Consider the following 72,089-nt stretch of genomic DNA (forward strand, 5'->3'; position numbering starts at 1 on the left):
TTCAAAGAGCAGCCCCAGTGAGATGCCTTGAAACCACTGAGCATCTCCCTCCAGTGGGGACAGAAGCAGAAGAGTGGCACCATCTCCCCAACACCCTGTTTTCAGTTGTCACTGCTGGTATTTCCTTAAAAAAAAAACAATTTCAAAGAAGACAAAGTATCCATACACCAAAATGTTCCTGGTCACCTCTATAACAAAAATCTAGAAACAATCAAAATGTCTATCAAAAGGATTGGTTAGCACATTGAGGGTGTCAACGTGATGAATGTTGTGCAGACATTGAAAATGATCATTAGGAAGACAATGTATAAACATGAAGAAATAAGTATAATATAATATTAGGTGAAAAAAAGCACTATACTAAATGAGTATGTTACAACGAGCTTGCTACAATGCCAAATAAATGTATGTGTGGACAAAGACTAGAAAATATGCAAATATAAAAATACTGCAATCACATTAGGATGGTAATGTTATGGACTTTTTAATGTTTTCAGACTTTTTTAGCATGCTTTTTACATCCATTTTTTCAGTTTAAAAAGTCTTGAATGCTACGGTGGTTTCATTCGTGGAGACATCCTTCCAACGTTAATCCAAGTACATCAGACGGGAAGAGGATGGGAGGAGAAGTTGTTCTTTTTAAACACCCACCTATAACCTACCTTGCTTTAACACAGTAGAGGGGTGCTAATTAGTAATTTCTCACATTTGCTAATGAATAAGCCACCTCCAGGAAAACTGCTCTGAGGTGGGGAACACAGGTCACTTGGGTGGGCCCCAAAGTGAGTTGTTGGCTTGGAATGGAAGCTGTGAAAGACGAAGATGCTAAACAGCCACTTGGACCGTTTGCCTCAAATTCTGATGATGCGTCTTGTCAGCCACAGCCCCAGCTTCCCTGAGGGCATCGTGGTTTCACCCAGCTTCCTCGCTGTGGACGAGACCTGACCTTGGCATTCCTAAGCCAAGCCCAACTATCTCATTCAGCCTTGTTTTCCTGGGTATTTTGTTTTGTAACACTTAACACTATGGATAAAAATAAGAAAGGCTTATCTAAGCGCTCAGCCACAACAACACAGCCAAATGAAAAAAAAAAAGTCCTCTTAAAGAATCACTTTGTCATCTTGTTTTCCACCCTGATCGTAAACCTCCTAGGAAAGTGCTAACTTTGGAAAAATCCCACACATGCAAACACACACAGGGTTAACTTTCTCCGTCAGTGGCTAACCAGTAAAGCATCACCTATTGTGATGACCTTATTAGTATTGAAGCAGCACAAGTGAGATCCCAGGGCTTAGAAGGCCAGAAACCTTGGGATGTGTGAGGAAGAGTCCTGGGAACCTTGGCCCACATTACCCATGTCACCCACATCGCCCACGTCGCCCACTGGCACAGAGCTGAGGCAAGTCAGTTCACTCACTGAATTTCTGTTTCTTCATTATCCAGAGGATGACAACACCCACCAAGCCTCCCTAATACTATCATTCACTCATCCATTTACCAGACACTGTTGTGAGAATCAGACGAGATACAGGAATAAAAAGTTTTTAAAAGCTTTGTACATTATGTTAGTAATATTATTAAATAAAACAAAACGAAGCAGGGTGTGTTTCAGACATGTCAACTGCCCCCAGGAACTGACAGCAAGGGCACGGCTTGGGAACTGGCCTGGACTGTCTGTAAACCGAGGTCCAGGGCTGCCTGGTGTTAGCAGAGCCCTTGACAGAACCACCCCAGGTCACAGCCATCTGTTGAAGAACAATGCGGGGAAACAGCCCAGAAAACCAGAGACGTGAAAGGCAGCGCCCTGCCCTCCTGGTCAGGCAGGATCCCACAGCTGGAGCCTCAAGGCTCTCATCAGGGATCAGCGCAGCCCGCATGGGACCCAGCAGCTCCCTGCCCCTCCCACCAACTCCAAGCCCGGGGCTGCTCACTGTCAGCGGTGTGGGCCCCTGAGTCACCCACACGTCAACGCCCTGGGTTTCCCTTGGATCCCCTCCCACTGGTGTTGCCAGATGATGAGATCATGGCACTTGACAAACCTTCTCTTTCAAAAGCACCTTTTATCCAAATGGATAAAAAAAGAATTTAACAGGCTTTATCTTACTGGCTGTCCCATCTTTGGCTAAGCCCACAGCTCACATATTCAATTGTTGTGGGGTTTTTTTGGTTTTTTTTAGAGTAGTTTTAGGTTCACAGCAAAATCGAGCGGAAAGTACAGAGAGTTCCCATATGCCCCCTGTCCCCACACGTGCACAGCCTCCCGCACCAAGGATATCCTCACAGAGTGGCACATTTGTTCCAGTCGATGAACCTGCTCATCACCCAGAGCCCAGGGTTTATGTCGGGATTCACTCTTGCTGTTGTGCATTCATGACATATTCAGTTCCCCAGGAAGGACACAGGCAAGACAGGTTCAGAAATTCACCAGCCAGTCAGTAAGAAGGACTCCACTCTCCACAAGCAGCACGGCCCTCTCTCTCATCCTAACTGTCGAGCTTTTCTTCTTCAGCCATCAGGCAAGGGAACTCTTGATGTGTACTAACACGTGGGACAAGTTTAAAAATAAAAACAGTCATCTAAACTAGTGCTTCTCAATCTTTCATGTGACTACATACCCCTGAGAGTCTGGTTAAATCCAGATTTTGCTTGCAAACATCTGGGGTGGGGCCCAAGATGCTCCAACAAGCCCCTAGGTGACACCCCTGCTGTGGGACATCAGACCACACTTTGAGAGGCAAAGCCCTGGCTTCAAGGTGTGTTCACAGAGGTGGGAACTGGCAAGTTAAAAGGCTTTGGATTCAAATCATAGTTCTGCCACTTACTGGCTTCCCGGCCAATGATGGACTCTATAAAAATGGGATGATCAAACCTACCTTGCAGGATTCAATGGGAGGATGAATGCAAAGTTCAGTTCAGAGCTGGCACTCAATGAGCCGAGCAGTACTTATTATCAGCGTTCTCTTCATCACTATTATCATTAGTATATCTGATTTTGATCAGTTCCTCCTTTACTCACCTTTGTACAAAAAGCATTTTAACCACTTTTAGAAAAAAGCCATACATTTTTGCAAATATTTCACAATTAATCTCACTAGGAACACCTCATAAAACCAGATTAGCATACGAATCGTGTAACCCAGAATTTTAAATACATTCCAAAAATTTTTCTTCCACTCCAGCTTTTGCAAAAAATCAAGAGACAGGGCTCTCTCTCTGCCCTTGATCTTGCCCCTCAAGGCCCTGATGTGTACTTCAGCCTTTCCCACCTGGCCTCACATGTATTCATTTGACTTACATAATGCTAGATTTGGATAGAGCTTTGAGAGGTCCCAGCCCAACTCCCTCATTTTAATAAGAAAATTAAGGCCCAAGAATATTAGGTGATTTGCCCAAAGTGATAGTTATGTTTCCTAGGAACCAGAGGAAGTTGAGTTTACATCTGTTAAATTAATTAAACAAGGAGGAAATTAGACCGAGGTGGTTCTAATGCCTTAGCATCCTCTGTAAGCAAACCAGAACCTAAGTCTGCAATGCTTCAAGGTCAAGAAATCAAAACCTACAGACAAGCAATCACAAACAGCCAACTAGGCTTTCCCAAATAAGGCAACCGCTTAATCTATAGCCAATCGAATCATTTCCTCGCTTTGCTTCTGCATTTTCGTTGTAAAAGTCTTGCCCCAAGCTCCCATCAGTGGAGCACTCCTGACCACTTCTGGTTTGGTGCTGCCCGATTGGAATCGATATTTGCTCAGATAAACTCTTAAAATTTGTAATATGCCTCAGTTTATCTTTTAACACTTTCTTTTTTTGAGAGGAAGGTCAGCCCTGAGCTAACATCCACGCCAATCCTCCTCTTTTTTTTTTCTTTTTTTTTTTGTGAGGAAGATCAGCCCTGAGCTAACATCCATGCTAATTCTCCTCTTTTTGCTGAGGAAGATGGGCCCTGAGCTAACATTCATGCCCATCTTCCTCCACTTTATGTGGGATGCCGCCACAGCATGGCCTGACAAACAGTGCATTGGTGCGTGCCCGGGATCCGAACCCGGGCTGCCAGCAGCGGAGTTAGGGCACTTAACAACTACACCACGGGGCCGGCCCCCAATCCTCCTCTTTTTGCTGAGGAAGACTGGCCTTGGGCTAATATCCGTGCCCATCTTCCTCCACTTTATATGGGACGCCGCCACAGCATGGCTTGACAAGTGGTGCATAGGTGCGCGCCCGGGATCCGAACCCGGGCCGCCAGCAGTGGAGCTCGCGCACTTAACCGCTATGCCATGGGGCCGGCCCCAAACACTTTCTTTAAGACAGCTTTGCACACAATAAAAGACAACTCATGTACAGCGTCAGTTGGGGGAGAGTCACGTATAACAGCACACTCTGAAATCATATACAAGTATAAAGGCAATCCTCTAGTCAGCGGTTCCCAGAATGTGGGATTTCATAGGCCAGAAAAAGTACATAAATAAATTGTAATTTGGGGTGTTATCAACCTTTGACTTTGCCAAGAAAAAACCTTTTTCTGTAGTTACCATGCACTATCACTATCATTCCATAAAAGGAAAGTATTTTAAGGCCAACAAAAGAGAATATACATAATCCCAGAATAAAAGGCATTCTTATAATTTTAGATTTATGAAAAACTCAATTATATCTCCTTTTTTTTCTCATTTTATTGCAAACCAACAATCAGAAGTGATCACTGGTGGGGCCGGCCTGGTGGCACGAGCGGTTAAGTGCGCACGCTCTGCTGCGGTGGCCCAGGGTTCGCCGGTTCGGATCCGGGCGCGCACCAACGCACCGCTTGGCAAGCCATGCTGTGGTAGCGTCCCATATAAAGTGGAAGAAGATGATCATGGATGTTAGCCCAGGGCCAGTCTTCCTCAGCAAAAAGAGGATGATTGGCAGATGTTAGCTCAGGGCTGATCCTCCTCACACACACACACACACAAAAAAAACAGAAGTGATCACTGGTTCTTAATCTACTTTGAGTCACAAGCGCCTTTAAGAATCTGATGGAAGCAATAGTTCTTTCTTCAGAAAAATGCACATACCTACATATATACAAAATTTTGCAAAATAAGTCCAGACATTTGCAGGGCCCAGGTCAAGATCATCTGCCCTTAGCTGACAACCGAGCCTCCACCTGACCCACTAGTGACTTCATCGTCTAATCGTCATTAATGGCTCTGAGGTCCTCTACAAGCTGTAGGAGATTCAGAACAAGGCCTCACACACAGGCCCTGAGGCTCTCAGGACTAGCTGTCTGTAAAGTGGCATGAATTGTCATAAGAGGAATAAGAAGGAGCTTCTCCTTTTGCCTGGACCCTGCCCATCAGTGATATTGCCAAATCCAAAAAGATCCCCCCTCCCCCCAAAAAAGCCCCAAGCCCAGAAATCCATCTGGGTCCAGGACCAAAAAGCTCCACCTGGTGGTATAAGGTCATGGGACTCTGGTAAATAGACTGGGAAGAGAGGGCCACTCTGAAACAAGACCAAGGAACACAGATTTAGGCCCGTCTGAGTCTCACATCAAGCCCTGGGGAGGAGGCAGCAAAAGGTAGGAGAGCTGACAGTTGGTCCAGGTTCAGCCCAGTGGGCAACGGTGTAGGAATGGGGTGGAGGACACCTAAAAATCTTAGAAATAGTGTCTGATGACACCCAGAAAATGATGGATTGGCAGGTACACACATACCATGATGTGTGTGGGAGACAACATCATCACAGTCTGCTTTTGATTGATGAGCAATGGTAAGATGCTTCTTGACCTTCAGTGGTAGGAAGACACTCAGTACCGCTCAGAATGCCTCAGCAGTGTCTGTCTTAAAATGATCAGACCTACCTGTACCATCCATCCACCCAGCTTATAATTCCCAAGGTCACCCATATAGAAAGTATGAAATCATTCTACAATATTCCTCTGGCAAAGGCCAGACAATGATAAAGAAAGATCTTTGTTGCAAGTCTCAATGCCTGTGTATTAAAGAGAGAAAAACTGTATTTGCAACCTACCATCCCTCTCCCCTCCCCACCCTGAAAGGCCTGAAAATACAGTCATGCATTGCTTAATGCTGGGGATATGTTATGAGAAATGAGTCGTTAGGTGATTTCGTCGTATGGACATCATGGAGTGTACTTACACAAACCCAGATGGTATAGCCTACTACTTGGCTATAGAGTACTAATCTTACAGGATCACCGTTCTCTATATGCGGCCCATAATTGACTGAAACGCTGTTGTGCGGCACATGACTGTATAGAGTACCTTATCTGTGCTGCAAAGGGAGGCATTTGCTGCTGCCTTAAGTCTGTAAAGATTCCTGGCTCTAATATCTGCAGAATTTAGGAAGAATCAGGTAGCTAAATAGACGTTATTCATAGAGATAGGTCTCCCTATATGGATTATCAACCCGTTATTTGCAGACAAAAACAGGGGGAAATCCTTAATGGTGACTAGGGTGGGGAAGAGGTTAATGAGAAGGCTTTGGGGAAGTAGGGAATCCTTCAAATCATTAAAACCAGTTCTTATCTGGAGAATGCCAAAAGAGGTGATAATTCGATATATTTAAATGTAAATGTATGGTGGATTCAGACATTTGGCTGTGGATTAGGTAGCCACAGGTAACGGAAAACTGCCCATCTAGCCCCGCAAGGGGGTCAAAAATATTGGTAATGCTCCCTTTCTTAATCTGGGTGGTGGATACCTGGGTATTTGCATTATTATTATTCTTTAAACTGAATATATGCAATATATATGGTCTTTTGTTCGTAGATATCATTAAAATAAAAATATTTGATTAAAAAGTCTTCTCTGTTTCCAACACCTACTCTACTTGAAGTTAGCAGAGTGAGCCAATTACTAGACCAGATTCGAGAGTGTCTTTTCTTGTGTCTGCCTCTTTAGGTCTCTCCCTCTGTACTTCTTCTCTTTGTTTGGCTTCCTGTTTCCTGACCCTGCTGGAATGTGAGCAGCAAACTTTCAAGAAGAGAATTTTGAGCAGGTCTCGGGCCAGTCTCAGCCTTTGTGTGTTCAGGAGTGAGGCTGGGCCGCAGGGACCCCTGCCCTGGCTGCCTGAAGGCAGAGACAGGTCAGGTGAGTAGAACAGAGGACGCCCTCCTGAGGGCCACCTACTGTGGCCTCAGCTCCAGATGAGAGACAACAAGCCGTTGGACAGGCAACAGACCACAGCTTCTGGGAGGCCAGCCCAGCACGGAAGTGGGGGCCACAGGGCACAGGCTGTCTCTGTAGTCTACAGCGCTCTTGCTCTCTCCTCGTTCTCTCTCTCCCACCACGTACATGTCAGCCACCAGTTCCGAAAGAGCTGCTTGGGCTTGAGGTGTAAGATCCAGTGTCAGGTGAAAAAGGAGCTTGCCTTTCCACTTTGGGAAAAAAGAGCAAGCAGCCCCAACCCTTGGCTAAAATCAGCCCTGTGGGACACAGCTTCCTTCACTCCACGTGCAAGTGGAGTTGAGACAAGCGGCTGTGTTGACCTGGCTGGTTTGTAGTAACCAACCCAAAGAAGATATGAGTCTAAGGGTTCATGTGACACCGAGTCCCAACCGCAGCTATTTGGGGACTGTCAATTAAAATCACATTTAGAACATGATAAAGTGATCCCCGGCCACAATGAAAGGAAAGAATAATTTAGAATCTATCTTCTTTGAAGAGCAGAACATTTGAAAGAAATCAGTTAATGGTAATTAACAATTTAGAGCTTGAATGAAACCAGGTGGAGAGAAAGGGTGAGTCGTCCTGGTCCCGCACAAACAACATTGTGAGAAGAGTGGTCAGATGTTTGTGCTCCCTCCTGCCAGAGGGCCGTGTGTACTGAAGATTCTATTTTTAATTACTTTCATCGGTAAGGTACTTGAGGAAAAAACACAGTATTTCCTGAAATGATTCATCACTTCTTCCTAGAATGGAAGCACTGACGATTCCTAGAGTATAGACTGTCTGCTTCAAAAGTAAAGCAAAGCACTACGTGGCCTAACCCTCCCCTTCCATATCTGACAAGCTCAGAAGGTGGTCTCACCCTGATGTGGTTTTAAAAAAAAAAAATAGCAGATAAGCTGCAGGACACCTCTGAAGGTAAGCCTCATGTCTCTAACATACCAGTGGTGCTGCCGGGCTCTAGGACCTCAGAAACAATCTGAGGGAAGATAAAGGAGTTCATTTTCAGGTCAAGTTGACTCTGTGTCGAGCGCTATGCTTGGCAGTTCATGTAGAGCATTTCATTTAATTTCACGACAACTCTGTGAGATACCCCATTACTCCCATTCTACAGATGAGGAATCTGAGGTTCAGGGAAGTTAAATATTATGACCACGGTCACACAGCTGGTAAGTGGAAAAGCCACAATTTAAGTCGAGATCTGTCATATTCCAAAGCTGTGGTTCTTTCCAATAAACTCTACAGTTCCCTAGACTTTAAGAGTTAACGCATAGGGTGAGTCTACCTCTCATTACCCTGGAGCTCCTGATGTGAACATGTCTTTTCAATGAGACATACTTTTTAAAAATAATTTTTAATCCAAAAACACCTATCAAGCACTCAGTAGATGAATGACATCATCACATCACAGTGATAAAAAGGCATCACTTTTCTAGTCAATAATCATGTGATGTCGATTCTTAATGCTGTCTGAAAACATGGAACCGTTTCTAAAAAAGTGAAGCAATCACAAGCTGTAAATTACTAACAAGTCTCTGCAAATCTTGTACCAAAACCAGAGGAGTAGAGAAGGGAACGTAAAGTCCATCAAGTCTAAATGTCCCCCTTTATGGACAAGTGAGCTAAGGCCCAGAAGAGCCCAGTGACTTGCCCAGGGTCACACAGCTAGACCCTGGTGAGCCGAACCCTGACCGAGCAGACAGGAGCAAACAGTTCCTGCACGTCAGGATGGCACCCCTTCTACAAAACTTAGGGTAAGAACCCTGAGAAGTCCCCAAGAAATAACACAGACTACTGCTCCTGAGTGAGTTCTAACAGATCCATAGGGCCCCCTCCAAGCTGTGTCATCACAATTTCCGCTTTAGTTAAGCCCTTTAACCTTAGGCTGAGGCCCAGTTGCTAAGGATGAATGGCCAAGCTTGTGGAATGTGATGATTAATTTTATGTGTCAAATTGGCTAGGCTGTGGCACCCAGTTGTTTGGTCAAATACCAGTTTAGATGTTGCTGTGAAGACATTTTTTTTTTTTATAATTTTATTTATTTATTTATTTATTTATTCCCCCAAAGCCCCAGTAGATAGTTGTATGTCATAGTTGCACATCCTTCTAGTTGCTGTATGTGGGACGCAGCCTCAGCATAGCCGGAGAAGCGGTGCATCGGTGCGCGCCCGGGATCCGAACCCAGGCCGCCAGCAGCGGAGCGCGTGCACTTAACCACTAAGCCATGGGGCCGGCCCTGAAGACATTTTTAATATGTGGTTAACACTTAAACAGTAGACTGAGTAAAGCAGATTAACCTCCATAATGTGGGTGGGCCTCATCCAGTCAGTGGAAGGCCTTACGAGCCAAGACTGAAGTTTCCCAAAGAAAAAATCTTCCTCAAGAACGCAACACAGAAATCCTGCCTGAGTTTCTAGACTCTGACATCAACTCTTTTTTTTTTCCTTTTTACCTTTATGACGCCTTTTACCCATTTCTCCTACCCACCTCCCTCCACCTCTGGCAATCACTAATCTCTTCTCTGTATCTATCAGCTTGGGGTTTTTTTCTGGGGGGGAGGTGGTTTTTTTCTTTTAGATTCTACATGTAAGTGCCATCATACAGTATTTGACTTTCCCTGTCTGACTTATTTTGCTTAGCATAATGCCCTAGAGGTCCATCCATGTTGTCACAAATGGCAAGATTTCATTCTTTTTATGGCTGAGTGATATTCCAGTGTGTGTGTGTGTGTGTTTGTGTGTGTGTGTGTGTGTATGTGTGTGTATACCATATCTTCTTTATCTATCAATGGACACTTAGGTTGTTTCCATATCTTGGTTATTGTAAATAAGGCTGCAATGAACATGGGGGTGCATATATCTTTTCACATTAGAGTTTTCGTTATCTTTGGATAAATACCCAGAAGTGGAATTGCTGGATCATATGGTAGTTCTATTTTTAATATTTTGAGGAACCTCCATACTGTCTTCCAAAGTGGCTGCACCAATTTACATTCCCACCAACAGTGCACAAGGGTTCCCTTTTCTCCACATCCTCGCCAACACTTGTTATTTCTTGTCTTTTTGATGATAGCCATTCTAACAGGTGTGAGATGATATCTCATTGTGGTTTTGATTTGCATTTCCCTGGTGATTAGCGTGTTGAGCACCTTTTCATGTATCTGTTGACTATCTTTATGTCTTCTTTGGAAAAATGTCTATTCAGTTCTTCTGCCCATTTTTTAATCAGATTGTTTGTTTTCCTGCTGTTGAGTTGTATGAGTTCTTTATATATTTTGGATATTAGCCCCTTATCAGATAAACAATTTGCAAATATTTTCTCCTATTTAGTAGATTTCCTTTTCATTCTGTTGATGATTTCCTTTCCAGTGCAGAAGCCACTTACTTTGATGCAGTCCCACCTGTTTATTTTCGCTTGTTGTTTTTGCTTTTGGTGTCAGATTAAAAAAATCATCACCAACACCTATGTCAAAGAACTTACCACCTATGTTTTCTTCTAGGAGCTTTATCGTTTCAGGTCTCACATTCAACTCTTTAATCCATTTTGAGTTAATTTTTGTGTATGGTGTAAGATAGTGGTCGAGTTTCATTCTTTTGAATGTGGCTGTCCAGTTTTCCTGACACCATTTATTGAAGCGATTATCTGTCCTTTTCCCCATTGTATATCCTTGGCCATATTAATTGACCATATATGCGTGGTCAATTCTGGGCTCTGTATTCTGTTCCATTGGTCTATGTGTCTGTTTTTATGCCAATTACATAGTTTTAATTACTATAGCTTTATAATAAAGTTTGAAATCAGGTAGTGTGATGCCTTCAGCTTTGTTTTTCTTTCTCAAGACTGCTTTGGCTATTCAGGGTCTTTTTGTGACCCTAATACACCGTATACTTGATTCCACCACACATTTACCTTTTAGTATTATTTGTTCTAGTTCTGTGAAAAATGCCATTGGAATTTTGATAGGGATTGCCTTGACTCTGTAGATTGCTTTCGGTGGTATGGGTATTTTCACAATACTGATTCTTTCAATCCATGAACACAAAATATCTTTCCATTTATTTGTGTCTTCTTCAATTTCTTTCATTAATATCTTGTAGTTGTTTGTGGGTTTTTTTGGTGAGGAAGATCAGCCCTGAGCTAACATCCGATGCCAATCCTCCTCTTTTTTTTCCCAAGGAAGATTGGCCCTGGGCTAACAACCGTGCCCATCTTCCTCTACTTTATATGGAATGCCGCCACAGCATGGTTTGACAAGTGGTGCAACGGTGCACGCCCGGGATCCGAACCTGTGAAGCCCGGGCCGCCAAAGCAGAGTGTGCGCACTTAACCACTATGGCACCGGGCCAGCCCCTAATATCTTGTAGTTTTCAATATACAGGTCTTTCACTTCCTGGGTTAAATTTACTACTAGGCATTTTATTCTTTTGATGTAATTGTAAATGGAATTGCTTTCTTAATTTCTCTTTCTGATAGTTCATTATTAGAGTATAGAAATGCAACAGATTTTTGTGTATTGATTTTGTATCCTGCTACTTTACTGAATTGGTTTATTAATGCTAACAGTTTCCTGATGGAGTCATTTGGGTTTTCTACATATAATATCATGTCATCTGTGAATAGTGACAGTTTTATTTCTTCCTTTCCAGTTTGGATGCCTTTTATTTCTTTTTCTTGCCTAATTGCTCTGGCGAGGATGTCCAATACTATGTTGAATAAAAGTGGTGAGAGTGAGCATCCTTGTCTTGTTCCTGATCATAGAAGAAAAGCTTTGTTTTTCACCATTGAATACACACACACACACACACACATACACACATATACATATATACACACATACATATACATATATATATATGATTCTGTTTCTCTGGAGAACCCAGACTAATAGATGGAGAATGAATGATGTTATTCTAAGCTTCACATGGGAAGTAGAAAGCAACTAAATTAGTGAGTGTCTATCTTGTGAAGGCACCATGCCAGCACCATGGCCAGAGTTACAAACTCTGCTCCTCAAAGCCAAAGTTGAGTATGGTTTCAAGGCTGATGACAGGGCTATGAGGTGGTAATACTGTTCTCCTTTTTGAACACTGAACACTGCAGCCCCGAGAGAACAACTTGGTCAAGCCACAGAACTGGTGTGTAGAGCCAGGATTCAAACCCACATTTGCATAACTCCAAAGTCCACGGTCTTTCCACTTCATCACACCCCTGATTTATCTATAATGACATGAAAGTCAAAAGGGGAGGTTTCAGGAAAAATGGAGTGGGCTACAATGTCAAATGCTTCGAAGAGGTCAAGGAAAGAAGGTTGAACTGGGGAGCAGCTCCCTCCGCTGCCCTGATACAAGACATAACTGCCAACTAAAGGCTTCCTGTGGTCAGTTCCAAAATAAAAGACTCTCTCAGCCATTTGTAAAGGAGAGGAGGCACCTTCGAGAATTTCTCCTGGGAGGACACACTGGAAATTCCACCACTCGGTCTAGTAATATCAGAGTCAGAAATTTTTGTTGTAGACTCAAGTAATTGACAAAATGTAAATGGAAGAACAGAATAAACAAAAAGGAAGTCTTGGTAAAAGTACAAAGAATAATAAGTGTGTAAGAAAGAGTAAATGGGATGATAGTTATAGAAATGTTAAACATTGTGTAATCTATGCCAGTGTGTTCCATACAAACCAGTTGGTATTTGTACGGCTTTATAAATGATAGGTAATTAAGAACAGGTGCTCCCAACGTAATTTTCCACGAATAAAATGCCTTGTGTTCTCAAAAAGTAGGTTGCTCTGAATTAAGTATAGTGGGTTTACAAAGTTCATTCAGCCAGAGTCATCACTCTCTCCCAGCCAGCCCAGCTACTGGTTATTGCCCAGCTGACTGGAGCCAGAGGTCTTCCCTCTGCCAGATTCAACAAGAAGGGAGCATGAAGAATGCAGTCTCTTATTTACAAGCTGTGAGGCCTGCAAAAACTTTGCAGAGTATATCTGTCCATTTGGTGATAACTGATCTCTAGGGGCTCAAAAAGGAAAGCTGTTTGAGTTAGCAAGTATAGGTGTTTGTCCTGATTTCCTGCTCTCACAATGCTTTCATTTATTCCAGCAAATGCAGACTGATGATTCACTGGAGACCAATGGTCATCTGTGCTACTCCCTGGAGGTAAGAGAGCTGGCATTTGGGAACATATGCAAACTTTGAAAAACCATATTGGCCTAAGTCAGTAGCTTGTTAATTCCTAAACTGATTAATGAAGCAAGGCTCAGAGCAGTAAGTTACCAGCCTCCGCCAAAGGCCAAGCTTTCGCTCACAGTGTTTGATTCTCGAGTTTCATTCAGTGACCTCTCAGCCTAGCTCAGAGCCAAGGCTATTGAGCCAGGAGTCTGGAAACCTGGGTTCCATCCTGACCAGCAGGACTTAACCTCTCAAGACTCAGTTTCCTCAGCTGGACCTCAACAAGGTCCCTTCCGTCTCTAAAGTTATATGAATCCGTGATTTAAATGAATAAGTGCACTAGGAGGTATCTGTTTCCTTAATCAGACAACACCAAGAGCAGGGTTTCCCACCAACACCCAAGCCACTAGCAGTGCAAATAGAAACTGCCCATTCCCCCAGAAAACACAAGAGAATTGACTGAAAAAAAGATATGAAAGTTCAGAACGATTCTGGAAAACAAGCATAATATACTCTTAGCATACATAACAACCAATTAGAAGAGTTATACTAACATCAAAAAGTGTGAAATACCTAGGAATAAACTTAACTGGGAACATGCACAAGATCTACATGAAGAAAAGTTTAAACTGATAATGAGAGACACAGAAAAATATTTAAACAAATGAAGAGATATACTTCATCTTGGACAGGAAGACTTAACAAAATAAAGATATTAATTCTCCCTAAGTTACTTCAAAATTTTAATATTATTCCAATAAAAATACCAACAGGGTTTTTCTGAAAACTGAACAAACTGATTCAAAAATTTATATGGAAAAATAAATAAGTGAAAATAGTGATTAAATTCTTATTTTTTTAAACATTAATAAGAAGGGGCTAACCTTCTAAATATGTTGCAAAGTGTAATAGTCAAAGTAATTTGGTATCGAAGCTTGAATGAACAGATTATTGATACAGAATAGAAAAATCAAGAAATAGACCCAAATATATATAAAAATTTATATTAAATATATATCCACATAAGAATTTATACAAGAATACATATACATATGAGAATCTACATATTTTTTTAATTCCCATTTTGAATCAGTGGGAGGTAAATGGATTATTCAGGAAATGATGCTGGGACAATTAGGTTGCCATTTGAAAAAAACATAAGATTGAATATATACTCTACATGTTACAACAACCAAAAACAAAAATTCCAGATGGAAACAAAATGTAAACCTCAAAAACAAAACCATAAAAGTACTAGAAGAAAACATGGGATTTTAAAAAATAATCTTAACAATGGAGAAGGCTTTCCTAAATATTATATAAAACCTCAAAGCCATAAAAGGAAAGTTGATAAATTGAATTACCTTTAAAAAAGAAAAGATCATCATGATTTTTTAAAAAGTATAAACAAAGTCAAATGAAAAACCAAGAATAAATATCTTTAAAATATACTTCAGATAAAGGGTTAATTTCCTTGATATGCAAAGAACTCAAATCAATGAGACCAATAACCCAATAGAAAAAATAGATAAAGAATATGAACAGAATTGGGCAGAGTTCACATAAAAGGAACTATACATGGCTCTTGATCATAGGAAAAGATGTTCAACCATTCACAATAGGATAAATGCAAAACAAAACTCAGAGATATGAAATTGACAAAGATCAGAATGTTTGGTAATAGATTCATTTGACTAAGGGAAAACAGGTACTCTTGTACATCGCCTGAGGGAGTGCAAATTGGAACAACCTCTGTGAGAGCAATTTGGCAATATCTACCAAAACTAAAAGTGGAGCTATCTCTTGACTCAGTCATGCCACTTCTAGAAATTCACCTCATAGGCATATTTGCATATGAGTGAAATGACACAGATAAGGGATAATAATTGCAGCATTGCTCAAATGGCGAAAGATTGCAAACAAATGTTCTTCAATGAGACACTGATGAAATAATCAACTACCCAGATATATTAGTGAAAAAAAGCAAAATGCAAAGCAATGTGTATAGTATGCTACCACATGTGTAAAAAAAACTTGAATATATACACTTGTAAAAGCTTGTCTATACATTGATAGTCAATGCATATAATCAAGATGAAATCAGTTACATCTGAGACAGGAACTGAGTGGCTGGGGAACAGGGCTAAAAAGGGCAATTGTTTTTCACTGTATTCCAAGTTATAACTTGAATTTTGTACTATTCAAGACATTTTAATTAACACAAAGACCAAGAAATGCAGATTCTTCGGCTTTACACAGGACCTGCAGAATCAGATTCTCTGGGAAAGGCGTCAGGGGATCTGCAGTTTTAACAGGCACTCTGTGTGATTCTCATGCACGGAGAAGTCTGAGAACCCCTGACAGACAGCATCATTAGTAATGCACACTTATCAAAATAATAATAGCAACAATGATGTAAGCAGTAACGAACACTTATTTAAAAAGATACAGCCGAAGACACCACTGCCAAAATCTTGCACAAGTTTTCCTGAAAAAAATTCTTTGGCACAACGGAGCATAGAAAGATTTTACACCACAACGAAGTATTCCTTGTTCTCTCTGGTGTTCAGTTTTAACCACTATCAATAATTTCACCAGCTTTTCATACTTTGCAAAATGCTTTACCCTAATCTTTGGAGCTCCATAAGAGCATAACAAGCCGCATGTGAAAAAGAGAGAAGTGAATTACTCAAAGATAGCACAACACCTCCAAACTCACTACTTTCCAGCTAACTATGCATCCCTTATGTGTTCTAAAGAAACCCATAACTAGAAGATATACATTTACTAGGTTTCTTCAGTCTAGGCACACCTGTGTTGCAAATCACAATTGTCTATTTCTGAGATGCTAGGGGGAAAAGGGCATAGCTTCAAATCTCAGTTCTGGCTCCCCCTCTGTGTTCTTCAATGTCTTCCCCTTTAAATTAAGATGACAAGACAATATGGTGGAGTGATTAAGAGCATGTGCTCTGGAGCCAGACTGCCAAGGCTCAAATCCCAGCTTTGCCACTGTGTAACCTTGGGCAAGTTACTTAACTTCTCTGTGCCTCTGTAGACATCTGTAAAATGGGGGTAGCACCACCTCATTCACTTGGTATGAGGATCAGATAAATCAACATCTGTGCAGCGCTTTGTATAGAAACTGGCACGTAGTAAGTGCTAGATAAATATTTGCTATTATTATTTCAGACCAGTCTTGGAGTGTTAAAGGAATAGAATTCTCAAAAATAAGGTTAAAACCCAGGGAAGGGGTAGAGAGACAGGGAGGAAAACACTGGAGTGGCTAAAGAGAAGACACAGAAGGCAAGCAACAATGAAAAGTTGGTTGTTTCCAAGAAATAAAAAACCAACTACAAGATATTGAAGCAATGGGCCAAGCAAAGCAAAGCTGTTTTTTCCTTGTTCTGCGAACTGCTCAGCTGCCAGACATTTCCATTTTCCGGTCTGGGTCTGTATCGCTGTATAAGTTTTATATCAGGGGCCCCAGACCAAGCAGGTTTGGTGTTAGGGGGCGGCAGCACCTCTTACCAAGCCCCTAAGTTCACGAATATGACCAGGACTCACCCTCTGTGGCCTAAGGCAACAGGAGGACTTGGTCTCCACAGATCAAAACCTGACGTGGTGAGGGAACCAGAAGAGAGCTAGGAGGAGATTCCAATCCCACCAGCTTCCCTAGTCAGGGAGGGGCCTCAGGAGGCCTCTCAGACTCGGGGAACGCAGACTCGACCAGAGACCCACCATCACCTCATTGCACGTGGGGCTCTGGGCAGCAAAAGCAGATGGAAGGGAACTTTGAGACCACACCACCTGATTGCTCTGTTTTAGGGCTGCTGCGGAGACTGACGTCGAGAGAGAGGAAATGACTTGCCCAAAAGCTAAGCGATATCTAGGTGATTATCTCACCACAGGGAACCCCTGAAGTCTGAAATATAGGCCCTTCTATGAATTAAACATGATTTCATCTTTAATTGCTATACTTTAGCCATTTTTTAAATGTTTATTCTTAAACAAAGAAAAAAAAAAGCCACCAAGCAAAATAAGTATCTCTTTAACTAAAACAGTGACATTAACTGTGAAACCATCACTTCCCTGTGACAGCCACTGAGCAGGAAGAACAGTGAAGTAGCAGCTGTCCCGCAAGTCCCCCGTGCCGATTTGGGAGAGCCATAGAGCACTTGGCGGGAGCTCGCTGACAGGCTCTCACGTGAGTCTCAGAGGTCTGACGTGCACCTGCACCATTCTAACTTTCCTCTAGAAGCTATCTGGACTTAACAATTATTTATTTAGCCAAAGCTTCTATGAACCTACTTAGGCTGTCAGCCTACTAATATCTTAGAGTTGAACCAACTGAAGACACCATACGATTCCTTTCCTCTGCAGGTCCTGCAGAGAGCTATCACCTTGTCCCTGATCCCTTCCCCCAAACTCCCAACAGAGACCCGAACCGACAGAGGGGCCTGCTCAGAATCCAGCTCCAGCCAAAGGGTCAGCCACATAGAATCCATCCTGAGGCCTCAACTGGCCAGAGCTGCAGGCACCAAATTTTCACCCACAGACCCTGTCTTGAAAGATTTGGTCTAGCAAATTTATGATTAGTTTCTCATCTAAAATAATCAAACTCATATCTCACGGCCCATCAGAGCTTCCAAACAACAGGCGATGACCAGCATTACCAAACTGACTTGCTCTTTCAACCCAGAAACAAAACACATTTTAAGCAGCTAGAGCTGCCTTATTCTGAATAAATGTTTGACTCCCTGCTCCGCCCTCCCACCCTCCCACATACACCTATTATTTCCCTCTCAGTCTCAGGGATCCGGAGACCCCGGGGACGACACCAGCACAGAGAGAACTTAACACACAGAAGCCACCACACTGCCCCAAATTGAAAGCAGCCTGGAATCTGGCATAGCCACCAAAGACTTGCTGTATTGCCCTCCCAGCAGCTAATTTATCTATGATCTGAAATTACATCAAATTTCCAAGGACTAGGGAAAACATTTCCCATGAGCAAGTTAATTTATTTGCAGGGGGAAATGAATGGCTCCCTTTGCTTTCCTGACCCTCCCATAGGCACCAGGAAACAACACGAAGTGACCCTGAAGAGAGACCCCAGACAGAGCCTTCAGTTATATAAGATGGCCTAAAATCAGCCATGGGTGACAGAGGACATAAATTCTGCAAACCACGGTAATGGGTCTGGCAGGCTTTTTAAGCTGAGGTGCACCATCTATTTAAATGCACTCCCTAGTGAGAAATGACTTGTTTTTTGTATGTCATACTTTGGTGGAGGGGTGCTGAGATTGTGTATTTGGAACAAATTATCGAACTTTTGCTTTATACAATCACAGGTGAGAAAGTTACTGTTGAAAAGGCCCAGATGAGCAGAGTTCATTGTGTTAACACAGGCTCCAAGAAGCCCTCTTTCCCTCCTTCTGCGCCTAATTTATTTCGTGAAAGCTAAAATTCTTTCCCCTTTATGTTCTAAAAAAAGAATAGGAGCTTTAGCAACCTAATGGCATCTTAGGATTGGAAGGAGCAACATTTGAGACCATCCACAGAAAAAAAGATTATTTGGAAGCCCCAAAAAGAAAAATTTCATTTTCCCATCAAAGCATATTAACTCTAACAACTCCCAACCCACCAGAAAGCACTCAAAGTAATGAGAACTGTTAAGAGGAGGGAGGGAAAAAAACGAGTTAGTGGGGATAATAATTTTCTTCTGCTGTCAGACCAGCACTGTTCTATAAAACAATCTACCAAACTCAGACTGGTATCTCTCCGGCATCCTCCCTCGATCTCTGCCACCCCCCGGGCTGGGAGGGATCCCTCATTTCATTCTCCTGAGCCTTGTTCAAGAAGTGCAGGTGAGCCAGGGGACATCAGACTCGCACAGACCAGAAACTTCCGACGCTCCACAGGCAGTAAGACATTCAGAACACCCATCTGGTAGGAGCTCCTGCCATCCTCCTTCAAAGTCAAGTTAACACTTAAGGCTTAGTATGGCCAGGCACTGAGCGAGGCACTTCACATGGATTATCTCATTTAATCCCGACTTACATGTTATTGACCTTATTTTACGGATGAGGAAAGTCAGAGTTGGATAACTTGCTCAAGGTCACAGAGCTCATGCATGCAGAGCAGGGACTGGAAGCCTAGTGGTCTGCCTCCAGACCTAGCTCTCTTAACCATTGATCTAGACCACCATATGGTATCAGAGTGCATGCAGGCTTTAGTGATTTCCCCAGACACACACACACGCCAGCCCCGAGTCTGACTTCCAACACCACCTCACCACAAAGGAAGATTTCCCTCCTCTTAAAAGATTCAGACTGGACCCCACAGAATGGCTATAATCAGTACATGAAAATAAGTCAAAATGCCCCATGCTTAGGGAGCCAAAATGAAATGCCACCATTGTCTTGTGAAACAGCCTCCTGATTTCCGGAAATCCACCCAACAATGAGGAAAAAACAGAGACTGTTCAGATCATTTTATATCTTCTGGTGAGTGTAAGGAGTTCAATCTTAGATGAGTTTTGAGACTTTATGGCACTTTGCAAAAGGGAGGAACTAGAAAAGAAACCGTTCTGTTTCTGGGCCATAGACTCTATTTCATTTAGAGGGAGAGAAACTCCGGACTTCTTAAATGTTTATAAAGATTGATCCTAAACAGAGTGCTTATAATCTCAGATAATGTCATGTAATACTGGGTCCTTTTCACTTATAAAAATTGTCCCCACTGCAAATTGACAGTGACAACTAACTCCATATCCCAACTTCCAATAAGCCAAGGCATAAAACAGTTCCAAAAGGACAATTCATTGAAAGGAAGGCCGTAAGGCAATTTGCAAACACCACATGCGCTTGTTTTATATGAATATCTACAGCCACATACAGTATCAAAATGAAACTGAAAGGGAAGGAACTCGTTGTACAGAAGACATAACAATACCCTTTTTATTTTTAAAACTCTGGTGAAATAGTTTCCATATGACATCCCATTTAAAAAAAATTAACGTAAACCAACCTGCCTGTGGGTTAGTCACACGACAGAGACTTCATCATAGTGTGTACAGATGCCTAGAGTATTTACAAATGTTACCTGTTAGGTAGTAAAGTTCTGTTGCAAATTTCCAGCACATATTCCACAGTAAAATAAAGGGGGGTTATTGGTGTTCTTGTATAAAAATTCTTAACAAATGGATAAAGGCAATTTTCCTGAGAGAAGATTTGTTCTTGAAATATTTTTCTTTAACAATTGGAAATATAGAAACGGGATGTAGTTGTAAAAGAAGCATAAGAATGTCTAAGTTAACATTTTTCTTTTAAATTATTTAAGTACCATTAAGTTAAAATGTTTACATTCATTATAAAAAATGTTGTTAAATCTTATGCAAATGATTTAACACTGATTGCTGCAACGCAAATTGCACTTTTTAAAAAAATTATTGTATACATGGAAGAAAAATATCTTGTTTGCTACCCTGTTTACAAATACTGACTGACTTCAGGTCAGTCACACAATATGAACTTTGAGAGCCGTCAGTCACAGTGTACATTACAGTTAGAACGCAGTCTTGCAAACTGAGCAATATTTTTGACAAGAGACCTCATGAACCGACTCAGCCTCCAGAGGTGTGTACCAAATGGCCTCAAATGGTCTTCTCCGTCAACGCATGTGAAATCTGGGTGTGGAAAAGGTATGAAGAAATTCTGGAATAACCAAAACCAATCAGAAGAAGCACATGATTTGGGGCAATACACATAAAACCTTTTTTAAAAATCTCTCAATATTCCTTAGCCGGCAAGGCGCTGGTCCTAGTCCCGGTTTCTGGAAGTCGCACAGCGAACACCGCATCCCCTGGCAGACCCAGAGGCAGGCTGGCTGGAAGTGGCTGTGGCCAGGGAGGAGGTGACGTGCGTGGGCTGCACCAGCCTGGCCCGGCAGCTCCATCTTCTCTCCTGCTCTTCAGAGACGGGGCTGGGTGGTAAGGCAGAGCGAGCCTCTTGGGAAACACATCTCTTTCAAAATAAAGGCACGGAAATCACGCGTCAGAGGAATGTTCGGTCAGCATACTCGCCCCAGTCTGGACTGCTGGACAAAATCACCGCAGGTCGTGCGCCCTCCCGCTCCCGGAGCCGGCTCAGGCCAGGGCGAGGGCGCACCACGAATCCTGTCTCACCGAGGATGATGTGACTTCAGCTGGCGAGGCCAGGCTGACACCGATGTACAGCCCATCTTGACCTGAGTACTTGAGCTCGCTGTTCTCGGGATTGGTGCTCTCTCCCGCTCCAGACAGCACAGAGGCGCCCGCCTGGCGGAAGAGGGACGGAGAGAAGGAGAAAGAGAAGCAGAGAGACGGTTACCCATAAATTTGTCAGGCGGCACGCTCCAGCTAGGTAAACACAGGGGCTGCGCAGGGCAGCCAGGGAGAGCTGCTCACCGGGTTGGGCATACCGTTGACCTAACCCTGGCAGTTTAGGCTCATAGAAACATTCTCCTCTTAACCTGAGGACTCACAGCAGGAACCACCCGGCAAGATGGGCAGCTGGACACAAGTAGGAAAGGGGAACTGGAGGAAGCCTATTTGTAAAAAGTGCCAAACTCTGAGACCTCTGACAGTGAAACAAACCATACCACGCAGGTAAATAGGCCTTAATCATGCCCGCATAGTCTAATCATTTCAAAAGAGAAAATGCAGAGCACACACACACAGCAGAGCCACAAGGCTCAGCAGTTATGTCAAAGTCTAAAAAGGAAAGCTACACAGTTCAGCAAGGTCTGATAAATGAAATTTTTGAGCACTGACTTCATGGAAAATTAACCCATGCATACATAGGTTTTAATATCTACCTCATTTACCTTAATTCTTTCCAAGAAGAACAGGCCATGTTTGAAGCAGACCACAATATAAAGAAAATGCTAACATCCTACATCTGTCATGATCCCGGCAATTATTTCTTGAATCAAAAGGTCACCTTTCTCTTGTTTCATTCATTCCTTCCATCCAAACGAAAAAGACCAATAGAAAACATGATATAATTTAGTAGAATCAAACCAAAATAACTAAAATCATGTTTAGACTATGGTTTGAGAAAATAGTTGCATCTGACTTTTTAAAAAATCTAGCCATAATCAGACTTTTTAATCATGCCTTTTTCCTTCCAAAAGCTCAGAAGCCCGTTATTTCTCCCCAGCTTTCAGGGTTCCATTCCATAAATTACTAGATACTTGTTTTTTGACATAGGTAGAACATTTTGTACTTTTCAAAGCATTCCGTTTTTACATATACAATCCCATTAAATCCCTAAAACATCCATTTTCTGGCTGAGAAGCACCAGACACAGGCTAAATTGAATGGAAGATGTGGCGGGCCTCCGCGGCTCCCCTTGGGGGCCTGGAAGTAAATGGGATCCTACTCTTTCCAGAAAATCTGTTTTTTTCTCTAATCCTCACAATAACCACACTAGGCTGAGAGGCGGGGCTTCAGGAAGCCTGACCCTGTGACTTCCTGTCTGCCCATCCCAAATTCCTCCCAGCTGGACAGACCAAACCCAGCCCCTCCACAAGTAACCAATCCTTCCCTTTCCTAGCAAAAATGAGGGACTGTGAAAATCCAGCAACAACAGGACTCCCCACACCCAAACTTCTTTTTAAATAACACAAACTTAAAGTCTTAAACTGAGGGCTTTAGGTGCATAAAAAAGCAAATTTCACAAAGTCATTGAGATGTCTAAAATTTAAAATAGATTCTTGTGAAAATTTTGAAATAGCTGAAGAATCCTGTCAAACAAACTAAAGCTATGGATTTGGTTACACGTATAAATATGGTGATTAACTTTAGCCCTTAAGTCCAGAATTTCTGCTACCCCTGAAGAAATAAACAAAAGGGTAATAATCAATTACAAAAGGATACTTCATTTTACAAAGGAGCTATCATACAATTAGCAGGAAGTGAGCTCCCTTATAAATGATTTATGTCACACTCAACTTTGAATTGGTCTACCTATTCCCTCAAAAAGCACATCTGCATTTATCTGCCTTCCCCACAGCAAGTGCTATTTTCTGGAATGAAGAGGGTGCCTGGATTGGCCCAGGAAGCAGCCCACTGCAAATGGCCAGTGGCGCTGAGATAACAGAGGGGTCTGTCGTCACTACCACAAGTCAGCAACAAGAAACACTAGCAAGGTACCTATGAGAGCCAGGCACTGGGACTACGAGTCGCTCCCTGGACGAGCTCCCAGGTGGCAAGGGGAGCCAGGACACATACACACTTGAAAATAAGACTGTTCAACTGCCTACCATTGCAGGATAAATGAGTAGCTGGGACAGGGACGTGGAGCAAGGGGTCAGAAAAGGAATCGCAGAGGGGGAAGGATTCCTGGGCATGAGCCACAGGCAGCCTTCATGGTGGGGACAGCCTGAGCTTTCAAATCCTATCCTGGTTCAGCCACCTACCGAGCGCAGTCACCTCCCTGAGCCTCCTCCTTGGTGACTGGCCCTCGTATTCCCTACCTCAAGTATGGCTGTGACAATTAAATGACATAATGTTTGTAAAAGCATCCATATGGGGCCTCATCATGTTAAACATTCCATAAAGGGAAGCTATTATTATTGGTGAGGAAAGAGTATTCAAAATGGAGGCACGCAGGACGTGGGGAGGCCTGTTCATGAGAAAAGCCAGCAAACAAGTCAAAGAGACAATGTGGGAGAAGTAAACTAGAAGGCCTGACCTAAAACTTTCTGTGCCTCAGTTTCCTCACCTTTAAAATGGAAATAAGAAGAGGCACCTATGTCATAAGGTTGTTGCAAGAATTAAATTAGCTAATATACGTAAAGCCCTTACAACAGTGTCTGACAATAGTAAAGACTACTTAAGTATACGCTACTGTTAGTATTTTATTTTATTTTAAGGTTAAGGAGCGTGGACCTAATTTAATCCCCCCAATTCCATCCGTGGGCCCAGGTGAGTGACCATCACCAGGTGCAGCAGCAGCGGGAACTCATCCAGAGCTCAGCAAGAACCACCTCAACGAGGACCCTATTCTAATTGTTACCGACAGCTTTTTGCAAACAGAAAGCAAGGTGCTTCCACAGCCCTTCAAAAGGCTCACTGGCCCGGTTTCAAATAAGCCACATTAAAGAAATCTTAATACCTTGAATACCATTCTTACACCTGAACAATAACCCCCCAAACTACCTGTTGAAAAACCAGTAGTTTTTCCTTTTTGTGACAAAACTGTTAAGCTATATGGCAAGCAAGGAGTCCTGCTGTCAAAGGGCGGGCAAATCCCAAATTCCAACGGATGAGCTCCTGAAAAAACAGCTCGTTTGAAATCAAAAGCAACATCTGAATCTGTCAGAAAAAAACAGGACAAGTACTTGTGCTCAAGGCTTAAGAACCTTATTTTTAAAGAGGGGTACGCTATTTATTTATTTTTTTGTGAGGAAGATCAGCCCTGAGCTAACATCCATGCCAATCCTCCTCTTTTTGCTGAGGAAGACCGGCCCTGAGCTAACATCTATTGCCAATCCTCCTCCTTTTTTTTCTCTTTTTCTCCCCAAAGCCCCAGTAGATAGTTGTATGTCATAAGTGCACATCCTTGAAGTTGCTCTATGTGGGACACCGCCTCAGCGCGGCCGGAGAAGCGGTGTGTCGGTGCGTGCCCAGGATCTGAACCCTGGCCGCCAGCAGCTTAGCTTAACCACTAAGCCACGGGGCCGGCACCGGAGGTGGGTGGGGGGGTACACTATTTAAACATGAAATCCTGCAATGCACAGCTTTTTTGTATATCAATCATACCTCAATAAAAAAATTAATTAAAATTTTTATGCAACGATACATAACGAGATCATAATGATGAAGACTGTGATAACCCCAGTAGCCTCATCCACGGCCGTGGGGCTTTTTCTGGTACTCGCCTTAGAAGGCAGTAGAAGCAGAGCCATCAAGAATGTTATGCCCTACTTACCTCTGTAATTTCACTTCTGGAAATGTTTTATAAGGAAAGAATTCAAAGGAAGGGAAAGGCTCCACACGGGAAGACATCCATTGCAGGGTTCCTTATAATAGTGGAAACCATGGAAATAATCTAATGTCTAATGATATGGGGATGGTTTGGAAAAGCAAGGGACATCCGCTCAATGAGCTATTACACAATTATTAAAAATAAGATCATGTAGCAAAATGGAAAAAAATCCTGTAATGCAATGTCAAGTGAAAAACAGCAGGATATAAATTCTATGTCATAATTACAACTTATCCATGCACACGCAAAAGTATTTCAAGGGAACCCAGGAGGAGGTGGGGACAGGGGAGCATCTGAGAGGGCCCAACCTATTAGCCATCTATACCTTTTTTTGACCATTTTAATTGAACAGCATAGTACAGTCTAACTTTGAGGAAGAGTAGAAGACAGCAGCACCAGAAACATGCAACACAAGCATTTGAGGGATAAGCCAGCCTGGACGGAGTCATAAAGGAGCATGAAAAAACAGGGAGGAATCAGAGTGTAGGCACTAACAGAGAAGGGAGGATCAGAAGGTGCCCACTGCACCCCTGAAGTCACTTCCATGCCGCCTGGCACAGGCTGGAGCCTGGCCAGCCATGCACATGTGAAACATGGCTCCACATAAGCTAAAACACCAAACACACTACAAGGGTTCATTGGTGTAACCTGAGCTCTCAAAACCTGTATTCTAACTACAGAAGCAGTCTGGGATTGGCCCAACAACTCTCCTTAAGAAACCTGCCTCGTCGTATCATTATTCATCTTAAGGCCTTTCCCTCATTGGTGATATTCAAGAGCTACCTACTGAGAATCAGTACAATTTGGGGAGAAAATCAGAGAAAACTTATTATGACCCTGGACCCAGTACACAGACTCAAAAATACAAGTATAAATTTATGTATTCCCACATCTAGTTAAATCCTTCAAATGACTTTAGTTCAGATCACAGACATCTCAAAATAGCAAAACAGGCACGTCACTAACCTAAACTAACAAACGTTCCTGAACAAAAGTAAAGGAGAGCACTTTGGAATGCCCACGGATGCAGGCAGCTTGGGCAGGCGGAGGTCCTCGCTCATGCTCTGATCAAAGTGCAACGAGGGTGGGGCAGAAATCTGCTCTGTGTTTCCATTCACAGCTTATCTGCCCTCCACCCTCCCACAGACAACTGAAAATGGAGGCACTTCCTGTTGAAAGAATGTGTTATCAGCACCAGACCCAGCCTGGGCTTAGCACTGAAAGCAGGCCAGGTTAGGTGGGAGACCCGCAGAGCAGCTGGGCTGGAAATCTCCCTCCTAAAGGAATAAATGACTTCAGGGACAACTCGGGCTGCTGCAGACCAGGACATGGAAAATACCCACTAGCATGTGAAGTAAGCGCAGTTCATCTTTAGATCACCCAAATTCTTTCCCTGTGAGAATGAGCCTTCACTCAAGTATCTGAGACGTCAAGGATTTCTGATGTGATAAACTCTTGTAGTCAATGCCCAGCAGTGTCTGGCTCACAGTGGGCTCACCAACATCAGTTCTCGTTTTTTCCTCTTACTTCGCATATCCCATAACAGGCAGGCCCAGAGACAGCCTCCAAAGGGGATGCCCACGCAGGCGGCTTTGGAAAGGCCACACGTCCGAGCAAAGGAAACCCTTAAGGGACACGGCCTTTCCAGAGGAATAACATAGGTTCTCTGGCTTGTGAATCATAAACATGAATTTCATTTTTGAGGAAGAAAACCAAAAAGGAGTAGACTGGGGTGTGCTCAGTCCCCAGTGCTGTAACCTCTCCTAATGCAGCCTTGATCTGAAGAAACAAAACACTGCACCCCAGGCAGGTTGGGGGTGAGTGCGTGATCATTCCCAGAGGAGAAGACTTGGATGGTGATCACACTGCCCCCCTCAGCTAGAATTCAGACTGTTGGCCCCCATGGCCTCTGATCCATCCTTCCTACACATCTAAGTCAGTCTGTGGTTGTGGTGTTTTCTCATGTGAGGGGAAGCCAGCCGGCCCTCACTGCCAAAGCTCTCTTCTCTGCTTGCGTAACCTCTAGGTTAGACTCTTGCAGGGCTTTATAGCTGTGCTTTCCTCAGAAGAGAAATTAAAAACTACATGTAAGCTCCAACGAAGGAGAAACACTTTCGATAAATCTTAACTTGCACTCTAAAAGCTATCGTCATTTCAGTCTGAATAGAGGTAACAAGACCAGACACAAAAGTGACTCAATAATATTTTAGGAGGTGACACAGGGAAGATACACAAACACACAGGTCTGTCTCCACCAGGACACATGAAAATCATCAATCACAACAAAACCCTCTAATTCTCCCATAACAGCTCAGTAAAGCAGGAGAATGCGAGCAACTTCTCTTACAAGAAGTCATGGTCACCTCAGTTGATGACCTAACTCAGTTTTTAGCAGAATAGTTTAGCAGAATTATAATAATTAGCATAAAAATAATTTGTTATTTCTTTTGTCATTTAGCAAACAAATTCCTTACTGAGGAGCTCACCGGCTGCCCCCTTGAGCCCTCCTACCCCTTCTGAGCCTGAGTAGGCCAGGTTACACCCATACATGGGGATGCTGCCCTTTTCAAGGAAAGAACAACAGTTCTACACACACAGTCTCCTCTGGGCAAAGGAGAAAATTGTTTTACGCATCTGCACACACTCAAACAGCAAGTATGCTGTGGTGAAGAAAGGCCTGGTGCAAAGTTTATAAGTACCCTGAGATTATCAGTAAAATGCTGATGTACAAATATAAATTGCAGGGGGCAGGGCTTGTCCCACATCTTGAAGTGATAAACGTACTAAAGAGTTTATCCTCTAAAATGAATCAAAATGAATGACTATTCTAGTCTTCAAACTAAGTGGTAAAGGCTCAAGACGCAAGATTTAAAACCTGCTGAATTATAATCCTAACTTTTAAAAACTGGCTTTTTAGGAGATTGGATGAGCATCTTAAATCTGGCCATCTCAATGAGAGAAAGCATACAGTGGTCCAAGAACCAGGCAGCATTTACAAGAAAGCTTACGAAGGTACTAAGTATCATAAGGAATGAAAAATTGTTGCTATCAGAGAAATAAAAGTATTTTAAATATGGTTACTTTGTTAACACAATAGCTCTACATCTCTAAATTTCCCCCATTAGGAAAGTAAGGATTTATTTCTAATGTCTTGGGATGAAAAAAAAAAAAATGCCATACAAATAAAGCACATCGCCATTAACTTTCAAGATTATATTTAAATAGTACTACTCCTCTTGAGCTTCAAAGAGGTCTACAGGCATCTCCCACTTAGGCTGCCCAATACTCCTAAAGACCAGATGGTAGGAATTACTTTTCCCCGTTAGTAGAAGGAGAAAAACAGAGCCTTTACAAAACTTTGGCAGCCTGCTATAGTCACAAACAGAGCTGGAGCTAGCGCCTGACCGCCTGAATCTGTTTCCTTCCAGCTGCTAATCCGTGAACCCCTAGAATAAACGTCAGACTATACTCAGGCTTCACCACGAGTCAAGCAACTAACCTTAACAAGAGCTTTAAATCAAAAGTATTTGTGTTTAATAAGATAAAAATACGATTCTGGAGCACGTGCTCAAGCTCTGGTGAAACCATGCCATGCTAACAACTACCAAAACAGCACACCAAGAAAGTCAGTATTTAAATGTCAGATACTGACTTGGAATTGTTTACTCTCAAGCCTCCAACAGGACACTGAAATCAATACCTGTAGGTTTTTTGTTCACATCTTTCTTAAAAACTGAGGTCAATAAAATAATCTCTTTGTGCTCAGTCTCACAAACTCTGAGTACTGGGCCTGATAATGATAGGTAGCTGAATTATGAATGATCACATAGGCCAACACCTGTCTCTGGACATGCTTTTTAAAATTATTAAAATTTCAGAGAAAATTAACAGGTTGGTCTAACCATGAACAGAGCTAACAGATTGTATTTAATTCATATCCATTAGATCTTCATATTGCTAGTAACTCTTTTGGCAGACACCCATGAAATGCATAATAAATTACTTTTGTTCCAGTAAAGGAATTCATTTTCTTCGAAGATTCATTTAGCAATAACATTTCAGAGCATTCTAAGCCAGATTTCTTAAATTTGGTCATGTTTTCCCGTAACATTATTTCATGTTTTGCGACAATTTTGTATATTCTTACAGAGGCAGGAAAAAAACTGCAAAGAATCTGTAATTTGCAAAGAAAAGTTGTGTTCTGAGATGAAGCCTTCTAACCTGAGGCCGTATGAAAAGGCGAATGACATTCTTCCTACACTTATTCTTTACCCAGTATTCTGGCTTCCAGATTGTGATAATGAGTCATTTATTAAATAAACCACAGCCCTGTGATAAATTGGGTGGACATATATATTATAAACTATTTAAAGAGCAATACAGTTTTACTGTTTCCTAACATACATACAAAGTCACTGGATATTAACGTAATATAATGTATTTCTAACTACTCCTTCTTACCATCCTCCCCAGGACACATGCGTGAGCATTCACACATGCACACACACGCGCGCGCGCCACACACACACACACACACACACACACACACACACACACGAAAAAAGGGAAGTCTAGAAAAGGCCTTGAGACCAAAATGAAAGTATGCAAACTCCACATGCTTAAATGTTCCCTGCCAGGGTGACGTGTGACTTTCACAGCGAAGGCCAATGTGGTCAGACAGGAACGTGAGTTATTAGAAGGGGCTGTGAAAGAGGAAAGAAAGGGAGCCTGGCACACAGGGAGCGTGAAGATAAAACGCCAACAAAATATTTATGTTCATGGCTTGCAGCAAGTGGCAAGTGGGATATTAATAACTGTGATGATTGGCCAACTCCCTGGGAGTGGTCGAGACATGGGTTCCAGTCCCTGCTTCAACACGGGATTGCTTTGTGACCTGACGGAGTCACTCTGAGGCCCGGTTTATAAATGGGGCAATAATAATACCTAACTGAACTCTCTCACAGACCTTGAGGGAGATTAATGGCTTTTTAATTCTTTTTTTATTCATTTAGAAAAAAGTATCTTGGACTATAAACTCTGAGAAAAAATGAATACTTGCCTATTAAGAAATGCTTTTCAATGATTTCGTAAAAATTAATTGAAGGCAATTTGAACATTCTGAAAAGTTCCAACTGACTTAGCACTCCCTGTGTATGGATTTAAATCACACCATTAGAAATATTTTAGTACTAATGCAATCTTGTATTTAATATTTTAAGAGAGCCCTATTATAATCACATTAGGCACACCAACAACAGTAAATTTTACTGTCTATTATTTTTTCTATTACCCAACTAATATAGTCTTAGAACTATAATAATTTTATTAATAAGTATAATATTTAACAAGAGAATTTATACAATGTGTCTTATATATTTTATCAAGAGCAAATCACTTCTCTGACACCATTTTCCCAACTGTTTCAATGGGACAATATTTGATGCTGAAATTATTAATCAAAATTAGTTAGATTTCTTTAAGAAAATGTTATTTCTTCTCTCTAAAGATTTCAATACCCCACATACTATCGCATATTAATCTAGCATGCTGTAGTGATAACAACATTGACTCTGCATCTGCCAGACCTGGATCCAAATCCAAGCCCAGCCTCCTAATTTGATAGATAACCTTGGCCGGTTACTTACCTTCTGAGTCTCACTCCCTCAAATGAAAATTGGAAATAAAAACACCTCATTTGCAGAGAGATAATTAGGAATAAAAGAGAAAAATGTGCACAAAACACCTGGCACATAACAGGCACTCGACAGAAGCGAGCTTCCTGACTTCTTGTGTCCACTATCTTATAAAGGGGAAGTACGGGAAAGGGAGAAAACGTCCCAAAGCAAGAGCACGATGAAGAAATGCAAGACTGATCCACTGATGCCTGGCTCTCAAGTGCCCTAAAGGCTCTTGTGGAATATTCAAACTATGAGTGAAGCAGTAACATTTTGTTCCCCCTCCAGCAGCCTCTTGAATCAGAGCTCCTCGTCACAGTCAAGTTCCTCTGAGTGAAAGCAACTCATGTCGTATCTAAGTCCTTCATGAATGTACCTTTCAGCTATTCTTCTATTATAGGAATTGTTAATAAGAATAGGAACTATTATTTTGTGACCAATCATAATGCCATAGTAAGTCCAAAGTGATTCAATTACTTTGAGAAAAAGACAGTGACGTATAAATTTGCTAATAAAGAGGTAAGCTACATGACTAAAGTGATGTTTTCCAATTTTCATCACAGGGTGCAAATATGAACACATAAAATCAAATCTATAAAAAGAATTTTAAATATTAACCTGCCAAGTGCCGAACCTTTCTTCAGAAGGCCTTATAAAGACCTCCAGACATCCTAGCAAACCTCAGCCCCTAAATCACCCTGGGCTACGTGCACTCAGGGGTGGGCATTACCTCTTTCAAACCACTTCTAGCACAAGATTTAGCACCACACAGCTCAGGAGAAGTACGTCTTCTGACAAGGTTGTTGAATAAAGTTATTGCCAAGGAGTGGCTGCAGCAGGGAAACAGGTCAGGCTAGGCACGAGGGTCCCAGAAGAGTAAGTGAGGCAGGAATGAGACACCTACAATTTTAATAGCAAGAAACTGACCAAAGAGCCGGTAAGGCCCACAGAAAGGCAGAGAACCAGTCAGCGACGTATCTGAGATGAGGTCCTTGTCTCAGTCTAAGGGTGTCTGCCTCTCTTTGTGAAGTTGTCTATCACCAACAACGAACCACAAAAGGGAGGAAACTTCTTTCCTGTCACTAACACCCCATGTATAAAATGCTTCCATTTGGAAGGGTCACCAGGCAGCTACCTCAAACCATCCCGCCCTGTGTAGCCCCGGGGGACCGAAAAACTAAACATTGTAAGCTGTGAGGTCAGTGCATGTCACCAGCTCCGAGCAAGTATTTCTCCTTACTAATTGTGAGGGGAAACCCTGCTTGTAAAATGTACAAGTAGGAGCATGCTAGCATTTGTTTACATCAGTTACCAAAATACTCCCAGTTAAGAAGGTTTTAATTGTTGGGCTCTAGCATAGAGACAGAAACACACTTGTCACTGCAGTGGGGGTTAGACAAAGTCCATCATTTAGAAATGACTGTAGTTTGGGGACTACTTAAGGTTGACTTGATACCTATTTGAAACATTTCAAATATCTCCCTTCCACCTATTTTACCAGTCCCATCTCCCGCCTTTGGCTTCCTACACCCTACACTCCAGCCACACGGAACTCCTAAAACCACGTCCCTGAAGCACTATAGATACCCATGCTCTTCTTCTATCCCAATTTTTCTTCTGCAAAAATCCCACAGAACTAATTCAAATTTCCTCTCCTCTCTGAATCCACTTCCAACTTTGCAGTCAGAATTCACTGCTCCCTCTTTAGGACTCCTAACGAACTTTGTCACTCATTTAAAGTACTTCCAAATCTGACCAGCAGTAAGATCCGTCTATACCCGCCCCTCGTCACTACCACCACATTATGAACAATTTGAGGTCAGGAACTTTATTTCACTCAGTTGTAAACAGGGCCTCCCATAGCACAACGCTTCTTAAATAGAGCAACGACCATGGAGCAAGGGTCAGTCAGATACATTATCATCTTTATTTATTTCAACGTTGTATGTTTAATGACTTCAACATTACCTTTGCAGTTTTAATGTAAACTTAAGTAGATTTTAATTTCTTTTAAATAATTATGTATAGAGCTATTTTTAGGCTGGCAAAATATGTTCAGCAATTTCTTATTCTCAGACATTGTCTTATTACTAATTTCATCCCCAAATTAATCCTTTCTGTCCCAAAAGAAATTTAGAAAAATACCTTTTATCTATAAAATTTAAGAATTGAGCTATAAAGTTTATATATGATATATTATATACATATTATATATAATATATACACACACATATATAAAGTATACTCTTGTTTCACAAATTTTTAGTTACAAGTCATAGGAAGGATAGGAACATTTATAGACTACTTATTAAATCTTATTCGGGAATTGCTGAAATAGAACGTTACCATATTTCCCTCCTAAATAACAACAACAAACCTATAAAACATAACTCAGTCAGTAAATGGAATTCGATGAAAGATTTAATTATTCTTACAATCCATAAGAATATAAACACCAAAGAAAATCTGATCTATTTAGGTAAACCAAGTACACATTTTTCAGTAAGTCTACATGTATGTATAAGAAAATTTTAGACAGAATTAAAGACTATTTTGGGGAAATTTATCTTTAAGTTCAAAAGTCACAAAAATTAATCAACTGTCTAGCAAAAATTAAGTTTAACACATTTCTTAACAAACAGAAAATTCCAAAGGAACAAGACAGGGGCTATTTTAATACCAGGCTGCATAGCTTCGCATCTTCCTGATCTCATACAGGAAACAAACTGCCCTCCCTCTACCTCCAACACATACACACCACACACACACACATAGCCCACAACAGAGAAACTCAGTCATAAGGTAGCCGGGTCAGCAACCTGATGACCATCAGAAGAAATGTCTCCTTTTTTCCCCAGACATGTCTAGTCAAAACACAAATTAGCAACAAGTACGTAAAGCTAAGACATGCAAATAAGTCAAAGAAATGAGGCTTCAGGGCAGTGTAAAAATGACTTTCGTGGCACTTAGATACTTGTCCTGGAAAAATGCAGAATGCTGGGTGCTAAGAATCCTGCCTACACCTTCGTTCCTGCTGGGGAGGGAGCCCTGGAGACCCTGCTCGCAGTAGCAGACGAGTGCCTCCCTCCGGAATACTCAGCTCCTGCCAAGCCACCACGTGAACATGCCCACATGCAGGGCAGGAACATCAGGACTTAAAGGAAGCCTGCTGGAAATGTCTACTGGTGATCTCCTACAGATGATTTCTCAGGAGGGGATTAAAACGAACAGCAAGTTTGATACGGACCTCTGTGACAGTCTTGGACTTCCTTGCTGTAACTCACAATCATTAAGGAAGGGTGGATGAGCAGTTATGTTGCCACAGACATCTCTAAATGGAAGAACGAACGCATGGCCCCCAGTTCCTGTCCTCCACTGGGGTATGCCTGAGATTGCCCTTTGTTTTGTAGCTCCGTTGTCCCTGTTAAACTAGGATAACTCTGCACTACTAATTTCCACCATGTCAGTCACAGGGGCCACTGGAGTTCAACAAGATGGACCCATCATCACAGGAGGCTTAAATGCCGAGCCAATGAAGATGCCGTGTACTATATAGCAGATACAACCTTGCTCTGTGGATATAACATTTTCCTCACTGACAGCACTTCAAAAGATCCCATAAGCAGTCAGTCACAACACCAGCTGCCCTCCAACATCATAAACCATGACCAAAATGGCAAAATGACACATCTTTGTCAACACAGCCACCTTTCACAAATGCTTCTGCCAGCTGCTCACAGATAACTCTTCCAGCACGCTCTTCACAGCTCCTCAGCTGCCACGCCAGCCACATGCACAAAACTCAGCCCACCCAGAGAAGGCTCTGAAAAGTGCTAAGGGACCTCCGGGCACACAATGGCACTCCTGGGTAGTAAGCTGGGGAAACCACTCAAGTCTACTACAGTTATTCTTGGAGAGGGACAGTCTCCAAAGGCAGTTAGCAGACAGGCTCTGTCAAGTAGGCCTGGTTCCCCACAACAGCCACGCCAGCTGGGGGCTGATGGAGGCCTCCGTGATGGGTTTACCACGGGGAGAAAACCTGAGCACCCCGTGCCAGCCAAGTGCCTGCGGAGCCAGGAGGAGGGCAGGCAATCCCCCACCACACACACACACAGCGCACTGGGAAAAGCTGTCGGGAAGCATTGCTGAGGCTGCCTGGGCCCGAGAGCTGCCCCGCTGCCTGCAGCTCACAGAACCGTCTCCCGGGGAGGCTGCCTAGGCTACGGGAGTGATGGGGGCTTGTGTGGAACTGCTCTCAAACTCCCCCCAATCTCTCAAATCCTTGTTGCTTTGCCTCCTGGCCTCTAGTAGGGCACTGAGCGCTCCTCCAAATGGCACTAGCCAGTGAGCCGCCTAAGGCCTGCTGGGTCCCAGGTGAGAGCCGGCGGGACACCAGAGCAGCTGTAGGAGTCCCGAGGTCCCTCTCCCAGACAGGCCAGGGCAAGACCCTGTCACTGCCTCTTCACTGTTCCTCCCCTGGAGGGCAACTGATTGGACTTGCAAAGAGCCAATTTTGAAATTTTACATCACAAAACCACGAGAGCAAAACAGACTCCACCCACCATGGTTCCAAGTCCCCAAAGCCCATTGTTGGGCAAGTATCTCTACTTCTGTGCCATTTATCATTCAAATTTGGCTTTTGCCAAGCTTAACAGTGTCACCACAGTTGGACTGTGTCACCAACAAAAGTGACTTGGAGCTGGCAGCAATCCTCATTTTCAGCTAGGAGAGACAGACACACGGATACTGAAGCCAAAAACCTGGCTGCTCACTCAGTGCTTTGCAAAACCAGAACATTGTTTTGCCTCACTTACCTACATAATTGCTTCTCAGGACTTAGGGCATCATCAAGAATATTCATAAATAATTTTGAGCTTTTTCATTTCCCCACAATGAACTGTTGTATTTACCACTTTAGATCCTTAAAGATACATCTAACCCCCCTATTAAAAAACACCGTACACCAGAGCCCACCCTTACAAAGTCTAGAAACATTCCTTAACGTGTCTGCAACAAAGAAAAACAACTGAAAGGCTTTTTCCTTTGTGCATTGCGGAACAAACTTCTCGTTGCATTAAAGCAAAAGCCCAAAAGGATAAGTCGGAAGACGAAAAGAAATATCAAATATAATTTTAAGCACAGTTTAAAATTGTCTTAAATGTTTAATTTTTGTTCACTTAAGCCGGTAAAAATAAGACGGAAAGAAACCCACTCTGTGGTTCCCAAACCCTGGAAGACACCTCGAGGGCAGCGGTTTCGATTTCACCTGAGGCACTCATTCAAAAACACAAATTTCCTTGCCCCACCCCCAGAGACTCTGACTCAGAGGATCCAGGGTGGGGCCCAGGAATCTCTAGTATTTTAAAGTACCCCAAATAGGGTAAAACGAAATGTAGAAAACAATTACTAAGTAAATAAGGATTTTCATGGTGGTGCTCCGTCCTAAACTCCTCTCAGTATAATCCTAAGAATCGGGAGCACGCTGTAAAGTCTCGCTGCCCAGACCCCGCCCTGGATCTCACCAAGGTCAAGGGTGAGACCCGGTCATTTTTAAAGAGCATTCCAGGTAAATCTGGGAAACATTAGGGTGGGAAAATGCTCTTCACTTGAGAAAAACTGAGTTTCAATCACAGCTTTACAGAAACCACCTCTGGGATCTTCACAAAGACCCTAGCATCCCAGCACTCTGCGGCATAAGTCACTCACAAACCGCATTGCTCACAGGTTTGTCGAAAGGCTGAAATAAGCCTGGGCACAGCTGAGGTGCATTAGAAGAAGGCGAGGCGTCCCCAGGAGAGGACAGTTGGATGAAGGAGGATCAGTGAATCCAGCAGCACAGGACATTACCATGAGCTTTGCTTTGGGTAGATGATTAAAATAAAAGGAAAGAAGAAAGAGAAGACACGGGCAGAAAAGAGAAGAAAGAATGCAGGAGTTGATAACAATAAGCAAAAGCCATTTAAATGTCACGGGCAGAGTGGAATATATACGAAACCAGGGAGCTGGTAGTTTTTCTGATCTACATTAGAAATACATATACATAGCAACTCAGATAAAAACCTGGAAATAAAACAATTTGAAGTACTTCAAACCAAAACTTCTTGCTTTTACTTGGGTTAATTTAACCATAAAAAATGATATAGATCTTAATTAAGAGGTTTGTAAAGTACTTAAGTTTGTTATTTTGTTGACATTGAAACGTAATTTCCTCTAAAAACTATTCTTAGGTATCAGCTAACTAAACTGAACTGTTGGTTTAGATTATTGTACTACCAGATAAGATAAAATTTGAGATAGTATACTAGAGAGCAACCGACTAGCTTAGAAAGAGTCTACACTGTTTTCACACTTACCCCTGAGGCTGTCGGTTGTGTTGTGGGGGAAGTATTTTTGCTGCAATCATCTGAGTTAGAAGAGGTGGAGGTTGGAGTCATAGGAACAGAATTATTGCTATTACCTGCAATAGTCAAAATTAACCTCATAAATACACATACACACTACTGTTAAGGTTGGCATACTTTACAATCAAATAGCATTTTATTATATTTACCAGAGCAAGCCTTTGACTTATTTATGTTCTTAGGTTTTCGTTTCCTGGTTTGAATTCCCTCTTTTTTCATAGCAAGCGGTCGAGGCACCTAAAAAAAATGTTCACATAGGCCATGCCGTAAGTTTAATAAATATTATATTGAAGAAAAAACAAACTTTAACTAAAGACCCAACATCAGTACTGAAAGCCCTCATTTAAAAGAACTTGGCATAAATTTCAATCCAATTTTTATACATACTCAATAGAGTCCAACTGCATGGAGACTACACTTTCCCCATCAAATGCAGAGATTCCTGCATGGAGACTACACTTTCCCCATCAAATGCAGAGATTCCTTCAGGGAAAATGGGTGATTTGCTAGGGAGACTGATTCAACTTAATGTTTACTGTTTCAAACAACTTCTATTATAATAGAGTAAAACTAATGAATACATATTTTTACTTCAAAGAGATCAGGTAATTCTCTTCTTCCTACATATACAAGGTTATTTTCCTTTTCAAGATCGACATGTTTATAATATATTGTGCTACCCTTAAAATGAAGTATACAATCTTTCTAACTAAAACTGCCAAATACATTATTACTCCTTTCTATAAACGCATTTGATTGTATTCAAGAAATTAAGGCATAAATTAGTTACTGTGCCTTTCTAGTTGGTTCCATGCTTTTTTTGTCTCTTAGAGCGTGCAGTTTTTAAAAAAGGGGGTCATTACCATGTTATCAATTCTAAAATGCACATTTTTCACATTTAAGTATTTCTAAAATTGAGATGTCTTACAATGGATGTGTGGTGATAGTTTAATTGGCAGCATTTTTTGTTTCTTACTGGTACATAATAGTTATATTTTAATTAATAGCATCCTAGATTCAATAATGTGCACGTAGAAAATCAGATTTTTCACTTTCATCCCCTCTCCTTTGCCGATTTTTTTCTTAACTGAAACCATGTACAAACAAGATATGAAATGTGTATATGCATGAGCAGAATGTGTGGCGCACCCCATGGAGTTTCATGTAGAGTCCACAAGCATTGCACACGGGTTCGCCCTCAGCGTTTCTGCGCCACAAAGTGGTGGTGGTGGTGTGACAGTTGGCACAGGACAATCCAAGCCGCCGGGAGGAAGGCTAGAAAACAGCACAAGAAAGTAAGTGTACAGATATAAGTGATTTTTATGTATATTTGACATATATGCATCAACGTATCATGTCCCTGTCATCAACAAGCATGTACCTGGTTATTATAAATAAGAGGTCCCTTGAGAAAAAAATTTCAAGTGTAATTAGGTTGACCTTCGTGGACCAAACAACTTGAGTTTTACATAGTGTGCTCGATCCCATACATACGTTTGATTTGCTCCAGCACCTTAGCGTAGATTAGAGAATAACCGGGAAGCAGTCACAATGTTGGCCAATCACTGCACTCACTGTTGTCAGGTCTCAGGTATTAAGAGTCACGAAATGCAATCACAAACAGCCTGCCAATGTGTTCAGCGGCTTTGGGCAGTGTCTGAGTCACCTGAAAACTGGAGACAATCAGGTCTACTTCTCAGATATGCGTAGAGAAATAAACCAGAAGCTTTAGAAGGGCTGATAAATACATTAATAGAAATGGATTTTGGAAAATGTACAAAATTTTTGGAAATATATTTTAATACATTCCATAATTATCATGATTGCCTGCTGCCTGAATGTTTGTACTATTCATTTTATGAACAATAAGCAAATTTTATGGCATTGTTTTAATACTGGCATTGTCTTATATAAGTGATACTGATACATATTATTTACCCTGTCAGAATGGTACTCAATTTTTGTTCATATAAAGGGTTAAATGGTACTATCAGAAAAGGCCAACTGTCTGGCACTGTCACTCCGATTTCCATGTCCTCTTTATGCCCATCCTTTAACATCTTTAAATGGAATTTATTTCTTCTAAATTATTATGTGTGAATTATAAAGAATGAGAATTTAAATTAGTATAAGTTCCCCTCCAGAATGGCAAAAATCTAAATTTGTTTTTTAAATTATCTAGACAGACAACTAAAAAACAGTACCAGGACTTCAGTAAAAAAAGCTATGGGGAAAATCTAAGGACCAAAGCAAGTTGAATGTTACAGAATTCAGGGAAGTTAGCTATGCCAATTCATTTAAGAAAAGAAGTTGTAAAGAATGGACAACAAAAATATAAATTGAGCATGTATTGAATATTCACAGATTAAAGGACAGAGATTTACAAATCCTTTGCTGGCAAATTTAAAAGAAAAAATTGCATTTTGCATTTACAATTCACATTTTGTTGTATTACTTTAGTATGACTCTTTCTAGACAAATTATTTTTAAAAAAGAGACACTGGTAAGCCTCTTAGCACTACAATATTTTTAAGAAGTCAGTGCTAAGAAACAATCAGTTTGACTTTTGGTTGAAATGAATATGCTTGGCTGACAGGAGAACTATTTGCGGAACTGCTTTGCTAAAATGATGAAAACATATAAAATCTTACATATCGGGGCTTCTTTTCTTTCTTTTTCTTTATGGTTCAAAGAAAATAATTTCCTAGGAGAGCACTCCTTTCTCATCATAAATGTAAAATAAGTAAACTAGGGACAGGAAGGTTCATTTTATAAACAGGACGTTTATGACAGTTTCTAGTGGAATTTGGAGCCAATGTGAAGCAAACTTGTTATCAGAATTTGCCATTATTAACAAAGAACTTTATGACTGTCAACTGCAGATCATAAGTGAAGCCAGTCCCCATAAACATGTGAAATGAAGGTGAACGGGTTATAAAAGTTCCTTGTAACAAGAGATCTCAGTTATATTCATCACTGACAAGGAATTCAAGTTACACCATAAATCTCTTATTTTGCAATGTAATACAAGTTCAAATTCACAGTGATTGGTTCTGTACTGCTGGCTAAACAAACTGGGGTTCAACATTCTATTTCTGAGAACCAAGCTAGATCCATCAAAACCATAAATAAGAAGCCCACAAGGAGAACTAATTGATAGGCACACCCTTCAATTGGTATCATTTATAACTCATTTACAAAGCATATTGGCTGACCTTGGTCACCGCCAAGACACCTGCCACAGAGAAAGAAAACTAATAGATTCAGAGATGTAAAAACTGGTTTTTGTGGTAACAGTTATTTTTACTGGTAAGCGCATAAAACAAAGGGCACTATCTAAATATGAATGTTACTAGAACAAATTTATAATGCAACCAGAACCTAATGGTTACTATTCTACCAGTTTTTCGCTCAATCTGGAGAAAATGTTATCTTTCCGAGAGCTCAGCTAGATCTCAGCTCAGTGCCTTCCCAAACAAAATAATAATCAGCTTCATTGTTCATGCATTGACTAATAGATGAAAACAAGGAACTTCCGTGGAATATCTTCTAGCCATTACTTTTTCTAATATGATGCATGTAAGAAAAATGAAAGCCATAGGCAGTCAGGCACTGAAGTTAAGGATGCCCTTGGAACAAAATTTTAAGCTGTGGGAGGTTGCACATACACTCATTAAATTAACTTCGGCCACTTTATTTTAAATGCATTAAAAACAAAACAACCATAAAACTAATTGCTTCTCTTTAAGGTGTCAGACTTACATTGTGATGCAATTTCACTCTAATCTATTTAACACAAACAACATGTGTAGCATTTGTTCCTGCTAATTAGAGTATAACAATTAAATAAATTACTAGGATACTTAAGATGTCTGGCATCTAACTGTAAAATATTTTACTTTAAAAGGTATTAGAGTATGAGTGCTCGGCTAAACAAACGTTAGCCTTACAGTGGGGCTTATGAAAGCTTTAATTTATTTTCTCTAATCATTACAGCAGTAAATATCCTCTCCTAAAAAACTCACATAACAATGTCAATAAGAGATTAATCCCTGAAGAAAATCAGAATTCCCATACTTTGAAACATAGTAAAACTGTTCCGATCGGCAAAAATCCTCAACTGGAGAAGAACATACAGACTGCATTTTTTCTCAAGTTCTATGTAGCTCTCTGGACAGCCAGATTTCAAAATAATAAAGGTTAGAGTAAATAAATTTTCACCAGACTCAAGGGCAATCCAAAGGACAGATGGAATTTGGAGCTAAAAGCTGTCTCATTCTGAGAAGAGGGAGAAGGGACCCAGAGGTAGACCCTGAGGGGCAGAATCAAAGGAACACAGGACGAGGCTGTGCTGTGGGGAGAAAGGGGATGTGGGTTTGCTGTTGTCATATTCTACTTGAGGTGGGAATGTTACAAAGGAGCGTGGTTTTTCAAGAATAAAATCCAAACCAGACTAAACAGTACACAGTGAAAACATCTTCCTTCACCTGACCTGGGTCGGTATACTCGGTTTTTCTCCCCGAAGGTTACCATCATTACTAATTTCTTATGCCTCCTTTCAGAATTATTTCAGTGCATTTACAAGTACACCTAGAGGTATGTAAATATAGATTGTTGTACTTTAAAAAAAAGGCAGCACCTTACCGCCCTCCACCAACGTCATTCCCTATGCGTAACTATGGAAAAAAGGCTGTCTTCTTGGCCCTGACGCTGGTATCGGGATAACCTCACTCGGGCGCCGGCGGGCGAGCGCTGAAACGGCCGGGCAACGAAAGGGGCAGCTTGGTCCCCGCGCTCGGGTCGGCCCCGGGCGGCCCGGGCCGCGCGCACCTGTCCCCGCGGGGGCGCCCGGGGCGGGCCGGGCCAGCCGGGCGGGGAACACCCGGACCCGCAGGAGCGCGGCTCGGGGCCGGGCCGCAGGGGAGGGCGGCGCTCGCACTCACCACGCGCTTCTGCGGCTTGATGAGGGGCCGGCTGAGGCCGTTCATCTTGCTGTAGAGGCCGCAGGCGTTGCACAAGTAGTGGCCGGTGCCGTCCCGCCGCCACAGCGGCGTCTGGATGGAGCCGCAGTTCACGCACTCGCGACTCTCGGGCAGGTCCTCCAGCAGGTCTGCGGCGAGAGCGGGGACGAGAGGCCGGGTGAGGCTGCACCGCGCCCGCTCCTCCCCGCGGGCTCCCCTGAAGACCCCCAGCATCCCTGGTCCCTGTGCCGGCGACGCGCTGCCCTCTCCCTCGCCCGCGCCCTTCCCCACGTGGGGATCTTTCAGCTCAGCAGCCAAGCCAGGAGCGGGCTGTGGATGTCGTCGCTATCGATCTGCTGACCATTTCTCCAGTACTTCTGCACCTCTGGGCGCGCCCAGTAAAAACCCCAGGAAAGTCGGAGACAGTGCTGGAAGCCGAGCGAATCATCTGCCTTCGGTCTCCAAGGACCTCAGAGTTGGGATGAGCTGGGGGGAGGTCGGTTTCGGTCCCCTGACCCCTCCTTTCTGGCTGTCCCCAAGCTTTTCAAAACTGAAATCCATTATAATTACAATATACCACTTGCCAAACCCAAGCAAGCCATACAATATTAGCACTGATCACTGACCCCCCCCAACCCACAAATACCCAGGGACACAGTGAGGCTGCTTTATTTACTTTTATCTCAAGTAATATTTAAAAGTATTTGCTATATCTGCCACCCTGCTTGTCCTCAATGGAAAAGAGACAAGTGAAATTAGAAGTACTATTCTTGGGCACTTTTGTCAATTAATTAGAAGATGAATCAGGCCTCTTCAGGTAAAAAAAAAAAAAGGCACTAACATTAATAAGCACCAAGATAAATGTTGTGTGATGTTCAAGCCACAAGGACCAAACACTAAAATATTCTGATTTCAAAGTGGGTCTAATTGCTTCTATTTGCAAAATGTCTACAAACGGTTGATACTTGATTGATTCAGAAAATTACTGAGATATTCCCAGTGCTAAATAAAGCTGTTTCCTATTTTCCTACGTTAAAATTTCAACTTACACTATCTAAATTGTGTTTCTGTCATTTTGCTATTTGGTTAGTTTTCAGAGTTCACAACTAACCTAAACCTGTTAATAAAAAAAATCTTAAGAGTCAATGGTTGTAACATTTATCACTTCCCCTTAAATTGGTTAAATATGAATGAACAAATATTATCTAAAATGAGATGGGTACTTATTAATTAAATAAGAACTTTTTAAATAGACTTTAAAAAATAAATATCTCCTGTTTAGGGTTATTTATATTACAGAGGGTTTGAACGTTCTAATTTGGCTTTCTTTAAGGAGCATTTCTGAATCAATTTTTAAGGTAAATAAACATTACACTTTAGAGTTTTATTTGAAGATTGTGTGCTAGCAAGCCTTTCTATTCCTTCTCATTCCCGAGCAGTTTACAGCTTGTTTCTACCATCAACTGTTTGTTGTAAAGATATTTAAATGTATCTTTGGCATAAATATTTTTTTGATTCTTTTAATACAATTTGCCCTACAGAACAAATCTCCTTCCTCCTCATGAAATAAAAGAAACTAGCATCCTACATAACTGAGTTCAAAGTTGTCATGGGGATACTGCAACTTACAACACAGCACAAAGATTTATTCTTCTCCGCCCTAAAAGCCACTATTGACTACGGTAATCAGTAAAATGCTCAGGACTTCAAGGACACTGAAGTTAAACAAGGTATTTGTCTTTGTTGTTGACTTTAAAATGTTACCTATCAGAGCCCCTCTCGATAGAGGAGTGGGGCATTCCCGGGAGAACCCAGCCCTAGCCTGGCCTCCTTCCCCCAGGCTGGGAACAACAAAGACTACCGGGAGAAGACAGTGTGAACTCTCCAGGCAAATCTCCTCAGTCATCTGAAAACCCAAAGACAAAACTTAAAGTCCACTTGGGATAAAAAAAATTTAGGAAATTTGCTTATTTTTAACTAAATAAAATCTATAGCTCCCATTCCCTTCCTACATCTCCCACCCCTCACCCAGCAGCTACGATTTTATAGCTGACTAAAATAAGAAAAACTTTTTAAATAAAAACTACAAAATCTGATTACAAAAATTAGAAATTTGCTTATCAGTTTCCCCCTACTCATCATCCCCCTCTGGACACGGCTGCTTTGTGTGCCCCTGGGGAGTGACAGACTCAGGGGACAAGGGCACCGCCAGCGACTGTCATCCCAGGACCCAGAGAATGGAACACAGTTCGGTGGGAGCTTAGGAGGGTGCCAGGCCCGGGGACTGAAGGGCTGTGAGCACCCTAGGCTCACCCCAGGACTCCCCACCCACCCACCACCAGCATCACCAAGAGGTGTAGGGAGTGGGTTCCCAGAGGCCTCCACAGTGTGCAGGTTGAGAAAGCCCAGCGCTCAGGCTTTAGCCCTGCTGTTTGCTCAAATCAATTAAAGAGCGCGTCCAAAAACGGTTTGTTTAAACAAATCAAAGTGGAGAAGCAGAGATTCCAGCTAGGAACCTGGGAGGCAAGGAGTTGGGGGTCGAGGTCTCTATAGCATGAGAACACCTACGAGGACAAGCCAAGTTAGGGTCATTCACCTCCCCCACCCCCAGACTGGCTTTTTCTCAGTAGATTCCTGCCTTCTTAAAAGACTCTTGACGCAAAAGCTGGGTGTTCCCAAACCCCTTCCCATTTTTGTTTTTGTTTTTGTTTTTGTTTTAAAACATACCCTGGGTCTACAGCAGATTTTTCTAACTTTGCAGTGTCCTACCCAGAAGGTGAAAGAATTAGTGAAAGGATAGGCTAAGTTTAAAATGAAACCTATAACTTGCCTGTAATCACACCCTACTGACTCTAAAAGGATTTTCCATACAGACCAGTTGCTTTAAACATCCAAAGACTCTGATTATGGCTTTTGGACTACTTCTTCTTCTCAGTCTTGTGAACCGCTGGGGGACTAGGGAGAAGGAATATGGAGATCACGCTAAGGTGGGTCACGAAACAGGCAGAGTGGCAGGATCCTGCTCCAACTGCAGCTGCCCCCAACCTAACTCACACACCCTTTCCAATTCCCTGCTGCATTCCTGACAGAGAAAAGCCTCACACCCTAACCACCACCCCCTTCCCACCTTTGAACAGTCCTCATCTTCCCGTCTCTCGGCTCCTGGGAGCCAAACGTAGGTCCCTATGCAGCCGGAAGGGTGACAGTGCTCTGCTCTCTCAGGTCTCTACTCCACAGGGCAAACCTCAACAGGGCCCCCACCCCCACTCTACACACAGCCGACAAAGAGGGTCCCCAGAGCCAGCTTTGCAGGGGAGAGAAGAGGGAATTTTGAGAGCAAAATCTTAGAGCCAGTGGAGGAAGAGAGAAAGGGCTTGTTACCAAAAAGCCTCTGCTCCCTCCCAGTGTTACTAGGAAATGCCTGGTCAAATCAGAGCCATCACTTTCAGACCACCAGCATTTCCAGTATGTCCTTTGAACACAAGGTTGGCAATGCTTCACTTTATCCTAACTCACCAGAGCTGTCCCTAAATGGAGCGCTGAGCCTCCCAGGAAAAGCCCAGGCCTGGCTTGAGAGCACCAGTTTGGATAATTTAGGCTGACGAGCCTCCTTCATCTTTGCCACCTCTGTGACTCCCACTGTTCCCCTCAAACAGCCTAAAAAAAGTTGTATCTTAGGAGTCTGTCAGGTTATCAACCAGGTGAAATATAAAGACCTGTGAAAGCACTGAAAAGGGCCCAGAATGCTGCAGCTGAGAAAGAAGCCCAAGTGCCCTTGTCAAGCCAGACAACACAGTTCACTCCCTCCCTGCTTGAGCAGAACAAAACACTTTTCAAAATGGGGTGTTTCCAGGTATTTTGATAATTTGGTTTTCCCAGTTCACCCCAAATTGTCCCCAGACACTGGAATGAAAGCATGAGTGGGATTGGAAGCCGAAAAATTGGTGGGCTGAACTAGAGGAAGAATAGATGTGGGAGCTCCAGGACCCCTGGGTCCCAGCCTGGCAGGGGCAGGCAGGAGCAGTGGCCCCAGACCCCCCGGCCCAGCTGAGGCCAAACAACAGGGCCCTTCACCAACTTTCCCTGCGACAGTCACAAGGCTGACCAGTCCAGGTGTCCTCTCTTTCCCTCTCCCAGAGGAGGAGGGGAGGGATGCCAACTAGGTCCTTAGGTCCTTGTCCACTGTGGAGCTCTTTTCAATACTCTCCTTGAGGAAAACACACACAACTCACCTTTGGAGAGTTCAACTAGGTGAGACTGTGTGTGACCTGAGAAGAGGGTCAGCCGAGCGCCCAACACTCTCCTAAACCCACCCCTCACGGAGCCTCTGTCCTGCCTTCACGCAAACCAGGGTCTGGGACGGGGCTCAGGCCCTGTCAGTTCCCTCTCCGGCTCATTTTTCCCAATTGCCCACTTCACTACACATCACATCTCCCGAGCTTCTCCAAAGCACTGAGGTGTATATATGCGTATTTAGCCTCTTTCGTGGAAAGGAACTGAGATAGTCCGCAAGATGGAAGCGCTAGTTCAACAATGCCAGACTCTGGGTCGCCCTGCCACAGGTCTGCAAATAGTGCTTGGGGCCAGGCCAACCTCTGGGTACCCAGACAGGAAAGCCCTGAAAACAGAATCCTAGTCCAGTAGCTGCTCCACACCCACTTGCGCCCTGGCGCCTCGGGCCCCCACCCCACGCTGCGGCGCGCCCCTTACCTGCGCTGGGGCCCCGCGGCACCGGGAGCGGGCCTCCGGCGCGGCTCTGCAGGCTGTGCAGCACCGGGGTCTCGAAGGGTCCGGCGGGCCAGGCGGGCGTCAGCGGCGCGCCCACGTAGGGCGAATAGGGGCTCGGGTGGTGGTGGTGGTGGTGGTGGTACGTCCCGTTCAGCGGCCGCGCGGCCGACAGCGAGCTGTACTGGTGCTCACGGCCGCCCATCGCAGCCAGGCTGCCGCCGCCGCCGCCCACGCCGCCCGCGCCCCCGCTGCCGGCCGCCGCGTAGCCCCCCGGGTCCCGCGCCGCGCCGTTGGCCATGGGCGGGCTGGGCGAGTAGGGGAAGCGCGCCGAGACGTGCGCGGCCGAGCCGGCACTGCCCGGCCCCGCGGCCCCGCCGCCTGCCGCGCCGCCTCCGCTGCCGTACGGGGGGCTGTCGGCCGAGGCTTGGGGCCAGCCGGGGTGCGCGCCCGCGCCGCCCGCGTGGTTGGCGGGCCCGTTGCCCGCCCCCTGCAGGTACGGCAGGCCGGGCAGCATAGACCCCACGCGGGTGGTGGGCACGTAGACAGGGGAGCTGGCCGCCGCCGCCGCTGCAGCCGCGGCGGCCGCCGAGTGCACGAAGCCGCCGGGCGCGCCGTCGTAAGCGGCCGGCCCCTGGCTGGAGAGGGCGGCGAGGGTCTGGTACATTTCCTCAGGCTGCTCGGGTGCGAAGGGGCTCAGCTTGGCGCCGCGGCTGGACCACAGAAGCTTGCTGGCGGTCGCGGCCTGGTCGAGGTCAGTGAAGAGCAGCAGGTCCTCCCAGCTCGACAGGGCGCTCCCGGGGCCAGCGACCCCGGGCGCCGAAGGTCCGTGGGGAGCCCCGAAGGGATGCGAGGCGTAGGGGCTGAGCAGCAGCGAGCGGGCCGGGGGTCCCGCCGCCGCCTCCGTGTCCAGCTGCGGCGTCCTGCAGTTGCCGGTGCCGCCGGGGCCGCGCTCCCCACCCCGGGAGCAGCAGGAGGAGGACGAAGAGGAGATGGGGGAAGGCGGCGTGGAGAGCTCCCGCGCTGGAAAGGCTCCGGAGTCGCTGGCGTCCGCCGCCGCGGCCGCGAAGCGCTTCGGCAGGCACCAGCCGCCGTCAGTCAAGGCCATCCACGGTCCGGCGCCTCTCCAAGCAGACTTCTAGCTCCTGAGGCGGACCGGGGCGGGGGTGGGGGGCACAGAAACGAGATGAGAAATAAAAAGTAGTTACCAAAAGCGCAGGCTGTACATCTGACTTCCATTCCCCTTTCTAGCTAATGAGACTCCTCAGAGATCCCTTTTCTGCCCTGGGCACAGGGGTTGCGGAAGAAGAGGGGAATGGAGCCTGCGCAGCCGCCACAGGGTCCTCCACGGACCGGGATACCCGCCCTCCCTCAACCGCACCCGCACCGCTCGGGTCCCCTCGCCCTCCCCGCCCACCCCCTCCGCAGCATCCTTCATCCGCGCGCGAGCCAGATCCCAGGGGTGGCTACGAGGCTGGCCGAGGTTTGCCTTCCGCCCCATCGCCTCCCTCCGGGCCGATGGCACACAAAAGAACTGAAGTAGCTGTGCGTGTCGGCGCTGCCGTATCCCGCCTTCCTGCGGGCGCCCCTCGCCCGAAATGCTGCAGCGTGAGGGCTGCCCGCGTGAAAATCATTAGCCCAAGGAAGGCAACCTGTTCACGAAAACGAAACCGCCGCGTTCCCATAGTGGCTCTCCCAGAGCTTCCCGGACTGCGCTGACGAGACGGAACGCGAGCCCCAGAGAAAAATGCAACTCAGCCCTAGGAAGGTGGGGCGCCGGGGCGGGACGGCAGTGTCGGACCTTCCGGGCACAGTGAGGGGTGCCCCCAGGGCCAGAGTCTCACGCCCAACCCGCGTCCCCGCGTCCCCGGCACACCTCAGACACGACTCGCGTCTGCAGCCACCAGCGCGTTGCGCTCACACCGGCCGGGCCACCCTGCCCACCCCGCGGTCATCGCCAGCCACGGAAAGGCCAGACCGTTCCGGAATCGGACGTAGTAGGGTGGAGCGGAGCGCAGAAAAAAGGAGGGGGAAATGCAAGGGGGGACGTGAGACCGCCCCGGAGCCGAGGCTACCCCAAAGGGGAGAGCAGGAAGAATGACAGGGAGACTCGGAGGGGTTGGGGGAGGGAGGCAAAACGCAGCCCAACTGACCTCCTCGGGGCTGCTTTTTCCAAATCGCTTCGGCTCATCGGAGATAACCACACTAAAATTAATGCCCACACACAGACCCAGGATAGATAGCAAGAAAGAAGTCTCTCTGCCCGCCTGACTGACTGCCGGCTCCCGCCCCTTTGCGCCGAGATAACTCGAGATAAGGCTGCGCACAGATAAGCGCTTCGGGGAGAGGAAAAGACGCCAGAAGTTGGTCCGCGGTGTCCTGGGAACCTGGGAGCCGCTACAGCCTGCCGGGAGGAGAAGGGAGACACCCTCGGAGCGACCGCGGCCCGCAGAGGGCCGGAGAGCCCGAGGATAAGGGGCCCGCGACGGGTGGGGGATAGAGGGGAGGAGAGAGGGGAGCACGAGCAAGAGAGGAAGCAGCCGAACCTCGGGTGGGCGCTGCGCATGGAGAATAGCCGCGGCGGAGGGTGCTTCCGAGCGCGGAGAGAGGCGGAGGACGCCGGCAGGCGAGCGCCGGCAGGCGAGCGCGAGTCCGGGGTCTGCGCGGCGCTGCTGGTGAATAAAAAGGAGAGAGGAGGCGCCTCTTACTGCTCTGCCGGAAAACTGCAGCCTGCGCTCCTGATTGGACTCACCGAGCCCTAAACAAACAGCGCTCGCCGAAGGGTGCCAGGCTGTGGGTCGGAACTGCGCTCTGCGAGCAGCTGGGCGCTGGAGGTGAAGAGGAGGAGGAGGAGGAGGGAGCGAGGGGAGGAGAGAAAAGAGGGTGGGGAGGGGACGGCGGGCGGCGGGGGGAGGGGAGCGTGCTGTCCGGGCAGACAATGAGCGCCGCGCAGCCTGCGGGTGTGGGCTGAGCCGCGAGCACTGTACTGGGAGTGGGGGCAAGTCCATCGAGGGGGCGTCGAGCCCAGGGACGCTGGGGGTGGGGCGGAGATGGCAGAAAGCTTGACCTGGCTGGAGATCCACACTCTTCCTGCGGCGGAGCACCTTCCTCCGCCCCCAGTTACGCACTCACGGGGGCGGTGGGAGTGGGTGGGTGACACGGAGGAAGATGGCTGTGCACCGCTCCGCGCAGCCACCGCGGCGGGGGGGACGGGCCAGATCCCGGGTCAATGCGCCCCCAGAATGAGGGGGAAAGTGCTTTGCTCCGCCGGCCTTCCTCGCGCCTCCCTCCACATTAAATAAGCTTTTGTTCTGCAGTTGTGTGTGACCGACCTTAAACTTTCCCCGACCTCGTCTCGAGACCCTGGGGCTCAAGTTGTGGTGGCCGTCGGGGGTCGAGTCTCCTATGATACAGGAAAGAAGGAACTCGAGTGCCCAGCTCCCTCTCTCTGCCCTGCTCTTTAGAAATAGACTAAATTCCTGGGAAGTTTCGGGAAGTTCACGTCGGCACTCCCCAGCTAACCTGTGGGAACTTTTAATTTGGGGTCTTGGTGGACGTAAAGGTTAGTCCGTGAGGGGCGCAGAATGGAAAAGGGCTTCCACGCCAGTCGCACCCGGAGATGCTCCCCGAGTTTTGGTGTCCCGTTTGCTCTGAGCTTTCCCTGGAGAACTTCAGGTAAGTCTCAGATAAATCGATGGAAGGAGGGGGGTCACCGTCCCTGGACCCAGGGCGAAATAGCGCTTCCCCACCCCCACCGTCACATACACACCCCTTCTTCGCTCCCTCCAAATGGTTATCACAGCTGTGTACAAACTGATACGGTCCTTGGCGGGCAGAGGGACTGGAAATGAACGTCGCGGGGTTATCAGCGCCGATCTGTCAGCGGCGAGTCGCGCGGCCGCAAGTTCGTCCGCGGCAGGAGCCGTGATATATGTCTCCTTCCCTTTCGCTCACGAAGAGGGTTTCTTCCGACAGACATGACCCCAGAAGGCTGCCGAGAGAGAGTTTTAACTAGGGCAGGAGGAGTTGTTTGGTGGGAATGGATTTTTACACTTTTTTTTTTCCAGGTAAATCGAAGTAAATGATTTTCTAAGGGTCAGTCTCCCTGAAAGCGGTTGGGCTGTTTGTTTATTTTATTTTATTTTCGTGTTTTTCCAGTAGGCGAACGGAGAGGAGCTGAGCAGAGTTGGACCGGGCTGGGTAGGGGCACTGTGAAATGTGGGGTCGAGAGACCGTGAGCCCTCGTCATAGACGCCTGTGTCCTCTCAGTGTAACTGTGAGGTGTGAACCTGCGTGTCCTGGGAGGACAAGGGACAGGGCCTGCCAGCGCGGGGCAGGAAGAAGCGGAATAGAGGAAGTTGGCGATAATTCTTTTTGTTTTGTTTTGTTTTTTTTTTCATTCTTCGTTGTAAATTGCTGCTAAACACTTCTGGATTTTAAATTGCTACTGAGAAGGTCCATAAACCGTTCTCATCCCATTTAGTCACTTTTATTACATTCCTCTGAGCCTCCCCCGATCGCTGCGGCGGCTCCCGGTTTCAATGCGGCCGCAATTCGGGAAGACTGAAGGTAGAAAACTCCGGAACGGAGACTGGCGACTGGAGCAGGATCCCGGGGCTTTAAAATTTAACCTGGGTTCGATCGAAGGCGACTACCAGAAGAGAGAGCCCGGCGTCCGCCGTCCACTTACCTCCGACCAGGGCTTCGAATGCCTTTCTTTTGATTTTTACGTGAGTTCCGACCCAATTTTTAAGTAGATTGAATATTGCAGAAGCTCGTTTGTAAGCAGTTACAGAAATGTGGGCATTTGATTTCCTTTGAGTCCAACTATTTTTAAATGTTTCTCAGGTTTGCTCTTAAAAGCAAAGTTTCCTTGCTTACATTCATATCTCAGTGAGGTGATTTTTAATGAAGACGAGTTAACAATTCCTTTGGCCAAGTTACAGTCCAGGCTGTGAAGGGCCTCCAAGCCTGAGCCCCGAGGAGACCGAGCCCAGGGGAGGACCTCATTCCTGCGGTGTTTTTTTATATTTGCAAGTACAGGGGTGTCCGTGTGAATTTCCCTGGACAATAGCTAACCCCTAGGGACCTGCTTTTCTCGAAGCTCCGCAGCAGCGGTGAGAGGGCGCGCTGGCCCGAGCACGGCTGGGACAGAGGTGAGCAGTGGGACAGACGTTACTGACTCCGCAACGTGCGGGTTCTAAGGGCTTGAGTGTTTTATCCTCCAGATTCCCAGTGTCATTTTAATATTGTCTAAAACAAAGCGGAGGGAAAAAGGTAATTGCTCCTTTGCAGGGTCACAAATTGTTTTTCGGTTTTTTTACACTGCGTTTCCAACCAAAGGAGAGAATGGGTAGTGAAATGTTTTTCTTGTCAGTTAACCTAAAAATAAAACAAAACTGTTTAACACGTAGAGTTTATTCAGACAGAAAGCTAGGTTGCCTGACCCACTTTGCAGTTTTCCCAACGCATCGGCTTCGGCCCTGGGGACAACAGCCCGGGGAGCGGCATATTTTCAAAGCCACCCCCACGGACCCCGAGCTCCGGTGCTCTGAGCTTCCTCTGAGCGCCCCGGCTGGTCCCGGAAGGCGGGGAGAATAGGGGGTGCAGAGGAAGAAGTGCACCCCAAACTAGGGAAAAACCCAAGGCCCCCATATGGCTCCAGGTAGACAGGCAGGCTCTCAGAGGTGGTTCTGTTTTCTTTGTGAGGGTTTTTTCCTTTCTTTTTTTCCTTCGACGCCTGTCTCTTTTGGGATTTGCTAATCTGGAACGAAATCATTTCTCTCTGGACTATTTAGACCCAAGGAGTGGCCCCTCCGGAGCGAGCCCTCCCTCCCCGAGGCGCCCTCCTCACCCTCGGCCAGGGGCTGGCTCCGGGGCGCGGCCTGTCCCCAGGGCTGATTTGTCAGGGCCGCGCCACACCACTATTCGCGATTCGAATCCAGACGGAACACGGCAGCCGAGTGGGCAGGGGGCGGGGGCTTTGCTGCCAAACGAGAAAGGGTGTTTGGGGGACTCAGGGACGCTGCTTCCGAAGGAGCCACGAAACCCTGGCGAGGACCCACCTTTACTCCCGCAAACTTAGAGCTCATTAAGTTGTCGTTTCACAAAGCTCCTGGCTGCTCCAGCGACGTTTCAGAAAAAAAAAAAATGCCATTTCTGACTTAAAACAGTTTTAACTTGAGTTTTTTAAAAACCAGATTTATGGGGTCTTCTCGCTTATACCATATTTCTTCCCGTCCCGGAGACGCTTTGGCCGAAGGACACGGGGTCACCTCGGCGCCCCCCACCCCCGCCAGCGTCCCCTCCCACTAGCGGGGTCGGGGCGGCGCGTCCCCCACTCAGCGGCTGTCAGTCCGGCGCAGATCACCGCCGAGTCACGACAGTGGGTTTTTTGTTGTTTTGTTTTTTAATTCTCAAAAACCCAAAAATACTCTTTAGAAATGTCAGGTGGTGACGGCGGAAGCGCGAAAACTGCGCAGCCTAGAGGTCGCCCCAACCCCCCGCCCCGGCTCCCCGCCGCCGGTCCCTTCGGGGAAGGAACGCGCAGCGCCAACGCCGGCCCGGGCGGCCGGAGTCGAGGCCGGCCCCGCGCCCCGCGCCCCGCGCCCCGCAGCCCCGCAGCCCCGCAGCCCCGCAGCCCCGGGCCGACCCCGCGCGCCGTCGGCGGCCGCCAGCGCGGCGCGGAGGTGGGCGAGCGGCGGCGGCGCACGAAAGGTCACCGCGGTGGCATTCCTCTCCGCGCGCTGTTTACGTGACTTAATGTACTTCTTAGGCCGCGGGTAAGTTAGGGCCGCGATAAGGGGGCGGCCGGGGGAGGGTCGCTGTAAAAGCCCCGCGCTGGGCGCCTTCCAGCCCTCCCCTCATCCATTAACCTTTTTACTTTCTTCTCTCCTCTCTCTTTTAAAGCTCGTTATCTAGGCCACCCAATGACCGACGACAGATTTTCCCTCCCTGCTTCTCCTAAGGCCGCTTTAAACCAAATAAATTTAGCTATTAAGGGCCAAGATGTCTGACAAAAGATCGAAAGGTGTCTTTCCGTGATCGCTTAAAGAAGCGAAGGAGAAACTTGTGGCTCTCCGATCCCGATAAAGACATTCCACGCCGGCGCCGGCCCCCTCCCCGCGGCCTGGTTGCGCCCCGACGCCCTAAGATCCCCCCTTCAGCGGCCCAGGTCTCGGAAGGGCCCGGCGGGACCTGTGGCCGCTGCACCGGGGATGTGGGGGTCGCCTGGCTGCCGGGCCTGGAAGCCGTGCAGCTCCAGGCCGGAGCTGGGCTCCCAATACAACCCCCCTGCACTTTGAAGAAAAACTAAACCGAGCTCAGGGGGACCTAAATTACCACCCCATTTTGATTATTTTCTGATACCGAATAATACTACAAAGCCAAACCACCGCTACCTTCCCGCCCCCACTCCCTGCGGTTTTGCCGCCGGGCGGTGTTACTCCACATCTCTGGTCTTCGGGAGCAGACCTTCTTTTGAACCCCAGTTAGTACGTGGTGGGTGGAACCGGGCAGCTGGATTAAGCTGAGGCTGATGGGGAGGGTGTGGACTCCCAGACTAACAGCGTGCAGGTAGGAGGCAGAGGTCCAATCGTTCAGTCATCCTCAGGTTGGGTTTGGTTTTGAAGTGTGGTATTTATTATCATTATTAATTACTACTGGCATCACTACATAGAGCCTGGGGCTGCCAGCCCGGCCGAGGCCCTGCCCCTGGGGTGATCCCTTCCCTTTCACCAAGGGTGAAGCAGAAATATCCAGTTTCCTGAGCCAAGACTGGAAAGTGGGCTTGGGGAGTAAGATGCCATGTTTTGGAGTTTCCTCTATGGAGTCATTTGTCCTCCCCTTAAGCAGATGGAGCATTCCCCCATACTCCAAATCTGAGTAAGTCTTTTCTACCTCCTTGACTGTGGCAGGATAAGAAGCTGGGAGTGGCAGATGAGTCCCCCTTGGCTTCCCTGCAGTGGGGCTTCTTCCCACCTCTTCTGCCTTCCCCCAACTGTTCTTTGGTAAAGTTGGAGACAGGGCTCCAAATGCCAAAAGTCAATCCAGCATCTTCAGCTTCTGTCTGTCACCTCATGCTGGGACCCTGTCAGTTAAAGATGCCCCTCTTTTCTCATCTCCCCCTCCAAATAAGGTGAACTCCAAAATCATCCACCTTATCTAATCCTTCCCCTTCGCCCAGCCTCCAGAATGGGAAAAATCAGAGCATCAGAGGGAAAGGGATCAGTTCTGCTCCCAAGAAAGTGAAAGAGATGCAGAAAATTCCAACCCACTAGATAGGCTGGACCTGTGCCGTCCCTGGATTTTGCTGGTGTCACTAGGTGTGCAGGCAATGCCAATTCTAGGGTTAGAGTCTAGATGCCACTGCCCCAGAGCTGTCTCAGCTCAGATACTTTTCTGACTGATTTTATTTTGTTTTGTTTTGCAGGGGCCAGGGTGCTAAGGGGCAGCAGAAAAAGGAGGTGATAGGCTTTTGGAGATTGGTTAAGTAACACTCCTTCCTAAGTCAATGAAAGAAAAAAAAGTGCCCAAGAAATAAAAAATTACTGCATTTGCCACCCAGAAATATGACTTCTCCATTCAGCTATGTTGCAAATATGCAGAGAATTAGGACCAAAGGGTTGTCTACCCATATGCAGTCTTCCAGTTTCCTGCACTTGCCCAACAGTACTGAGTATGCACGGCACAAAGAAGAACTAGAAGGGTTAGCCCCTAGTTTTGAAGTGTTTATAGTCTAGAAGGTTGGCACTTCTGTAAAGCTGGTTAGGCAAAGTACCACAAACAACTTCCAAGATGGAGAGAGATGTCTGAGTCTTTTTTCTTTCTCTGATAAAGCACCTAGGCTCAGATTGTCCTCTAGGCTTCACAGTAAGTTTGAAAAGAAGGGAGTGGCTCTAGCTCGCACACTGAGGGGATTTCTAGGAGCCCAGACTCCAGGCCAACCTGCTTGGGTTTAAATCCTGACCCTACAACTTACTAGCTGTGTGACCTGAACAAGTTGCCTAACCTCTCTGTGCCTGTTTCCTCATCTGTAAAATGGGGATGATAAAAGTACCCCCTTACAGTATTATGTTAAGTGAAATAAGCCAGATAGAGAAAGACACCACATGATTTCACTCATATGTGTAAGATAAACTAACACATGGACAGAGAGAACAGTTTGGTGGTTACCAGAGGGAAGGGGTTTGGGGGGTGGGCAGAAGGGGTGAAGGGACACGTTTATGTGGTGACTGACAAACAATAACCTACAACTAAAAGTTCACAATGTTATAAACTATTATGACATCAATAAAAAAAATGGCTAAAATGGTCAAAAAAAAAAAAAAAAGCACTCCCTTACAGGATTATTGAGAAGATTAGAAGATTTCTTATAAGTAAAGTGCTAACAGTACCTGGCACATGGTAAGCACTATATAAGTGTGAACTGTTATTACCAATATCTACATTGTAATAGATTCACATATACTACACCAAATTGCAATTTCTTGTGTGACTCACCGGTCCCCTGGAGCTGAATTAATTCCCAGGAAAGGACTTCTTTGAGCACCCGTTTAGCTTTAAGACTGCATTCACCAGAGGTCTCGGGCTTTTTCCACATACTAGCCCTGAGGACTTTATTTATTGCATTATGGTAGGAAAGGGAGGGGAGGGAGGTGAGACAGAAAGGTCCTTTACTTGCTTTTGGTTCCTTTGAAGAGGAAACATTCCTTGTTGTTCCTCTTGCAAATGCCAGCAGCAGACCAACATCTTCTGCAGGACAAAGATAGTAATCTTGAGGCTCATCCTCTGCTCGAGAAAAGAATCCCAGTCCTCAGCAACACCCCTCCCTGGGAACTTCTTTGTGGCAGTAGATGGGAGTGAATTAACAGACGGGGCGGTGAAGGAGGGCAACCTTGAGAACTGGCATTAGATATAAAGGGGAGAAAAGAATAAATTAAATTGATCTGGTCATCTATACTTCTTTCATGCTTTTTACTTTTCAATTTGGTACCACTCTATGCAGGAGACTTATTCTAATTTAATTACATTTTGTTACGGAGTAAAAAAATAAAGATCTCAGAGAAGCTATGGATCACTATTTTTTTTCCCAGTTTTATTGAGAATGGAACACACTATTGACAGAGGAAAATCTAGGCCATTTCAGACATTTTTCAACTGATTTTCTTTTTTTTTTTTTCTTATGGCACCCCATTTTCTAAAATACGATCTAAACCTCAATCATGAAAACTTAAAAAAAGAAATCCGTGGGACATAACAAAGAATACTGTTCTCTAGATAAAATGACAGGGAAAGAGATTTGTTTTGCAGAAGGCACAGTCTGGAGGGAACATGAAAGTCTTCTCCTCCCTGCAGGGTTTCAGCAGGGTTTGTGCCCAGAGCCTGTTTTTGTCTTGTCTCTGACAGTCCTGATCTTCTCCACGTTTGATTTACTGAGTGCTGTCATTTCTCTGCTCTTTACTTTCACAATCACACATTCAGACCTGATAAAGTTCAAGACCCTGAATACTTGCAGCTTTCCCAGATTTACAGTCCACCTGCCCCCCATCCCGGCCAGCAGTCCCGAGGCTGATTGAATCCTCATGGACAGAAGCTGGGGGGTGGGGGGGGGTGGTAGGGGAGGATCAGCAGAGAGCCAGCTGGTCTGAGAGCGTTGAGTCCACAGGGAATGTTAGCCCCCATGTCAGCTCTGTTAGCCAAAGCAAACCTTGGTAGCTTCCTTCCCTAGAAAGTGATTGTCAACATCCTCTCATTTTAGTTCCAACTTCCAGTTTGTAACCTGCCTCTGGGCAGGTACAGGAACTGTAACTTGCAAAATTTAGAATTGTTGAAAACTGAATGTGAAATCATGGTCAGCTTCCATGAGTGCCTGATTTTCTTGGATCTACTAAGCAGCCTTGTGGTCCAGGGCAAGCCACTTAACCTCTCAGTGCCTCAGTGGCTCCATCCATAAAATGGTAGAAATATTACTTTCTACAAACATTAATCACCAACTAATGACTTGGATCCTCCTCCCCACGTGTAGCTCTGTCAGGGCCTCAGCAAGACCAGGAGCATATGTCTGATCTGGCTCTTTGGATTCTGTCAGGTTAAATACAAACCTGCAAGTTAACCTAAATACTATACCAATGGACTAAACAAAAGGAATGATTCATCTTCAGAGACTGAACAGTTAACTTTGGCTCAACTTCCAAACCACTGAAATGTCTTCTGAAGGAAGATGCTACCTGAATAAACTATTCTTTGCCTATAAATATATAATAAGCCAACTAAATCATAGAACACTGACGAAAAGCAATCACTGACAATGAATGCCCTTATTTCCAGTATGGTTACTATGTGGGGACTTCATATTTACTAAATAAGTAATTATTTTACAGGATTTAATGTTTTCATTTATCTTAAACTATCAGAATCTTCTGAGTGAGGTAAACATTTTAGGTAGCAGAAGTTTAGGTAGGTCTTTTTTTTTTCCTTTAAATCACTGTTCCAAGTCCATGAACTAAAAAAGGTGTGATTTTTTTTTCTCTTTAAAACTCATATTCTAAAGAAAACTAAACTGTCATAATACCTAAGGGAAAAATTGTATTCACCTTTAGGGAAGGAAGCAGAATTATTGCCTACCTTCTTCAGAAGCCTTTTTTTTTTAACCTATCCAGTCAGGAGACACCCATTAGACTATATTACAATGTTGCTTTTTCCTGACAGTAATAATAATAATAATAATACCTCTGCAGAAGTGACTAAAAATAGAAACTTGGCTTAATGGATATCAAATAACTTTTTCTGGCTACTCCTGAGCCAGATTACTGCTGTTTATAGTACCACAAATTAAAGGCATGCAATTATCCAACAAAAACAGTGTAAATATTACGCCATTTTTAAAGACTGACTACCACATAGCCGGTGCCCAGCAGACTCCAGCCAAAAACCACAGTGTGGATCCACAAATAAAGCTGTCAACCTTTGCATTTCAAAGGCATCTTTCTGTAGAGAGCTCAGCATGCTCTGGGCAGAAGTGAAACAGGCTTGGTGAATGGGAAAGAGCCTGCCCACTGGATGAGCTGGTGCACCAGCAGCAGAATCTGTCTACACCTCAGCACTGAGGCTAGATTAAGCATCGGCTATGGAGGTTGAAAGGATAGAGGTCTCAATTCAAATCCCAGCTCTGCAGCTCGCTCACTTTCTGCCTGTGTGTCTTTATGCAAGTTCTTTAATATCTCTACTTCTCATTTTCCTCATCTGTAAAAAGGGGTGATAATAACAGTGGCCACCTCAAAGAATTGTTGTGAAGAATAAATGAGTTAATATTTATAAAGTGCTTACAAGCATGCCTGGCTCAACATGCAGGCTATTTGAACTGTTTGATAAATAAGTAAAAACACAAACTTATATTTCAAGCCACCTCTTAAAGGGGAAGGGTGATGAAGGGGAAGAGAGGAGGTACTAAGGGCTCAAAAAAGTTAGGTAGGAAGGTGATCAAAGGCATAAGGAAAAGATATAGGAAGAAGACTTTGAGAATGTCAGGCATTTCCTACTGGGGATTATTTAAGATCATAAACTCACCATTTCTGTATATGGCACCTTCCAAAGTGCTCTCTTCACAATGACAAATGTGCCAATGATTTGGTCTGTGAATGGGGGCATAGGTTTTCACCTAGCAGATCCTATTTATATCAGAGGCAAAAGTGAAGGTTACAGAGGCAATAAAACTCTTTCAGGGTGCAAATCTTTTAATCTCTAACAAATGTAAAAGGTTCTTCTTTATCTGGCAGATTTGGTAGCCTTTCTCACTTGAGGAAGCACTGCATGATGGCTAGAACTTGTCCTGGGGTTTCGGCACCTGTTCTGTCCTCGTCAGCTTCCCAAGTTGTGGCCACATTCTCTGAAACCCATCACAAAGCAGTGAAGGCTATCACGTGTTTCTCCATCACACAGCGGCCCTCTTCTTTCTCCCCCCATCCTACCACACTCCCATGATCATGGCTGCCGCCTTTATGCTCAGGCAGCACTGTGACACATGGTGGGTCACAGGGGGCTCATCTTACTGCGTGTCTGTGCTCCTCTCGTCTGTGAGACCTGAGGGGCACAGATCATGTCTCATTCATCTTTGTATCCCCATTCACCCACGCAGGGTCTAGCACATAGCACTCGCTAATTGCTTGTTGAATAAACTGTTGAGTGTGATAATATTGAAAGTTTTAAGATACAACACTCCATGCCCGAAGCATGAATTCCAAGATTATCACTATTACACCATTCTACACTAAAGACAATGATCTCTATATATGACTTTTTAAAATTCAGTTTTTTTCTTCTACATCCTCCTAAATAGAATCCTCAACAAGAAGGTCTGAACATTAACTTTTGGGGGGATTCTATATTAAATAGAGTTTATTATCAAGTGATACCTTTATAAGTCATTTTCTGATCCAATAATCCTAATACAAACAAATCCTGACTAGAGCCTATACAAATTGGCTTATCCCAGGCATTGTAGGATTGGTCCTTAAAGGAGCTATTGTGAGGCTATTGTTGCAGTGGGATGTTGTTCCTTTACTTCCCAGACTTTGTCTCAGTTTTTAGGGACTTTATATTTTACTACATTCTACTACCTCCAACTTCAGAATACTCTCCACATTTTTTTCTCCTAATTCACCCACTTAAGAATATTATATTGTCTGTATTCAGAATTCTGTATTAGCCAATAATTTATTAAGCCTATTAGAAAGAGCACTTTAAAAGAAGGGTTAACAGCTAATAGTACAAATCAGCAAGAATTTATTAAACATCAATGACATTTCCAGCACCATGTACATGAAGCAGAGGTGTGGCTTCCATTTTCCGTGCTGGACACACGCTCCTCTTTTGTTTCCATCATTCTAATATTAAGGAACAGATTTCAGTATTGAGAACAATTGCCTTTTGCCATTAGGTATAACAAAGAAACAGATTTATGACTGGCACCTACCAAAAATACAGTAAGATAAGGTCACACCAAAAAAGGGAAAAGAGTATAAGAAAACAAGCGTCACTTCTGAAGGGTTCATTCGAATACAATGTCAAGTTCCTTTCATTTTTGCTTAACTCAATTTACGAATACTATCGCTTATATTTTCCATTGTGTTGTTCAGGGTAATCCAGATTTCTTTTCATTAGGAGGGATGTGTGAGAATTGATGCCCTATTTGAAGAAAACCAGCCATCGTCCACACCGAGGGTCTTCCCTCCCTGGAAGCCCCCAAATATACAGGAAACAGGGCAAGACACGCTAAGGAAATTAAGTTCAAACACTCTCACACGACACTACAAAGGTGCAGCATCTTACAAGAATACTGTAAAGTTTCTACCCTACAGAACTTTTTTTTAAAGACTTGTCACCATAAATATCCTACCTAATTAGATGCACCCCAAATAGATTCATAGCACAAACCCAGACCCACATCAGTTCGACTGTGCTTCTTCTGTTCCACAACGTTAAGAGCAAAGGTCAGTGTCATATTTTCTCTTATTTGCTTCATCTCTCACACTGATACAGGGACTTTGGGCTGGAGAAAGCAGCACAAGAAGAATTGTCTCTCACTTCCTCCCTCCATGTACCAAACCAGGGGCTCACTGAAGATGGATTATTTCTGGACATAACCCTAAGTCAGTCATTCAGGGAGAGACACAGCATTCAAATAGCTGTTCTCTTGCCTACAGAGCAACTGCCAGGCCACAGCACAGGGGTGCTGGTGGGACTTCTTTGTAGGTGACCATACAATTAGGAACAACAGGGCAGAGAATAGGAATGATGTGGAAGGAAGATCTATTCCAGTATGCACCCTCTGAGACTCAAGAAGGAGAATGAGGTCTATTGATTTCTTTTGAATCAAGATATGGAGTTGGAAAGCCCAAGGCAATGCTATGAAATAGGTCAAAATGCCTTTGGTCCCTTGTTCTCATACCCAGTGCTGTATAACCAACAGGGACTCTCATTGGTCTACTCCGTACTCAATCCTTCCCTTCTTCCCTCTCCCAGCAACCCACCCCCAAACAGATGGCCACTGGGCTGCTCTAAGCTAGTGTGCTCCTGGGAGTTAATGGGCTCATAACCAACTCATCAGGGTGACATGCTGTTGTTTCACTGGGGGCTTTGTATAGTACAGTTTCTTAAAGGAGTGATTGGTGGAATTTCAGACTCCTTGGCAGTCCTGTGGGAGAGATTTTGGGGTTATGGGAGAGACGTCTCTTAGTAACATTTAATTCCCACCAGATAGGTCATCAGCTACCACACCTATAGGTAAGGTAGGTTCCTCCTGATGGTGATTCCAAGCATGGAACTTTTCATTTCAAGGCACTCTCTGTGCTTACTTGATCACTAGTTTTTCAATCTGTAATTTAAGTGTTGAACCAAAAGTATTATGAACCATTATATTTTTGTGTTGAAACCATCTAACGATGGCAAATATCTCTACTCTTAGAAAAAGTCCCTACTTTGACTAACCCATGGGTGGAGAAGGAGAAAATTACTATTTGCTTTTGCTTAGAAATGTGAGCCTGTTGGGATCTCTCAGGTTTCCATAAAACTGACAAATCAAAAAATGAGTTTGCTGTAGGAAATAAAGTATTCCGTGTATAAATATTTAGAGGCAAGATGTGAGCACTATGCTAGAATTTCAAAAATGGTTAAAATGATGGCAAATCCTCAACTGCTGTGAAAACAAACAAGATACAGCTTGCTGAACAGGAAATGAACCATCTTTAAATGCCATATTATTCAAGAATGCTGCCCTATTACATTGTACTTACTAAAATGAACCAGTAACAAAGAATCATAGAATGTTCAAGCTGGAAGAGGCTTTAAACTTCATCTAATATTACACCCTCAAGTGAAACCTGAGACCAGGAGGGTCCCCAAAAGTTCATTTGTAAGTTGCTTATTTGAACTTAGAGCATATTTTCTTATAGAAATAATGTGATGAATGATGGTTAGAGCCCAAAATACCACTCCTCCCTTCCTTATTATACAGTATTGTATACTTGAACAGTATTGTTTTCTTTGTTCACTGCAAGTGTATACCAGTAATCTACATTCCTGATTAATATGAGCAATTGACTGCCATTCATAACATCATGTCAGAAAGAAGACACAGCCCCTAGAAATGGGCCGTCTGATGCCTAGATACAAGACACCTCCAACCCTCTGTAAAGGTTAGAATGTTTTTTGTTCCAAGACACACAAACTCTTCTCTAACTGGATTGAACAATGAAAACATTCCTGTGTTCGTGTAAATGAAAGTTCAGAGTGGGGCATGCTGCAGAGTCATTTTAACCCAGGAGCTCCTGCTCCATTTCTCTGCCACTCCCTTGTATATGCCTCTCTCATTTGTTGATTTCATCTTTAGGTCACTTCTCTCAGGTGGCAAAAGGACTGTGATGGTTCTTGTGTATCCTGTAATGGCATCCAGAAGAAGAGAGAGAAAACCCCAGTCACAGGATTCCAAGCAGGAGTCCTGACATTCACCTCGATTGGATCCCATAAGTCATATGCCCACCCCTGAACCAATGACCTTAGCTAGCAAATGGAATGGGCTGATTCAGTTAAGCCAACCAAGAGTTAGAAGTGAGATCAGCTCCCCCGAAAGTGCATGGGTGATGATGTAAACTAAAATGAAAATGTGTCCATTGAGATGGGTGAAGGGGAGAAATGGATAGATAACCAACAATATCCACTAAACCATCTTTCGTCATTGACCCTAGCCCCAGCCGTTGAGGGAAGGTATTATGTGGGATGGTGGAGCTAAGGAAGCTGGATTAGCAGGGGCAGGCACACAAGTGTGGGGATCAGAGGAAGGAAATGGAGATGTCCTACTTCTGTTCACTCCATCCTAGAGTACACTCTACCTCTATCCTCTAGAAGCCCCAGACCATAGATCCCCACTCTGTGTCTCAAATCCTAGCTACTGAGACCTTCACTCCAGCTTAGAACTTTTGGATCTACCACCGTCAATAGAAAGGAAAATTTCAATAGAAAAATATATCTTTTCTTGCGTAATTTAGAAGTGGCTACCCGTCTTCCGTTTCATCTCCATCCCATTTCCTTGTCGAAGGGAAACTTAAGGGCCCTAGAAATATGATTCATTCTTTGTCCCCTGACAAAATGGCTTTGATACCCATTGATTTCCCAGCATGCTTTGGGATGAAACTATGGTGGCTTCAAATCCACTTTTGTGTGTGTGTGTGTGAGGAAGATTAGCTCTGAGCTAACATCCAATGCTAATCCTCCCCTTCTTGCTGAGGGAGATTGGCCCTGGGCTAACATCCAAGCCCATCTTCCTCTACTTTATATGGGACGCCACCACAGCATGGCTTGACAAGTGGTGCGTCAGTCCCTGCCTGGGATCGAACCTGCGAACCGTGGGCCGCCGAATTGGAGAGCACAAACTTAATTGCTAGGCCACCAGGCCAGCCCCTCCTGAATCTGCTTTTGATGATCTGTCTTTTGTCAATCATGTACTAAGAATTGCAAGGTTAACCATGAGGCTAGCTAAAGAAATGCACAAAGAAAATGGGATTAACACTGCTGTCCCAACTGGCATTAACAAAAGTACATTTATCCAACTCTCTACAGAGTATCTTCTTTTTGACTAATGGAGGTTATAGTATTCGTTTATGAGCCATCAATCTGTAAAATATAATAAATAGACTTGTGATTGGAAAATAAGCTGGAATTGGATTCATGACAATCAATGAAAACAAAAAAGTAAAATAAAGGGTCAATTACTTGGGCTTCTCAGCAAAATTGTCCCACGTAAAGATTGATTTCAATCTCACTCCCACTGTACTCCAAAAATCCCACTTTCTAAAATGGTGGTTTCCCACTGAAAGACTGGCTCACAGCCCAGGCCTCTATCTCTAGAGCTTTCCACAGAGTTCCAAGTAATGCAGCCTTTGCTTAACTGGAAGCCTGGAAAGAAATTGTCCTATTAAGGGTTAAATTTAAGATAGTTAAGCTATTGTATTTCCATAATACTAGTACTTTAGAAGTTCATAATGGCTCATAGTCATTTAAATTGCCGACATAATAAAGAGCCTAGTACGTGCTGTCTGTAGGAGTTGGAGGAGGGCTGCCGAGGGTACTGAGCAGAGCTTCAGTCTGACACCTGGTCTGTGAGGTGCGATACACAGTGGCAGAAAAAGACAAGCACCAGAATGGAGTTTTCTTTGTGATAATGGCAAATAATTTTCTTAAGTTTGACTTTTACTATATATTATTTTTTAAAGTGTATTTTTTGTTTCAGAGTGAAACAAATATATTCCTCAGAGTAGAAGTGAATGTTAATTTTTCTAAAAAGTACTCTCTCCTTTGACTGATTCCTCTCCCAACTATTTTCTCCTTTTGACTAGCATGATTTTATCTTTTGTAAAGAGAAAATAGTTTTTTAATTTCGGGTCATGAATAAAGTGACAGCAATCAGCCTAACGATATTAATTGTTTTGTGTTATTTAGCGCTCAATTTGGAGTATCATTGCTCTTTCGCTTTATCTTACAAGCTTTTTTTGAAGGATGAATGCTCTCTCCTCACTTTTGGGTTGAGGTTTCCAGGCATGTTTTCCAAATTATCCATTCCCCTGTGGTTTACCCAACCCTTCACAGGGGCCCAGAGTTAAGTCTGGAGGAAGAGGTTAGTTCACTCACATCACACTGGAGACTGTTGAAGAGGAGTTGTTTCGAAACCTTCATTTCTCAACTGCCAGCATGTGAAAAATATGGGACACTAGCAAGTGGACTTAAATGAATATAATCTTTTTGGAAAGTAACTTGATAATCAGCTTTAACAGTCAGAGTTACTGTGTAACATTCCAACATTATCTCCAAAGGTGGCAAATTATAAAGAATTTATATGCCCCACAATAAGGAAATGGTTAAATATGGCCCATCCACACAATGGATCATTCTATTGCCATTAAAAACATGTTTTTGAAGAATATTTAATAAATGAGAAAATGCTCATCTTCATGGCATAACTGTCTCTAGGGGTGGTAAGAGAGGGAGAACTTTATTTTCTCTCTTGTGTGTGTGCGTTTCTCTGTTTTACAAGTTTCTATAATGAGCATGTATTGTTTTTTGAATAAAAAAAATTCCAGGAATTCAGGAAGACCCAGGCTGGACCCTCACCCTGGGTGTGAAGTCTGGCTGTCAGTGGGTCAGGGGATCAGTCAGCAAATATTTATCCACTGCTTACTTTGTGCCAGGCACGGGGACAAACAGTGGAGACACAAATGGCTTAAAAATAAAACAAAACACCACCAGCCTGGAGGGCCGCCTGCACTGAGGCCCTCGGAGTTCACTGTGAGTCTTGATTGTGTGAACAAATGCCACTGCTTGCTGTCCCATCAGCTGACTCCCATTCCTGGTACCCCAAGGAAAAGAGACTAGTTTAACAACAGATATATTAGTAACTTTTTAGAATTCAAGATACCAATCACCAGAAAGCCCACCTAATCGAAAATTTCTTTCTCCTACTTGCTGTTTTAGGAGAAACAGATAAATGACAAGAAAACAAGGTAACGTAGAAGATGAACTTTTTAAAAAATCAGCTCATCTCCTACCTCCTTTTTTTAATGGGATTACGCGATGAGAGTTGCTATTTGTACTAATGTGAGACACTGTCCAATTTTAAAGAAGTAAATACTGTTCCTTTGTCTTTGTGTTTGGATTTTTGAAGAGTGGTGATCCAGCTACATATAGTAATGTTTCAGTTACCCAGAACCTCTTAACTATTCTGGATAAATGGAAGATTCTGTATTTAGAGTTTCAAGTCATCATTAAGAATTCAGGTTGAGATAAAAATAATTTTGTAACTTATGTCTGCAAGAAATTTCTGTTTAAATAACTATTATTGTGGTTGTTTGCAAGTAATAGATTGGATTATAATGGGTGAAAATGTACATAGTAATTAGGCAAAAGAAAGATTGTCCTATTGATAACATTGTATTCAAAAGCAACGTCTTCTCTTGAAGACATATCATGTTGTCCATACATAAATGTAAGTGGTATAATTTTTAGAGCAAGCCCAGATAGGAACTAAAAAGCTCCAGCACTGGAAGCGAGTTCCATTTGTGCCACTGTCTGATCCGGAGCAGTGTGTCTACATCCCTCAGTTTCATTTTTCTCAGCTATAGAATGGAAGTGGCAATTGCTACTTCTTTATTACTTTACAGTGATGATTTAAGGATAAATAATATATTAAAAAGTGTCTCTGATTCCTTAGCAGAATGAGCCATAATTAACTGAGGAAGACAGAAAATTAGCAGTCAATGCAGATAAATGAACATGCTCATAACCCCCCTGCCTCCATCGGGGCAGCTCCACCCTTGGCGGTCCCCATGCATTTTGATAACAGGAACAACACAGAATGAGTGGTAGATAAATATCCTCCTCTTGTGCTTTAATGAAAGGATGACCTAGGGTTGTATAGGTTAAGGAAATCTATAAAGCCGTCGAAGGTAAATTATAACTAATAACCATAGAAAGAATAATGAAAATAGAAAATTACCATCTGGAAAACACCACAGTAATCATTGGTTCAGGGAAGAATCATCAATGAAAGCTAAAATTAGTCAGTGAAAGTATGATGAGAAACAAGATTTTGACATAGTCTCAGAGTAGGTTTCTACAATACTTACTAAGGAAATAACAGTAACTTGACAGTGGAGAAACCTGACGGATACTGCCTTAACCAGGTGATTCAAGTTAACATTCCTTCTAGTGGGACAGATCGACATCACGTGCCTCCCCATTTAGATGCTCTGAGAAGGACCCAACATCTCTACGGTGTTATGAAAAATCCACGAGGAAATACAAGACAACACAATTTGAGGGTCATTCTATAAAATAATTGGCCAGTACTTTTCGAAAGTGTCAAGATAGTGAAAGACAAAGAAAGACTGAGGAAGTGTTCTAGAAAAAAGGAGACTAAGGAGACACAGACAGCTAATGCAACCTGTGATCCCTCCATGGATCTGGGACCAGGAAAAGGACACAGTGGAACAACTGGAGAAATCTGAATCAGGTCTGTAGATTTGATGAGAGTATTGTATCAAAGTTAATTTTCCGCTTTTGATCATTGTACCCTACTTAGGTAAAATGTTAACTTTGGGGGAATCTGGGTGAAAGATATATAGGAATTTTTTGGTACTAATTTTGCACTTTTTCTTTTTTTTGGTACATCTGAAAAAAAAACGTTCAAGATAAGCAACTAGAAAGAAGTGTCTTAAAATCATTTTTGTGAAAGTGATACTCAGAGGAATTAAACAGAAATCTCACTTAATGTAACATGTCAGGGTATCTCAAAGGCCTCTCTTAAGGGGAATTAGAGACGGAGAAGATAATTTGAGAAGTGGTTTTCATTTCCCTTTGCCAAACATAGAATCATGGAATCTCAGTACCGGAAGGAAGCTTAAAGAGAATATTGGTGAAGAAACCAGCCACAACCTTAACATCCAACCGTAGAGGAATCATTCATTGAGGTTCACGAATTCATGGATTTATGCAACCATCCAAGGTTATTCTTATGAGAAATCATGGAGCAAAATGGGAACATGCTTGTACTATAATTTTATTCCTTTAAAAATTAGGATACAAATTATATGTACGCTTTCTAAATCCAACTACCTAAAATATACATACATGAAGAAATACAAAGGAAACGCATGGTGAATTTAGTTCAGATGGTGGGATTGTGGGGAGATTTTTTTTCTTTTTCTTTTTCTTTTTCCAAATTTCCTACAATATTTTATTTTATTTTATTTTATTTTTATTTATTTATTTATTTTGTGTGTGTGAGGAAGATCAGCCCTGAGCTAACAACTATGCCAACCCTCCTCTTTTTGCTGAGGAAGACTGGCCTTGGGCTAACATCTGTGTCCATCTTCCTCTACTTTATATGGGATGCCGCCACAGCATGGCCTGTCAAGCAGTGCCCCGGTGCGCGCCCGGGATCCGAACCCGGGCCGCCAGCAGCGGAGCGTGTGCACTTACCAACTATACCATGGGGCTGGCCCTCCTACAATATTTTAAATTTCAAATGTTTTTATAAAGAAAAAGTGAAAGTTCTAATTTTGAGCCAAAATTTATCCTCCTATGTGATAAGTTCTAAACCTTGCACACAACTGCCTTGCCTACACCCCCTCAGCCAGATACTGGGGACTTCCACACACATGCCAACCTGCCCCAGCCCCTAAGCCACTCTCCCTGGAGGCAACCAGCCTTCCTAGGCTCTTGCTGCCCTGCATTCTATGTAAGATCTTTTATGTTTGAGGGGTGAATCCTGGGAAAGCCCCTGAGTACAACTTTAACTTCACTGAGTTTGCCCAAAATTCACAAGGCATTGTCTCAGTTCCCCTTTTTCATTTTCATTCCTCCCCTGGGGCCGAAGTTTCACTCCCCTGCTTGGCTGTTACTCTAACATAGTGCCTGGTCCTTGCCAGTACCCGCTCCTCTTCTGGGAGCTGAACTCTATTCCCATTGTATTGGTTTGCTCAGGCTGCAGTAACAAAGCACCACAGACTGAGTGGCTTAAACAACAGAAGTGTATTGTCTCACAGTTCTGGAGGCCAGAAGTCCCAAGTCAAGGTGTTGGCCAGGTTGGTTCCTCCTGAGGGCTGTGAGGGAAAGATCTGTTCCAGGGCTCTCTGCTTGGCATGCAGATGTCCATCGTCTCTTTATGTCTCTTCACATTGTCTTCCCTCTATGTGTGTCTCTGTGTCTAATTAAAAGGACACTAGTCATTGGATTAAGACATACCCTAACCCAGTGTGCCATCATTTAACTTGATTATATCTGCCAAGACCTTATTTCCAAATAAGGTCACATTCTGAGGTACTGGGGATTAGGACTTCCACATATGAATTTGAGGGAGGGACACAATTCAACCCATAACACTCACGTCCACAGGTACTGATGGAGTATGGCTCCTGATGAGATTAGGCCACCTGAGAGCATCAACATGCCTCTGGTCTGATACTTTCTAGAGACTCCCACTGTTGGATGTTTGATCAGACCCCTTTGAACAGACTCATGATCCTTGGCTATACAGGGAGTTATTAACCTGGCTGGAGGGCTGTCCCTATGGGTGTCAGTTGGGTGTATCTGCCCATCATAAAGAATCTGTCTGCCTTATCACATGAATTTCAACATTACATTTGTCAATGAAAATAAAAGAAGTCCCGTTTGATTCTCTATAGTCTCAGCTATTGTACATTTTTATTTTTTTATTTTTTTTAATAATTTTATTTATTTATTTTTTTCCCCTCAAAGCCCCAGTATATAGTTGTATGTCATAGCTGCACATCCTTCTACTTGCCGTATGTGGGACACGGCCTCAGCATGGCCAGAGAAGGGGTGCGTCGGTGCACGCCTGGGATCCGAACCCAGGCCGCCAGCAGCAGAGCGCGCGCACTTAATCGCTAAGCCACGGGGCTGGCCCTGTACATTTTTAAATAGTTATAAAAAACATTTTAATTTTTTTGTCACCCACTTAGACCAAGACATTTTTTTCTTGATGGAGATTATTGAGAATTTCAAGAGATCATTTTTAAAAAGTCTTGGTCAGGAAATACATGTAGCTATTTCAAGCATAAAAATGAGTATAAAAATGTTATGTTCATGAAATGGTCAGATTTCCCATTAAAAATTTTGAAAGAATTTTATTTGGATGTTTTATACAAATTTGATATTTAATATTTTCCCCATTACCCTCTGACCAATTAGTACATAGCAATTGCTTTAATGTTCTGATCCTCTCTTTCTAAATATTCATCTTTATGCTCTTCAACAGGCTTCCACTTAGTTCCTCTACAACACACACCAATCTCCTTCCCCACTTCATAGGGATGCTTCTTTTGAACAGTGCATAGATTCTGTTTCATCACCGTATGTCGGTCTTGAGTCCTAGCTCATGATTTCAATGAGATCATCATGCTTACAGCTGGTATTATAATCCCAAATTGACTTTGTTTGTTACCTGTGCCCTGTGTGTTTGTACACAGACATCCAAGGCCCTAAGTATTGTTTCTGGTCTCCTTCCCAACTGTTTCTCATGTGAATCACCAGGTACCTCCTGCTCTCGTATTCTTACTATATTATGCCTATTATTCTTCAGAGTAACTGGATTCACAGATTTACCTGGGTGCTTTCCTCTCTTCTCTTACTTATTGTCTTCAATCTCCATGGATAAATTATTATTTATCCAGTAAACTCCTGAGTTAATTATTATTTCCCAATTTTGTGGGATGCCCTCCATCCCAAACCAAAAGTCCATCATTTTCATACCATAACTACCCAGAATCAAGATCTGTAAATCCAAATTTACTAAAGCAAAACCATCTTCAAGGCCTGCCACTCATGTCTCAGACCTTCTTGCTTTCAAACTTACAGATGTCAGTAGTAAGATACAAAGAAAATAACCAATTGGGCTCCTAAGTCCTAAACTTTATGTCTCTTAGAAATGCTTCCTTTCTTTTCTGATGAAGTCATTCACCCCCACAGGAGGCAGAGTGGTGATTTTTCAAAGTCCTAGGTATTATGTTCAAGCAACCAGTCTCTTCCACTCACTTCAGCCAATCCATTGTCCTGTTAATTCTTCTTCCATAAATGTTTCTTGCATCTGCCTCATTTCTATCTCTACTGCATTGCCTTAACTGAAGTCCTCATTATATGTATCCTGTTTGAAACATTGCAATGGTCTCATTTACAGTTTAGTCTCCACACTACCATCAGAATTATTGCCTGATGCTTCTCAAAACTGTCAATAGCTCTCATTACTATGCAGTGAAATCCATCACCTTTGACAGTATGGTCCCAATCCTCTTTTCTGGCTTCATCCTGCATTTTGTGCCAGTAATCTTGTGCAAAGTAAGCAACTTATGATTCCCTGAATGTATCATGTAGTTCCATGCTTTGGGGCCTTTCCCCATT

The 72,089-nt window shown here is 44.1% G+C and overlaps 1 protein-coding gene and 1 long non-coding RNA gene across 7 annotated transcripts; one reads left to right on the top strand and one right to left on the bottom strand.

Moving 5' to 3' along the window:
* Positions 1-20,178: 20,178 nt before the first annotated feature.
* GATA6 (GATA binding protein 6) lies at positions 20,179-49,900 on the bottom strand. Of its 6 annotated transcripts, none has more exons than XM_058556820.1 (8): positions 49,879-49,900; positions 47,112-48,271; positions 42,384-42,550; positions 38,590-38,715; positions 37,590-37,677; positions 37,393-37,496; positions 21,518-21,649; positions 20,179-21,356 (listed from the first exon to the last, which is right to left on the bottom strand). In XM_058556820.1, exons 2-8 carry the CDS (start codon positions 48,232-48,234, stop codon positions 21,153-21,155), a joined length of 1,944 nt encoding a protein of 647 aa, XP_058412803.1. In that variant the 5' UTR covers positions 48,235-48,271; positions 49,879-49,900; the 3' UTR covers positions 20,179-21,152. The 6 variants fall into 6 exon arrangements, with proteins under 6 accessions (XP_058412803.1, XP_058412799.1, XP_058412800.1 ...); XM_058556816.1 differs by lacking the exon at positions 49,879-49,900 and adding an exon at positions 49,673-49,754; XM_058556817.1 differs by lacking the exon at positions 49,879-49,900 and adding an exon at positions 49,280-49,634.
* On the top strand, positions 49,763-51,604 carry LOC131415297 (uncharacterized). Its single transcript, XR_009222394.1, has 2 exons — positions 49,763-49,960; positions 50,444-51,604. It is a non-coding gene; the product is annotated as an uncharacterized LOC131415297 (long non-coding RNA).
* Positions 51,605-72,089: the final 20,485 nt, after the last annotated feature.

This window comes from Diceros bicornis, chromosome 16, assembly GCF_020826845.1.
Source record: "Diceros bicornis minor isolate mBicDic1 chromosome 16, mDicBic1.mat.cur, whole genome shotgun sequence".
NCBI lineage: Eukaryota > Metazoa > Chordata > Mammalia > Perissodactyla > Rhinocerotidae > Diceros > Diceros bicornis.

Excerpts from the sequence above, each read along its gene's own strand:
- GATA6 (XM_058556820.1), bottom strand. The coding sequence starts at position 48,234 with ATGGCCTTGACTGACGGCGGCTGGTGCCTGCCGAAGCGCTTCGCGGCC. Across the intron at positions 38,716-42,383 it reads TCAAGCCGCAGAAGCGCGTG|CCTTCCTCCCGGCGGCTTGG; the intron begins GTGAGTGCGAGC and ends GCTGTTTTCTAG. Across the intron at positions 37,497-37,589 it reads TAAGTCAAAGGCTTGCTCTG|GTAATAGCAATAATTCTGTT; the intron begins GTAAATATAATA and ends TGACTATTGCAG.